General features: G+C 50.8%; 1 protein-coding gene, 1 long non-coding RNA gene and 1 pseudogene across 3 annotated transcripts; 1 reads left to right on the forward strand and 2 right to left on the reverse strand.

Moving 5' to 3' along the window:
* Positions 1-18,346: 18,346 nt before the first annotated feature.
* Positions 18,347-56,798, forward strand: NEURL1B (neuralized E3 ubiquitin protein ligase 1B). 2 transcript variants are annotated; one of them, XM_059417365.1, is made up of 5 exons: positions 18,347-18,546; positions 36,006-36,551; positions 48,681-49,400; positions 51,481-51,606; positions 51,969-56,798. In XM_059417365.1, exons 1-5 carry the CDS (start codon positions 18,516-18,518, stop codon positions 52,211-52,213), a joined length of 1,668 nt encoding a protein of 555 aa, XP_059273348.1. In that variant the 5' UTR covers positions 18,347-18,515; the 3' UTR covers positions 52,214-56,798. The 2 variants fall into 2 exon arrangements, with proteins under 2 accessions (XP_059273348.1, XP_059273349.1); XM_059417366.1 differs by lacking the exon at positions 51,481-51,606.
* Positions 43,343-46,204, reverse strand: LOC132028116 (cleavage and polyadenylation specificity factor subunit 5-like; annotated as a pseudogene).
* On the reverse strand, positions 49,650-53,257 carry LOC132028424 (uncharacterized). The gene is made up of 3 exons (XR_009407434.1): positions 53,168-53,257; positions 51,079-51,271; positions 49,650-50,781 (listed from the first exon to the last, which is right to left on the reverse strand). It is a non-coding gene; the product is annotated as an uncharacterized LOC132028424 (long non-coding RNA).
* Positions 56,799-70,490: the final 13,692 nt, after the last annotated feature.

Below are 70,490 nucleotides of genomic sequence, written 5' to 3' on the forward strand. Positions count from 1 at the left end.
ACGCTGTGAGAAGCACGTTCTCCAGATGGACTATACTACATGTTTATTTGCAATGTGAAAGGAATGAGCTTTTATTAAGCACATACTGTGTGCCAGGCGCAGGGCCTGATGTTCTGCCCTAATTGCTCACTGTAACCTCCGACAATGCAGAGGGCACCTACGATTCTTTCCGAGATGAGTGCTCTGAGGCCCAGAGAAGCCAAGGGACTTGCCCAGGTCACACAGACAGGTTGCATGTGGGCCAAGCAAGTGAGTCCAAACTTCTCTGATTCAGACAGAGGGAAGAGTCCCCTTCTCAGAGGCTACAGGAAGCCTACCCTCACCACACCCCTCCAGGCACGCCTCCCCTTGTCTCAGTTCTGTACACATAGTAGGTCCTTTTTTCCTAATGACTTCTGTGCTTTACCCATCCTTCCCTCTGTCCAGCCAGCATTGATTGAGCACCTACTACGTGCTGGCCTTGTTCCAGGAGGCAGGAATGCAGCAGCAAGCAGATGGCTACAACTGCTGCCTCTGTGAGCCCCAGACTGAGAGAAAGGGCAATAACTAAATGATCTCATGAGTAAATGCATAGTCTTATCCATGAGAGTTGCCACGAAGGCAAAGTGGGGGGATCCATGAACTTAGAGGAAGGTGAGAGGGAGGAGGGGTAAAGGCCAGGCTTCCCTGAGGTCTAAAGGATGCACTTAGGGGAAGGTCAGTGGTAGAAACCATTCCAGGTAAAGAAAACAGAATGGACAAGGAGCAAGTGCCTAGAGGGAGCAGGTCCCATGGGTGGAACCAAAAAGAGCGAGAAAATAGCTGAGGTCAGGCCATGCAAAGCTCAGTGGACCACAGAGAGGAAGCAGGGGTTGATCCAAAGAGAATAGGAAACCACTTCAGTGTTTTAAATAAGATATGATCAGATTTGTGTGGAAGAGACTCTAGGTCCTATGGAAAGAAAAGGTTATTGTGTGTGAGAGCTTTAGTGTGTATATAGGGCTATCTCTACGTTTGAAGGTACAGCCTCAATCAGGCTGACTGAGAAAGCAGAAGACCCTGGGGGCAACAACCACATAGTACAGTGTAGAGGAAAATCAACCTCCTTCTCAAATGTCCCTCTGCTCTGTCTGTACCTTATACTCATTGACAGACTTGGTAGAAATGTCTGCCCTCTCATTCTTCCTACCAGTGTGCCCTCTGACCTAGGGCTTACCTCTAATCCATATAGGACACTTACATTCCAGGCACGGCCACATAGTTCCTTCCTCCTTGGAATCTTCCAATAAGACTGTGAGGCAGATTTTATGTTGATACCCATTTTACAGAGGTAGGAATTGAGGTTCAAAACAGAGAATCAAATTGCCCAAGGTCATTGGCTTCTAAGAAGGGGAACAAGAGTAGAGGGAGTTCCAATGGGCAGATCCTTTCAGACTTGCCATGAGTTGTAAAATAACCCAGTATTTCCTGGAAGGACAAGAAGGAACTGCATGTCCATCCATCTGTAAGTGGCTGGGCTGTGGGCTCCGTGAGGGCAGGGACCTCCCTTATTCACCAGGAGACACTTCCACAAATATTGGCTGGATAGTTGGAATATTGCAACAGCCTCCCCATGGAGTTACATGTCTATATCCTCTCTGTTCTCCAATCCATTTGCCATGTGTTCAAGAGCCCTCCATGGATCCCCATTATCCTCAGACTAATGGCTTAACCTCTAGGCCCAGGGCTCTCATCAGCCAGGCTCCTACTCCCCACTCCAGACTTGAATGTTGGGGAAGTGACCTTTGAGAAGCTGGAAGAACATCTAGCGGAGCTATAACTAGGAGAGCTCGGGATTAAGGTCCAGGCCCCTCAGTTTTTCTATGCACGATTGGCAGACCACCTCCTAAGTGGCAGGGACGGACACGTGAGCCCCTGTGCCTACAACCAGCGGCTCACTGCAGTGCCTGGAACTTTGGCCAGAGCCACTCCCTAGCATGAAAGTGTTATCCCCTGAAAGCCGTCATGAACGTGCAGTGGACTCCTCGACCTACACCTACACCTGTACCACCCAGCTCTGCACAGGCACCCATGAGATGGCTAGGGCATCAGGGAGCCGGCTCTCAGCCAGCAACACGCAGAACTCTAAGGGATGAAGGAATAGGAGGGTTAAGTTTGGACTCAAGTGGGAATAAACAGGTGGGTCAGCCTGGATGGGACTGCACAACAGAGTAATAAACTTTTGGGGTGATACTAAATAATAAAACTGTATAATAAAATAAAATTAATAAATCATAATAAAATAATGGGTGTTTATGATGGAATTGTATTCCCACTTTACAAGCAGGAGGGCATGGATTACGCATTTCACAGGGCAGAGACTCCCTTGAGACCACCCTGCTGGTCAAGCCGACCTCAGACTAAAAGTGAGAGTAGTGGTTTGCAAAGTCTCCCGCAGCGCAATCCCGGGGTGGGGCTGTGGCAGTGCAGATTCCCAGATTCCGGGGTCTCACCCAGACCTATCAAATCAGGCACTCACAGGACTCTGCATTTCATTTTTTTTTTTAAATATTATTTATTTGTTTGACAGAGAGAGATACAAGAATAAGAACACAAGCGGGGCGAGTAGGAGAGGGAGAGGCAGGTTTCTTGCTGAGCAAGGAGCCCCAACTCGGAGCTCAGATCTCAGGGCATGGGACCATGTCCTGAGCAGAAGGCAGACACTTAACACTTAATGGTTAAGCCACACAGGAGCCCCAGGATTTGCATTTGAAACACACTGACTGCCCTTTGTGATTCTGGTACCCATTGAGGTCTGAGAGTGACCTGGAGGAAAGAATCCCCCTCAGGGTATTCCATGTTGCTGCTGACAGAGCAGAGGGAACAGGACTCAGGCACAACCCACAGAGAACAGATGAACCCCTTTTCAGAACCTGGGCAAGTCACTTAACCGCTCTGGGTCTCATTTTTCTCACCTGGAAAATGGGAGAAACAGCAGTAGCATTGCTGGGGGTTGTTGTGAGAAATGGTTCATTTACTAGCCGTTTATTGAATAGCTACTATGTGCACATAGACTCTGAAGATACAGCAGCGAACAGGGCTCAAGAGATTCTTGCTGTTGTTTTGTAGGCCTTCCAGTGGGAAGGAAGACAATAAATGAGTAACCCTATCATGATATTTTGAGAAAGTCTTTGAAGAAAATAAAACAAAATGCTAAGATAACCCCTCCCTGAAGGATAAGGAACAGGAAAGTTAAGTCCATCCATGAGGGTGGGCAGAATCGAGGGGGGTCTCTTTGAGGAAATGACACTTGAGCTGAGACCTGAGTGATGGATGGAGCCACCTAGGAGACCTAGAGGAAGAAACATTCCAGGTGGGGTGAGCAGGAGGTGCAAAGGCCCTGAGGCTAGATGAAGCTCAGTGCGCCTAAAAAGATAGAAGAAGGCTAGTGTGGTGGAACCATAGTAAGTGCAGGTGACTAGTGGGAAGGTACGTGGGAAAGGTCCATGAGAGCCACATCAAGGTAGGTCTTATGGGCATTGGGAAGTGGGCTTGGACCTTTCAGTGTCCAAGGGGACACCACTGGAGGGGTTCAGCTAGAGTCATGTCACAGAATGAGGACTCTGGCTACTGTGAGCAGAATGGATGTAAGAAGCCCAGCTGAGTAAAGCTGGTAGACCTCATTATGATTACAAAGGAGAACCCAGCTCCCTCACATGGACCACCAGGATTGAGCACCAAGACCCCCCACACCAACTGAGCCTGCCAATCTGTTCTCATTATCCTGACCCCCCAAACAGTGACTCATGTACTAAGGCAATCAACAGCTGATGCACTTGGGTTAAAATTATGCAGACCACATGCGATATTAAAAATCCAAGGAGCATATATTTTGAGCTCAGGGGATGCCAAAATGTAGCTATTTTATTTAAGGAATTATTTGGCTGGTGTGAACGGATGTTTATCTGAGATTTTGTTCCCATTTGGGGGGAAACAGGTACGTGCAGCTTGGTTGCTAAAAATAGGGGGATCCTCGGCCTGTTTTCATGTGATAGGCCCTGAAATATTGCCCCTGCCCACTCCCTTTCCCACCCCACTCAGGCTGAGGATCAGCACAGACTCCCAGAGATCTGGCATGGATGGGCTTTGCCTGGGAAAGGCACTCCTGCCACAGAGGCCCTGCCCCAGGGGACAAGTGCATGCCTAGTGTCTCTGGAGTCCAAATTCTGGACTTGACTCTGGTTCTGGGCCGCTGTGTAACCTTGTGCTAGGAGACAGGTCCTGGTGGCTGCTTCTCCCTGCCCCTGAAAGACAGGGACAGTGATGTCAACTGGGGGTGAGGCAGGTCCATGGGGCCAGGCTCTGTATCGTAAGCAGGAGCTGTCCATCTGGGGGGCTCCCCTCTTGTGTGTGCAGGGGTTCAGGTGGGAGCAGCAGCTCTCTGAGCCAGACCAACTTTGGCCAGAGGCCAGAACTGAACCACAGGGAGGGAGAGGTGTTCACAGACCGCAGAATCTGTAACAGGTCAGTTTCACAGACGGCGCATCAGCCCAAGAGGCAGGGGTAAAGGAGGCCCACCTGAGTCTGGCCCTTCACAGCATCCCCCTCCGACCTCCTCCCAGACCCTGGCAGCCCTTACTCTCCATGCCACCTGTCTGCTGGGGCATCCCTGTCATTCAGTCACCTACTCCCTCTTTTCATTCATTCATTCATTCATGCACTCATGCATGCATTCCTTCACTCGTCAGTACTCTGCAACTGCCCCTGGACCATTTCAGGCCCTTGCTCAAGTCCTCGACTGCAAGGCCTGAGCCCAGACAGAGGCCAGTGCTGGCAGGAGGCCCAGGCCAGCGGGGGGCTTCACCCCCCTCCCAGCTGTCTGAGTCTTAGGAGGGGCCAAGGACCTCCACTGGGCTGGGCAGGAACCTCACTCTCTGACAGAGCGGTCCAGGGTGTCTGGGATACGTCAGAAGGATGCCTGGTCCTGGAGCCCCTCCCCTGGGGTGCCGCTCAGGGGCAGCTAGAGACTGGACAGCCTGGAGTCTGAAGGCAGGGGAGGCTCCCTTGGCCCTACCAGGGCAGGCTGAGCAGAGGGTCCTGCTGCTCTAACTTCCCCACCCCATCCCCGGTCTTCCAGGGAGGAGAGAGCACTCAGCTTTGTTACCGTGTACCGTGAGGAGTACCAGGCTACCTAGTTAGTGAGTGGAGGAGTTGAGAGATTTCAATCCCTGTCTTTCTGACCCCAAAGTTCTTCACCCTGAGATGAATGAGGTCTTGGTTTTGTTCCTCTGAGCTGTCCTTTCCTTGGGTAAGACCTTTGTCTTTGGCAGGACACTGAGCTGCCTCCCAGCTCAGGCAGTGCCGTTCCTTTGCCTAGAGCGCCGTGCCCCAGCCGGCCACCAGGTTACCTTCCTGGCCCCTTCACAGATCCTCCCTCAAAAAAGCCCTCCCTGCCTGCCTGGCTGGAGAGGCTGCCCTCAACCACACATTCTGCTCGTTTGTTTTTCCTCATTCCACGCATCACCCTCATATTATACAAGACATCTGGTTTCCTGTCTGTCTCACCCACCAGACTGGACCTTCCTTAGGGCAGGGCCTGCAGCTCCCTCTGGGAGTTGGGGGTGGTGAGGTGTGTGACGTGGGGGGACCATGCTAAGAGTGTCCTACTCTCCTCCCTGAGCTGGGGACCTATCCACGACCTTCACTTTCGATGGAAGAGGGATCGGGGAAGGAAATTCACTCTGTGGATGCCACTCAAGCCCTGGCATCAATATGCTGAGATTGGTACCCTTCCTAGCCCTATTTAGCAGACGAAGAAATAAGGCTCAGAGAAGTAAAGAACTTGTCTGAGGTCACACAGCAGTGATGGATCTAGGATGCACATCCAAGCTGGCTGGCTCAGAAGCCCTGGCTCTTTTCTCTTGGGGAGTATTTGACAAGAGGTAACAAGATGACCAGAATCCACACCAAGCAGCCTACAGTGGACACTTACAGAGAGAGCAATTTCATTCTGATCTTTCGGCTGCTTTGGCACTGTTTGAAAATTATATCGTTATAATAGCTGAAATCTTTTGCACTGACAAGGTTCCAAAGAGAGATGTAGGGGACAGGATGGCCTCCAGCAGTCTCTGTCCCCAGGCAGAGGGCTAGGTGGCAGGGTGGCCTCCTACCTCCCTCTCCGCCCCCATCTGGCGAGGACAGGGCCAATATTGCCGGGAGACCTGGCAATGGTGGGGGGTGGCAGCTGGTGGCAGATGGGTGGGCACAAGGTCTTTTCAAGGCAGCTGCCAGAGTAGGGGGCCTGCTTTGTTGGGTCTTTTCAGGAGCTGTGACCACACACAATGGGGGGCCAGGGGTGCCCCCTTTCTTTGCTTTCTTCTTTTACACCTGCTCTACCACCTGTTCCTCAGAAAGCTCCCAGCCCTCCACCTATTCTTCCTGCCAGCCCCACTGGGCTCTGCCTCCCCAGTCCCTGGGACTCTTTCTGCTCCTGCTCCCCTTTCCAGGCCTCTGGGGGAAACTCTTCAGGCTCCCTGGCAGGCCAGATACTCACTCTCCTTTTTCCCCCATCACCTTCCCAGTATGGATTGTTTTCCAGACTTTGCCTGAGCTCTTCCTCCCAGAGAGGGCCCTTCCTGTCCCTCTCTACCCAATAGGCCACTCAGAATACCTATAAAAACAGGGGTCTTCAAATTTGGGGCTCATGTGGCTCTTCACCAGAATTTTGAAAGCTACATACATCACACAGACATTTTTAATTGGCATCTAAATGTTTTCATTGCAAATGTAAACAGTTGCAAAGGATGTAATTTCCAGCACACTGCGCCCTCAACAAGAGCTGCAAATAAAAGCTCATCAAAACCGAAGAGCTCTAGTACTGTCAGCTTCTTCATCTTCCAGAAAACTCCAACGTGCAAAACCAATGGCAAAACCAACCCTCTCAGCCAAACCATGAAGCCAAATTAGCCTGACTTTCAGTCAGAAGATGATTCGAGTTTATTTTGCAATTAGGAAATGTGCTAACGGACACATGAGCCCTCTCTTTTTCGCGCTATTTCTATTCTAAGATGGACAAGGCAGGCGACTCTTGGATGGGGAAAGGCTTTGATGACTTCTCTGTCTGACCAATGCTACCTTGTTTCCCTGCCCCAGGGGTGCTCCCTCAGGAGCTAGACTCTTTCAAATTGCCTTCCCTTTGGTGCCCTGCAAGGCTTTTATTCCCCCTCTCCAACATTTTTATTGTGAAATACAACATGGGGAGAGAACACATTTTGTGTGGCTAAAGTTCAGATCCAAACCAAAATATGCAGTTCAATAATTTATCGAAAAGCAAACTCCTGCTCAGGAAATAGAACATTTCTAGCCCCTCAGAAGCCCTGGGCCCATTCTAATCAGTATCCCCTCCTGCCTATCCAAAGGGGACCACTCTACTGAACTGTAAGATGGGTCATCCCTTGCTTTTCTCCACAGTTTCGTCACTGTGTTGGAACAACATAGGAATGGAGTCATCTAGTAGGTACTGTCACAGAGCACAATGCCGGTGAGTCACCCAGGCCGGGGTGCATGGCTCTGCTGTGTCCATTCTCGTTAGCGTGCGGCGCTCTACTATATGAGTCTATTCCGGTTTCCTGATCCATCCTGCTGTCGGTGGATGTGGGAGCTGTTCTTCGTCTGGGGCTGTGTTGAAGAAAACTGCTCTGAGCCATCAGTCTCTAGGTTCATGCAAATATGCATTTCTTTGGGGGGTTTATCTAGGAGAGGTTTGGCTGGATCATGGGAATAGATACATGGTGACCTATAAAAGATACTGCCAGATACTTTTTCAAAGTGGCTGTAGCACGCCCACCAGTATTCTCATCAGTACTGCCTGCTCCACACCCTTGCTATTGTCCAAATTTTTAATGTTAGGTAACCTGGCTGGTGTGCCATGTTGTTTCATTGTGATTTTAATTTTTCATTTCCTTTGATGATTGATGTGATTCAGTACCATTTTATAAATGTATTGGTCACTGGAACATTTTTTAAAAATTTTTATTTATTTGACACACAGAGAGAGAGCATGAGCAGGGGAAGCAGCAGAGGGAGAGGGAGAAGCAGCCCCCCTGCTGAGCAGAAAGCCTGATGCAGGACTTGATCCCAGGATCCTGGGATCATGACCTGAGCTAAAGACAGACATTTAATCTACCAAACCACCCAGGTGCCCCTGTCATTGGAACATTCTTGTCGGAAGTGCCTGTTCGTCCCCATTTTTATATTGAGTTGTTAGTTTTTTTCCTATCAATTTGTAGTTGTGTTTATTCTGGAAACAAGTAAGTGCTTTGTTGGTATATGCGCATCATACAGCTTTTCCCACTCTGTACCTTCTTTATCGTCCTTAGTGCCTTTTGAAAGACTTTTAATGTAGTTATTTTATCAATCTCTTTTTATGGTCAGCACTTTGTGTGTCTTGCTTAAGAATCTTCTTACCACTCTGAGGTCATGAAGACATTCTCTTATGTTACCTTCCAGAAGTTTAATATATTGCCTTTAACGTTTAGATCTACAATCTCCCTCAGACTGATGCTGCGAATGGTGTGAGGTAGGAATCAAGTTTTATTTCTGCTCTATAGAAATTTCCAATTGACTCAGCCTTAGTCACTGAAAAGATCACCCCTCCCCCACTGCTTGACAATGTCACATTTGTCATAAAATGTGTGTCCACATATGTCTGGCATCTCTAGTACCTTGGTCTATTCATCTATCCTTGCAAAAATACCACACTGTCTTGCTCACTCAGCTTTAATAGGTATTGGTTTCCGGTAAGGCAAATCCTCCCACTTTGCTCTTCTTTTTCAAAAAAAAAGGCTATCCTTCACCTTTTGTGTTTGTACATAGATTTTACAATCTGTTTTCCAAGTTATACTCAACCCCCCCAACACACACACACACACACACACACACACACACGGGCACACACCTGTGAAGATTGTGATTTGGGTCATATGTACTGAATCTATAAGTCAGTTCGCAGAGAGTGAGATTCTGTAACATATTGAGTCCTGTCCACGAATACATGTCCCTCCATTTAGCTTAGCCTTCTTGGATTCCTCTCAATAATGTTTTATAGTTTTCTGAGTATTTTTAGGTGAACCAATTTTTTAAAAACTAGGAAGGGAGTGGAAGTGCAGACAACATTTGGATATGGCAAAATCATGAAGACAGCAATGTTCTCGAATGTTTCCTTTGTACCCCCAGCCGGTGTGGGATCCAAAGCACGCAGAGCTGTGCCTGTCTCTGGGCCCTGCCTGCATAACCACGTCCCGTGCACACTCCAAAGCAGGCCCAACACCAAGGCCTCATGAGTATGGATGGACCGAATGCTCCCTATCACTTTCCCATCCCACAGCATCCAACTCGTTGCTGGAAAATTGGTACTCAATCTATGCCAACGTGCCAAGAACAGATCAGGCAGCGTTTCAGCTCCCAGATAAAACTCTGTTCTTGAAAAGTAATTTATTGAATTCTCCATTAGTTCTCCATTAAAGAAGGTTTATACATATTTAGAAATTGCTAGCAGGTAGACAAAAGGAGAAAAACAACACGCATATTCCTATTGCTCAGAGATAATCACTGGTCATATTTTGATGCATTTCCTTTCATCTTGTTGTTATACAAATTTTGTATTTGCTTATTTTGTTTTTACAAGCTTGACATCATTCTGAATTTACACTGCTGTGTTCAGCTTTTCTTACTTAACATTTAAGATGCCAGCCTGCTCTCCTGTGACTCTAACGTCTTTGGAAGCATCCTGGCCAGGAGCTCGGTAAGGTTCTGTTAGTGACACCCGGCTGCTAAAGACCCCGCTGTGGCAGGAGATATTTGTGACTTCGTGCTGGTGTACGCAGTGCGTAGCCAACGTCTCTGGGCATTTGTGAGCTGGTGTAAATGCCTCAGGTCTGCTAGCTCATTTACCCTCACAAACCTCGTAGGGAGTTTGCATTATTTACCTCATTTTACAGACACAGAAAGGTCACTTGGCCAGCCCAAGGTTCCCAGCCAGCGAGTGCCCAAGCTGGTGGATACTGTTGGCTCTTGGAGACACTCACGCCTCCTCTCACTGGCTCCTTCCTTTTAACTGACGGAGCCTCTTCTTTCTGCAAGTGAGAGGGCAGTGCAATGGAGGGACGCAGCTGTAAGGTCCCCAGGATGGGCCCGAGTCCTCCATGTTCAGCTATGTGACCTCCACGAATCTTTCACTCCTGGAGCTTCCATTTCTTCGCCGTGAAATGGGCAAAAAGGCCATGACAGGAAAATGGCTCTGTGAACTGCGAAGTCCTCCCGGAGTTGGTCATCCCCACCAGCTCTGGGCACTGGAGGAGAATGGCGGCTCCCTCCCAGTCACCACCCCCACTGACCCAGGACCCCAGCTCTTGCCACCTCACCTTGACTGACCAGTTCTCTGGAACCAGCTAAGGGGCAATGGGCAGTCCTTGCCAGCGGCTCAATGGGAGCAGCCGCTCATCCTGGGGCTTCCAGTGTCTGACTGGGGCCTGGCACAGGAGAGGTGCCCTCGGGGCATGTGGGATGGTGTTTCGAAGAGCCCTCCCGAGATGTACTCCCAGGGCCAGAGCCAGCAGGGACTAGGAAGCGATGATGAGCCATGATGGCCTGCATTCTCACAGGGTCCCTGTTTCCCCAGAGTTTGGCCCATCATGGAGTCCCTTTGCTCTGAGACATAAAGGCAGGTAAGACAGGGCAAGTTAGAAGGAAAGTCAGGATTTGAACCCAGGTCTATGTGACCAAAGCCTGGGCTGCCAGCCTGGCTCTGCGTGTCCATCTGTGGGGTTGAGATACCCATGGCCTGGATGTCACAGTCCACTCGAGCCTCATTTGATCCCCACAACTGGATCCCCTGCAACTCTGATTTTTATTCTTGACCATTTTACAGATGAGGAGACTGAGCAGACTTTACAGCCCTGAGCTGACCCTGGCCTTTTCAAGTCCCAGTCAGTGCCAGAGCAACTCTGGCCACACAGCCTAGACATCTCCCTCGAGTCGCACAGGCAGTGATGAAGGACAGAAACCTCAGAGCATAAGCCAGGCCACAGTGAGAAGGTTCCAGCATCGTCTGGGTGTTTCCACGGATCCCTAAATAGAAGCAGAGTCCCTCAGCATGGAAAGCAGGCTGAGACCCCAGCCCTTCTCCTCCTGGGACAGTAGTGATGGTTCCTGAAGCAAAAGGGTCGCTCTGTGCCAGGCTCCCTGCCAGGCACCAAGGCGACAGAAGGGCCACCTGGCCTCATTTGCTTTTCCTATTAACCAGGGATACAGACCCTCCCACCCTTCTCATTTTTCAGGGGAAGAAACAGAGGCTCAGTTAAGAAAGTCTCTTGCCAGAGGCCACATGGCCAAAGAAGGGCAGAATGGGGGTTTTGAACCCAATCCAGCTTGCCCCAGGGCCCTTAACCGTAGCCTGCTGCACCTGCTGTGGCCCCCTGGCTTACGTCCTTCCCCCTACTCCTCTTGCCCCACCAGGTCTGCCTCTGTCCTCCAGCCTTATATCGGTGTCACCAAGGTCCTGGCAATGCCCTTGAATCTTGCTTTATACTACACAAACATTTTAGAGGAAAGGCATGCTTTACACTGAATCTTATTCTAAAAATGAGCCTATTCTAACCTCAGGCAGCTGGGAAGATGAGGAATCTGAGGTTCAGAGTGGGCACACGACATGCTCAGGGACCCTCTAGCCAGGTGATAGCAGACTGGGTGGGCCCCTGAGCCAGGACCCAGAGTGGGATTCTCCCCTCTGCATCATCCCCTGCTGGAGCTGGAGAAAGCCCTGTATCTGTGCCCCGCACCCCCTCCCCACTCCAGAGCCCACCTGAACCCATCAGTGGTGCAAGGCACCCTGCCTTCTGAACAAACAGGACCCGGCACACTAAGGTGTGGTCTAGGAGGACACTCATGTCCCAGCTGCCTACGGCCCCGATCTGCTTCAATTCCTTGCCAACCTGGGCTCCCCACCTCAGGTTTCTGCTGCCACTCCACATGGCCCTGGGGCCTCTGGGACTCCTTTGATGTTTTGGGCCAGTGCAGGGCTGGCTAAGGGCTGCCAAGCCTGCCAGAAAGGCCATAGGACAACAGGCATCCAAGCGTCCCGGTGCCCCAGATGGGCCCTGCTCCTCGTATGAATCCCAGGCTGGCACTACCCCTCCGATCTTGCTCAGGTTCCCCAAACCTGGACCAGTCCAGAGGAGCTGCCCCAAGACATGGAGACACTGCCACGTTCAGGGCCAAGAGAGGCGGCTTTCCCCACAGGGCCCACCCAAGTCCCCCACTCTATTCCCCTCCTCTAGGAAAACGTGCCTCTTTGCTGAGCAGCTGACCTCAGGAATAACAAAAATTAATAATGAATAACGAGGATGGATTACTTTTATTATTTGCCACATGCCAGGCATTGTTCTAAGCATTTGGCATGTAAGGATTGAATCCTCCAAACAATCTTATAAGGCTAGAACTATTAGCCCATTTTATGAATGAGGAAAGTGAGGCACAGAGAAGTTGAGTGAGATACTCAAGGTCACACGACTAGATAAGAGGGAAGCCAGACAATGAACCCAGCTGCCTGATTCCAAGGCCTGAACCCTTGACCAACATCTCATGATCTGTGAGTGAGACCCAGTTCCCACCCCTGGGATTTGTCCGTCCATGCATTCATTAAACATTTATTGGGCACCTGTTCTGTGCTAAGGGCAATCCAAAGACAATCTCACTGAAAGTTTCTATCACCTATTAGGTCGGCATTATTACCATCCGCACTTTAGAGATCAGGCCACTGATGTTCAGAGAGGTTTAGTAACTACAAAGACACACAGCCACAAGATGGGAGGGTCTGTGGCACTGGAGGTTGCAGATGCCCCAAGTGAGCAGACAGCATAGGCAGGAGGCCGTGGGTCTCGTGTGCCTGGCCAGGCCTGGGCTGCTTGCAGATCATCTCTCCATTTCACAGAGAAGGAGTTAAAGCCTCAGAGGGATGAAATGACCTGCCTAGAGTCACCCAGCCAGGAAAAGACAGAACCAGGACTTGAACCCAACCTGCCCTGGCCCCACCTGGATCCTCTCTGCAGTGGAAAGGGTTTGGGGCAGAAAAGGGCTGCAACCAGCTTGTGGGCTTGCAGGGGTGAGTCCAGGAGTGGGAGAGCAGAGAGAAAGACGAGCCCTTCCCAAGCTCACCTATCCTGACCATTTACTATATGCCAGGCCACGATGATGGCCACATCTCCTCTTCCAATTACCCTATGAAGTGAGGGCTCCTATCCATTCCATTTTACAGATGCAGAAACTGAGGCACAGAGAGGAGATGCAGCCTGTCCAAGGTTGCCCAGGTAGTAAGTAGCTAAGCTAAAATATGAACCTGGACTCTGGAGCCATTTACAATCTGTTACTCCAGTTTTTCTTTGGAAGTCCGTGTTCTCCTAGGTGGGTTCGCCAGAGCTCCAGGAAGTCAGCAGGGAGCAGCGGGCTCTCCCAGGGGCAAACCAGGGTTGGGCATTGGACCCTGAAAATGGGTCAGCATAGGCCTGCCTGCTGGTTGCTCTAGGTGGGCTGGGCTGGGCTCTGCAATCTCTCAGCTACCTGAGGGGCCAAGAGGAGGGGCGCACAGACTCTGAGGTCAGAGTGGGCTGGGTCCCCATCCTGGTGTGAGGCCCAGTTCACCTCTCTGAGCTTCCCAGAAGGCCCCATAGGATGGAGATGAAGGTTTTAAAAAGCAACCAATACAAGGACTGGGATGCAATACCTTACCCATTAGCTCCCTCCCTATCTGGTAGGGTTATTATGAGGATTACATAAATCGGCCCATTGTGTTCAGTCACACTGTTCTCTGCCTGTGTGTGGGTGGCTAAGCTACCTACACTCTCTGGCCTTCAGTTTCCCTCTCGGTAAAATGGGCATATTCATAGTACCGCTGCCTAGGGCTATTGTGAGCTTCATACATCTGAAGGACTTAGAACAGCTCCTGGGACTCAATAAATGTTAGCTATTCCTGTGTCATAATTACCACCATGACAGCATAGTAAATGCAAGTTACTGGAATCATCAATTAATTCCCTTTTAGCCCCTGCCTTGCTCATGGGACATACTCAAAATGATTATATGTTTCAGAGTATCTGAGCTCTGTCCCTGTCTTATGATAAAGCTGAGCTCCAGGCCCCTATGACCCTAGCCTCTAATAGAGCTGCCTCTGCCAGATTCCAGGAAATGGCCAGCCCTTGGTCTTTTCTGATGGCCATTAGAACACTGCTGAGGTGTCTTTGGGCAAACTGAGGAGGAAGGTTCTGCCCATCAGCCTTCCCACGCGCCAAGGAAGAGCTCCGCTTTGGCACTGGGTCGAGCACCAACTGTGAATCTGCAAGGCAACAGGACGAAGAGAGCATGGGACAAGCCTCTTTCCCTTTTTGCCTTGGCTGCTGGGTAACGCGCAGCGGATTCTGTTCCACACAAACAGAGACAGCTTTGCCAAGTGGCCTCATCACTCTGAGCCTGATCCTCCTCTGCAAAAAAAAAAAAAAAAAGAGAACAGTGAACCCTCTGAGTTCTGCCTCCTCCTGGTTGTGTGAACTGGACAGTTTCCTCTCCTGCAAGGTGGGAATTGTGTCAATGACCACACCGTTAGACTGCGAGGAGGATCACTCACAGGGCACAGCCTGGTGACCACTCCCCAGTGGCTGCATTGTAACCAGGCACTGAAAAACGTTGCTGTTGTAGGGGAAGACCTGCTGGGGCCGGGGACTAAGGGTTTGATAGGCGGAGTTTACTGAAAGGTAGAGCCTTCAGGGAGCAGTTTAAAAACCCAGCTTTGTGGTTTGATGGCAACCCGGATTTTGTGTTCTTGAATGAGTGGTGGACAGGAGTGCAGGCAAACACCCTTTGGTTCCCTGGAAGAAGGGGTCTTTTCACACACATGCCCCCCCACGCCCCAAGCTCAGTGTGTGCCCTTTTTATAAGGTGCACCTGACTGTGTCCTACTGCATGGGGCCGTGCCTGCCAGGGCAAGCCCTGTGGGAGTGATGCCAGTCAGCCTGGCCAGGGCCTCCTCTCTCTACCCACTGCCCTGGGAGGCTGTGCCAACACTTCACTATTAAGAGAGTTAGCCCCACCCAAGGGCCCATGCAGCCCAAGTACGGGTTCTGGTGCTAAGGGAGAGTAAGCAGAGTCTGTGGGGGTCTGGGTGTAATTAAGGGAAGGGGTAGGGGGCATGAAATTCAAAGCCAGGAGAGGTTATGACCAGAGGCTGCTGCCCAAGTCTAAGGATGCTTCCACTATCTCCTGCTTCTGTTTGTACATCCCTTGTGGCAGGGATCACTCTCTCCCAAAGCCTCCTTCCCCACCTTTGTGGATCAGCTTTGCCTCGCTTCTCAATTATGGTACCCAGAGCCAAAGCATCTTCTCCTCCAGTGGCCCAATCCATGTGCACTAGAGCAGCAAGCCCCTGCTTCATTCTAGAGACTTTACCTCTGTGAACGCACCCCTATTTTGTTCGCTTGTTTCCCCCCACGTGTATCACTAGTGATCACACCAGGGTCCGGGCTACTATCAACCAATTCCCCTTCCTTCACTCCTCTTTCCTACCCTCCCTCCCTCCCTCCCTTCCTTCTTTTCTTCCCTTTCTTTTTCCAGTTCAGAGCAATGCATCTCCGTCGTCAGTTTATTCAAAGGTGTACTGAGCATCTGTGTATACCAGCCCTGTGCTGAGCACTGAAGATTTCAAAGGGACTATGAGCTGGGTCCTGCCCACAGGAGGCTTCCCATCTGCCAGTGGAGTGGATGCAAGAGTAACAGCTATGGTAACTGAGGGACAGGACAAAGAGCAGACAGACCTCAGAGGAGTGAGCGACGGCAGTACATTCACAAATATAAGGCAACTCATATAAAGGGTAAGGGCAATCCCTCGTCCCCCAATGAGAAGATGCACAATAAAGATGAATAATATAAACTTTAAATGGTGAAGATAAAATAGATGTCTACTTCCAGTAGTTATTTCCTTAGCAAGATATACATATTTTAAATAATGTTATATAAGATATTAATTTGGAAAGACTGCCTTTGTCTACTCACAAATTTCAAGAAACTATTTGGTTCAAACCCTCCATGTGTGGCTTTGACGCCAGTGTCCCCATCATCTGCTTTGTGGGTGGGGGTGCTTTTTTAGTTTCCACAGATTTTTTTTAAGATTTCATTTATTTATTTGAGAGAGAGAGAGAGAGAGCATGAGCGGGGGGGAGTGGCAGAGGAAGAGGGAGCCCGACATGGGGCTCGATCCCAGCACCCTGGGATCATGACCTGAGCCAAATGCAGATACTTAACCCACCAAGCCACCCAGGTGGCCCTGCACAGCGGATCTTATTCACAGGGACCAAGATGCTAAAACACGGCCCTTTTAGATACACATGTCAGTTGGCCACTGCACACTGTGTCTCCTCTGCAGGGACCATCTGCACAACATTGGGGCAGTTGAGGCTTTATTTGCTCCAAGTGTGTACTGTGGTCTGCACAACACAAGCGCTTACTTGGATGCTCTGAAAGTGACCTTTAAAAGGTCTGTTTATACCAACCTTCCTTGCACTCACCCTTTGTGACCCTCCCTTGGTGACCCTTTTAGTCACAAAATCCCATTTGCACCACATTGCTTTGCATGAGGAAAATTTCCTTGGCTTCTTTGGTGGTAATTCTGACCTCTATATGCGTCCCAAGCTCATACGCATTGAGGGTATTTTGAACCAATGTACCTTTCCCGAACAGGACTTGTGTTTAAAAATTAAGTAACTGACAGAGCACCTGTAAGATGAGAAATTAGTGACTCAAATAGAAGGCAACTTCATGTGCAGACATACTGAGTCAGGGTGGGTGGGGTATAGAGAAGCTTTCCCAGAGGTGGAAGCTTTGTGCTAACCTTGAAGAATGAGAATCCTCTGGGATGGGTCAGGAATCCTAGGCAGAAGGCGTTGGAGAAACAGACCCAGGGGGTTCTGTCCTAGATGCCTCCCTTTCATTCGTATAGCTCCAGGCCAGTTTTGGCCCTTACCAGCTGGGAAATCTTGGGCACCTCTTTTCCATTCCCTGACCCTCAATTTCCCTATCTGCAAAGTGGGGATAGTAACATATATTTCACAGAAGATACAAGAGCATGGAAAGTAAACTTGGGGGAAAAAAAACTGGTTGAGAATTGGGTCTTCTTGGGTAACATCCTGAGCCTCAGTGTTCCTATCTGCAAAATGGAGCCCAGTGAAGGCAGGAACTAGCAGGCTTCACTTCCCACTGAGTTTGATCTGGGTTCAGTACAGGAGAGCTGCTCAGAATACTGGTGGGGTGAATGAATGAATGAATCAATGGATGAATGAGGAATGCCTGTTACTCCCTCTGCAAGGAATATGCTCTTCCGCTCTTCCCGTGGCTGGTTCCTTGCTGTTTCTTCAGATGGAGCTGGAGTGCCCCAGGTTCTCCCTGAGGCCCCGAAACAAAGTTACTATATCACAGTTATCTTATTTTCTTGCTGGCTTTGATCATCATATTGTGTGATCTAAATTGCTTTTTATTTTGGGGTGCCTGGGTGGCTCAGTCATTTGAGCTTCCAGCTCTTGATTTCCCCTGAAGTCATGATCTCTGGGTTTGGAGTTGGAGCCCCAGCCTCCTGCTCAGCAGGGAGTCTGCTTGAGATTCTCTCTCTTTTCCCCTCTTTGCCCCTCCCCCTGCTCCCCCTCTCCCAGCTCACTCTTTCTCTCTGTCTCTCAAAATAATGAATCTAAAAAAAAAAAACCTCTTAAAAGAAATATAAAATTAAAAATTAAAAAAAAAAATGCTTGTCATTTCGGTTTTCACCACTCACATGCCTCATCTGTACTTACAATGTCCAGCACAGTGCCTGCCATGCGCTTAATAAGTGTTATAATATGTTCCCTCCTCTCAACCTTTGGAGGTCCGTGGTCACACCTCCACCACGGTCACCCCGACTGACTTGTCCTCAAGTAGGTGACCTTCTGCCTGCTGTGTACATCCACAGCCCCTGCACCCTGCACTCCACATAACTGCACCGCCAGGGTGAAGGCTTGGCCCCCTTTGGCCCAGCGCCTGGAAGAGAGCCAGGCACACACTAGGCCTTATCCAAGTGTTGGAAGAAATGAGTGAAAGGCTTGGCACCCCGAGGGCACCCAACTGCCAGCGCGTCTTCCTGTCCCGGGCGCGGGAGCGGCGAGAGCGGGAGGCTCGGCGGTTCTGCTCCCGCCGCCGGGTCCAAACTTTCAAAAGATGCGGCGGCCACCGCCCCGCCTCTGCCTGCATGGTTGGAGGCAGCGGGAGGCGGCGGTGGAGGCGGAGCCAACGGGCTGGGGCCGGTTGGCTCCGCCTTCTCCTCGGCTGCCACCGCCTCCCTCCAGGCGCCCGCCCCAGCTGCTGCCCGCCGGCTCGCTCGTGCAGCCGCGATGCCCCGGAGCCCGACCCTGGTCCGGGTCCCCGGCCCACCGCGTTGTTAGCCTCGGTGCACCCCGCGCGCGCCGCCGCCAACGCCGCGCCCCAACGCAGCGATGGGCAACACCGTGCACAGGACCCTGCCAGGTATGCCGGGGAGCCCTGCCCGGGAGGCGGGCGCTGGGATTCTCCTCTCCCCAGGGGACCCGCTGGGTGACTTCCGGAGAGCCACCCCACCCACTTGGAGCCCTCGGCGCGCAGCGGGCTGGAGTCAGCGGTGCCTCCTGGACCCCGGCTCCGCGCGCGCCCCTTGGCTGGGCTTTGCGCTCCAGGAGGACCGGTACCGCGTCCCGGTTACCTTGGGGACCCCAGTCCTCATTCTCTCTGCTTGGCCAGATGCGCGAAGGGGCCGCTGGGGCGATGCCGCTCGCCCCCTCGCCTTTGTTTCAGCCCGAGGGCGCTGAGGAGGGAGCCCGGGGCGCCCTGGGGCGTGACTGGAGTCGGGCTCCCCAGGGCTTCCGACGCCCAGAACCACCCGTTGTGCTGAGACTGCAGCTGCTGATAGTGGGGGGTGCTTGCAGGGGTACCCCAATTTCCAGCCGCCAGCGCCCCCGCGGCACATGCTGCCTTGGTTTGGCCATGTTCCCACACGCACCCCGGCTGCGCCCCCCTCTGGTATCCGCTCAATTGGGGGCTCTCTAGTCCCTCGGAGTCACCACTGCAGAGCGCATTGCCCCCTAGTTGACATCACCCTAGAATTTCCGGGGCCAGAGTAAGGGGATGGGGGTGAGGTGGGAAGGTGGGAGTAGGGAGCAGAGGAGGTCTTGCTAGAGAATACCTGGTGGTAACCAATCACTGGGATCACTGCGCTGGGGGCTCCTTGTCTGGCACTTTGCATACACCCCAGGGCCCAGACGGCATGCAAAGCAGTTTTTCTTTGTTAAGATGTTTATCCCAATTTTACAAATAAAGATATTGAGGCTCAGAGGAAGAGAAATGACTCGCCCAAGGTCACACTGCTAATTGGGGGTGAGTCTGGGTTGGGCCCCATGTCAGTCAGCCCCACACCCTGGTCTTTAGAAAAAGTCTTTATTTTGGCTTAAAGCTGGGCATCGGTAGCGTCTTTTAGGCAGAAAGTGAGAGATCTGTGTATTTTTAAAGTACAAAGGCCCAGCTCAGTGGGGAAGCAAGTCGGCTGCTGTGCAAATTTAGTATGAGGTTTTGGGAGAGAGACATATCAGTGGTCTGTGCTCTACCACTCCCATATAGTACCTCCCCTTCTAGGCTTTATATCCAAAAATTCGTTGTTTCTTCCTCTGGGGGGTATTGAAATGGAGGATGCTGTGCCTGGGATTCGCAAGCCTGGCCTGTGGAAGAGGAGCCAGCTCTTACTTTATAAGCTTCTGGGCAGCTTTAGGGCCATTGCATTCGAAAGCCCCATATTCTCAGACAGGTGAAGTCACCAGCAGAGGATCATCAGGTAGTCGGAGGCAGAGGTGGGATTTGAACCCAGGTCCATTTATGGACCAGGGGCCTCCACCTCCTCTGAGCAGGGATACTGGCTGGATGGGGATGGAAGGACCCAGCCACCTGGCCCCGGGGGTGTCCAGGCCTGTTGGTCAATATGGCAGCAGATACTCTCCCAGCCACAGATACCTGGCTGCAGCATGGTCCCCTTTGTAAGAGTTCCTAATTAAAAATATTTATGCTGTTCTTGTAAAAAAAAAAAAAAAAATCCAATCTGCCACCTGTGGGTCAGCCCTAGGGTGGGTGAAGACACAGCCACAGCCAGGGAGGCTAAAAATAGCTGGCGATTTATATATTCTCCATCCCACAGGGCTCTTGCTCTGTGAATGGGGCCACCCGGGCTAAGAGCCCGGGGTTAAGGTTGTTTTCCCACGGCAGTAGCTAAGTGTGAAAAATTAAAACTCTCCACTGGGGCTGATGCTTGCCCTGAGTTTGAGGAAGGGGACAGAGCTGGAGCTCTGAGGCACATCAGGTTGCGGTACTGAGGATATGAAGGGCCGTTTATTGTTTTCCCGCCTGAGTGTCATTAGTTTCTCACACACACTATGCCATTTTTTACAACTCTGTGATCAGCACACAAGGCTTCCCACACTTGAAATATCCTTCCTTGTCTAGTGCATTTCTTAAAATTTGACTTAGCTGTCACCTCCTCCAGGAAGCCTTTCTTGACCACCCACACCAATCCCCACCCTTCACTCTGCTACCTAGAGACCTTCTGATGGCTCTGCTTGTGCATCTGACCACATTGCATCGTCATCACCCCTCTCCACAACTGGCCTCGAGGCTGCCTGAGGACAAAAACCATGTCTTGATTATCTTGTATCCCTGGTTGCCCAACCCAGCGCCTAGTGGCTGGCAGGCACTCAAAAACCAGTGGTAGAGCTCACATGTTGCCTGCGTCTTAGGCTGAGAGAACACTTGGCTCAGTCTTGCCCTGTAGAAATCCTTGTGCTTTCGTTCTCAGGAAAAGGACACATGCGTGGGGTTCCTTCTATGGGACTTGAAATAGAGAGCTGGCATTTGCTGAGCACCTGGATTCCATGCCAGGCTTCCTGCATATGTGGCTTCATTTACATGCCAAGCATGCTTCTCCTTAAGGCTTCTGCACTTGCTGCTCCTTCTGCCTGGAGCATTCTTCCCCCAGACCTCCACGTGGTTTCCCCCTCGCTTCCTTCACCTACCTGCTCCAGTGTGGGTCCTGCCGTAACCTCCCCTGCCCTGCCTCAGGCATGCCCCACTTGCTCTCTCCCCTTTGGTGTCTCTCCTTAGCATGATCACTGTGGGCCACACGGTGTGTGTGTACATAGCTGTTTAATCACCTGTCTCCCCAGGGAGGATCTTGTCTTTTTATTCACGGCTGTATATTCAGCACCTGGAGCAGAGGCTAGTACACAGATGTTCAGTACATGCTTGTTGAATGAATGAATGAATTTAATGTCTGCAACAGCCCTTCGAGGGAAGGATCATCATCTCCATTTACAGATAAGGAAACCAAGGCTCAGAAAGATAAAATGACTCATCCCAGTTCACACAGCTCCCCCCGTTTGGAATCCAGGTTGATTTGGCTCCGAAGTTCCACATTCTTCCTCCAGCGGTGTGGTACCCTCCCAATCCATGGTTCAGATAACTTGTGTTGGGTGCGCCCAAGTGACTCTGTCATATTACTGTGTGCAATAATGACATGCCAAAGAAAGGGAGTGTCCTTTACGATCAATGTGGGAAGCCCCTTGACAGTCTTTACAAAGGGCATCAGTAACGAATGCCCTATAAAGAGAAATGTCCAGGAGCCAGCGCCGGAACTTGCATTTGCCAAGCTCCTACTGTGTGCGTCACCCGTTGTCTTTCTAGTTGCAGTTCAGTACTGCGGAGTAAGGTGCCATGCTTCTCCATTTTATGGATGAGGAGAATGAGGCACAGAGAGGTTCAGACACTTGACCCAACTCACCCCGGTCGGCAGAGGCAAAGCTGGGTTTAGAAGACCTTATTCCTAATACCACATGATCCTTTTCTCTGGACCCTGTTCCCTTTCTCTGGAGTTTGTAAGAATAAAAATAAAAGTAAACACATGGAGCTCGGGGAGGATGGAGTTCCAGCGCGGTGGGGCTCTCCCCCTTCCCCCCTTCGCTCACTGACACATTGCAACCCTCCCGCCAGCGCGCGCCTCCAGGGCTCCCCCACAGTTCTGATTGGAGAAGAGACTGAATTCAAACTGCCAGTTGGGTTTAATCATTAAGTTGGTCCACGCTTGACCAAGTCAATGGCCCTTTTTAGTGTTAGTTCAATAGTTAGGCATCCTGGAGCTTGGAGTGAGAGAAGTATGTTGACCTTGGTCTGTGCCCAGCTCTACGTCAAGGACTATACCCACAAATCCTTGTAACAACCCTTTAGGAGGACTATATTTAGCCCCATTTTCCAGGCAGGCAACATCTGTCCTTAGGGGCCATGTGCCCAGGCTAGAGTGACTCCCAGGGTCTGTCCTGCCCTGCATTTTCCTGAGTGTGCATCCTCATTCATTTAACTGACATTTGGGGGCACCTGTCGTGTGCCAGGCCCCACGGGTCTAGCTGTGAATGGGATGAAAGCCACCAGAGGCCCCCGTGGAGCTGGCCTCTAGTGGAAGAGGAACGGGACACGTAGCTGGTTATATCCCGGAGAGCACAAGGTGCTGCAAACCCCGCCTCAGAGAGGGGGCATGGGGGGCCCAGGGCCCCAAACAAAGCCTGGCCACCAGACCAACTGGTCTGTCTACTGTGGCTCATGCATGACCAGCTTTTTAAAAAATTTAATGACATAGAATAGAACAAAACAAACAAACAAAAAAATCAAGCGCATTGAGGTAGTAAGGAGAATTTTTCTTCATAGATTTTGTTTCCATTGTGCCTGCAGGTGTGTGTGCTGGGCTCCATGGGGCTCCATCGATGAAGAGTTGTGGGGCGACCACTCACTGGTCCACAGCAGCGGGAGATCTGGTATTTGGGTCTAGAGCAGGGACCCTAGCGTCCAGGTGCCCGGCTTCAAATCTCAGCTCAGCCGTTGCTCAGTAGAGTGACTCTGGGCACGGTGCTTCCCTCTGTGTGCCTCAGTTTCCTCACTGTGAAGTGAGGGCCATAGGGGGAGCGCCCTCATGGTTGGGGTGGCAAGAATTAAATGGAAAAGGGCAGGTGATCTTAGCACAGTGCCTGGGGCTTTCACGGTCATGGTTATCTTTGCCCTGTGGAAAGAGAGGACTTGAGCCTGCCCCTGGGGTTCCTGGTTGGGGACGAATGACCGGTGCCCTTCATTTTCTGCCTTGAAAGCCCAGTCCAGGTGATTGTGAGCCTTGAACCCAGGGCTGTATTGGGAGGCATCCCTTTCACATGTACTGACAGCCGCAATTCCCAAGGCCTCTCCAGCTTTGTCTGGGACACCAGATTTCTGATGAGAAGACTCGTGGCAGATTGCATTTTACCATTTCCATTTGTTCACAGACCTCCAGGCTGGGCTCTCTGCTGAGCCTGGGGTTAAGCCTGGGTTTAGGGACTCAAGGTCTAGTGGGAAAGACCAGCAAGGACAGGGCAGTTACTGTAAGTGGGGTAGGGGAGCCCTGGGGGCCCTGAGAGCCCAGAGCAGGATGCAGGAAGGCTTCCTGGAGAAGGTGCTTGTCTGGGGAGACCAGAAAGCAGAAAAGTTAGCCAATAGAAGGAAATGAGCAAAGCTGTTCAAGATAGAGGGGCTAGGTGTGCAGAGGCCTGAGCGGAGGGAGAGAGGGGCATACGTGGGGAGCTGTGGCCTTCTGGGGGTTCCAGTGTAAGTAGAAGTGGCCCATGGGGATAGAGCTGTGGGCAGAAGCCGTGTCAGAGGAGCGGATGGTTTCTTACAGGCCAGCCCGCAGTCAGGAGGCTTCGATTTCTTAGCTGCCGCGCTCCCTGCCGGGATGACGTGCGGAAGTTGTCAGCAGGGGCATGCACTTTCACTGGGCTTGGCCATCAGAGCTGTTTAATCTTCCCTATGGACAAGAAGAGTCAGCTCTGCCCTCTTTTGGACCAAAGGGCTTTCTGTACTTTGCAGTGCTCTATGAGGGCTTAAAATAGAAGCCCAGAAGCCAGGTGTGCGCTTCAAGCGGGGAGGGCAAAGGAAGGAGGCCTGGGTGCAGCCCTGTAGGTAGTGAGCGCTCACCTGGGCAGCAGCAGAGCGCTCACAACTCCCACAGGCTTGCCGCATTCCAGGCCCTTTATCCAGTTCATCCTCTCTCACCGGTCAGGAGCAGCCCTCCAGAAGTAGTCTCCCATTCCGCAGATAAAGAAACTGAGCTCAGAGGGGAAAGGAGCCGTGCCCTGAGACCGGCAGCCAGGAAGTGGCAGAGTGGAATCTGACCCCAGGCCTGCCCAGCCCCAGAGCTCCTTCTTCTCCATCACTAAAGGGCATGGAGCCCTGCGCCCTCTTGGGGCTGCTGCCCCTTGTCCTCATCCTGAGCCCCACCCCTGTCAACAGGTCCTGCCTGCAAGTGCCTCTTCCCACCTCTTTTGTCCTTGGGAAGATGAATTACTTCTGTCACATCAGCCAGAATGAAGCTGCCTGTTCACTCCTCATCCCTCCCGACCACACCCAGGGCCTGTAGACTTGGTGGCCCTGGAGAAGAGTGAACTTGATCTCTGCACCCCTTCTCTGAGGTTCCTGCCTGTAACCATTGGCCTGTGGTTGGCCACCCTTACCTGTCATTTGCAGGTGTCACAGTGCGCCCACACCCTTTCCCCTGAGCCCAGCCACTCATGGGCCCTGCCTGCCCAGAGGGCCAGGCAGCACCCAGCCATCAGTCAGCAAGGGTATGGGGCTCAGGTGGGAGCCCTGTGTCACCCAGCACCCAGGCTTTCCTGCAGGTGAGGAGCGTCGTGTCTCTGGACTGTGCGGTCATTCTCGGCAGAGAATGGTGACAGCACAGGCTGCGGCCCTTCATGCCTGCATTAGTCGGACAAGCAACTTGACCTCTCTGTGCTTGGGTTCTCTTTTCTGCAGAAAGGGGGTGATGATGTCACTTCACAGGCATGCAGGGCGTCTGACAGATAGTGAGTGCTCCCACGGGGTGCCTGTTAGGATTATGTACTCACAGGGGAAACCAGCCCCTGCTCTGCACTGAGCCCTGTGCTCCTGGGGGAGAGAGACCCAGAAGACACACACTTATGTCACACAGCTGGTCTGTGCCAGACACTGTTACGAGCAGGTCCCTGCATTTGACCCTCAGAACAAGCCTCAGGAGACAGCTACTGTTGTTACTCCCTTGTGACTGTTGGAGAGCAGAGAGGCACAGAGAGGGAGAGTAACTTGCCCAAGGGCACACAGCTCAAGGAGTCCAGCATGATCGCTTTGAGAAGGCGAGGATGTCCGTCTGGGACTATGGCAAGTCAGGGTGGGAGGTCAGGTGGGCCCGGAAGCCTTCGTGGTGTTAGGCAGAAATCTGTAAGCCTCCTGGCACATTTGGTTTTGGTTGTTCACCAGCTCCTTAGGTGTCTGTCCCACATCCTGCTTCTGGGCATGTGGGGTGGGGATGGTCTCTAAGTGGCCTATGGGCTCACCGAGGGGACCCCAGCTGATATTCCCCAAAGCCTGATGTGTAGCTCTCCAACCCCCTTTCAAAGCAGGTCAGGAGACAGCTGATGTCCTGAGGGCTTTCTAGACTGCAAATCGAGGCCCGTGTCATCCCCAGGGGAGTAGAGAATTCCTAGCGATATGGCCTGGGAGCTCTCTGCAGATCCCTGCAGTCAGAGAGCAGACCTGATGGGGAAGGGCACCACAGACCAAACACAGACGGGACCAGTGCAGGGCCTTCATGTGGAGGCAGATTTGAGCTCAACCAAAGGAAGAACTTTCTAACTGTGGAAGCAGTCTGCAGGGCAGTGAGGTGTTTAGCACTGGCGTTTAGCCTGGCTGGGACTTGATGTGAGCATTGTGGTGGCAACTGAGTGTCAGATGGACCCCGGATGAACTGTTCATCCATCCCAGGGGGATGCTCTTCCAGGGGTCCCCTGGGGTCTTACGGGGATGCTCTCTTGTGTTCATCTGCTGAACACCTGCAGACCCCTTCAGTCTTTCTTTTATAACATCCTTCGGCCGTTTCTTCGGGTTGGAAGTTCTTTGGCCCATTTGATGGCTCAGACACTGGGACACAGAAAGATGCAGCCACCTGCCCTCGCTGGGGTCTGGGACTGTTGTCCTTGGACATCAGGCCCAACTCACCCTTGTCCCTTTTTCTCTCTTCGTTCTTATTACTGAGGCTCAGCTGGCCTCATGCCTCACCTCCGTGCAGTGGGGAGAAAGTGCTTTTACGAGTAAGCCATGTGGGGAAATGGGTGGGGTGGGGGTGTCGGGGGCAGTGTTGGCCCTGGGCAGGGTGCCCACAGCTATTCACAAGTGTGCTCTGTTTATATCCTCAACATTACACATTGTTTATATTACAATTCTATCCCTTGGGCACGTGTTTTCTTTCCTTTTTCCCGAAGGATGATGGATTTAAGAGATGGGTGGGCACACGCGTACCCTGTGTCTCCCAAGATGGGTCGGCTTGGTAACTTTCCACTCCACAGAAGAGCTTCCCTTCCCCTCAAGGTTCGGGGCAATTCAAGGTCAGGAGATGGGACAGTGGAATTTCCCTGACTCCGAGGATGGCCCAGACCTTCATCTCTGCAGACAAAGTCCCCCCAGGGACTCTGTTCCTAGGACCAGAGAGTGATCAGAACCTGCCTCCTATCTGGCAGATGGGGACACTGGGGACCTGAGCTTTGTGCTGTTCACACAGCAATTACAGACAAGCTCTTTGCCAGAATCCCAGGAGAGGTGGTGGAGAGAGCCTTGGTTTCAGAGGAAGCCTAGAGTTCAAATAGTTCTACTGTATCTATCCTGGGTCACCCTGGGCAAGTCATGTCCCTCTCTGAGCCTCCACTTCCTCATCTCTAAAAGGGGGAGAATGATGGTACCTCCTTTACGGGGAGGCGGTGAGGAATAAATAGGGAAGTCCGTGAGAAGACAAGACAAGGACTCCATGAAGGCGAGGAAGCTGTGCTCCTGAAATAGGTGGGCTGAGGTGGAGGGTGGGGAGGAACAATAGGACCAGTCGTCCTGTTCCTCTCAGGTCCCTGTGAGAGATCACTAGAACACCCACTGGTTGGCTGGAGAAGCCATTCTGAAGAATGGTCAAGAGCATGCATGGGTTTTGGATCCACGTCAGAGTCCAGTCCTGACCCAGCTGTTTACCTGAACCATGCAGGCTTTCTGCAGCAACCTCAGTTCTCACTCATTTGGAGGACGGTCAGCATGGCGGAGGAGGTGGAGGGAAACAGAAAAGCTGGGGAAGCAGAGTGGGAGAGGCACCCTTCAGAGTCACTTCTTTGCGGGCCTCAGAGCCAAACGTGGCAGGGAAGGAGACATTAGTTGAGGACCTGCTGTATGCCAAGCCCTGTGCTCTGCTCCTCCATGCAGGGATGACTTCTACACTTTGCCTGAAGCAGCCAGAGCCCTCTCTTCCCTAACCTTGTGAACCAGGCTGGTCTGGGTTCAGATGCTAACAACACCATGTCCTGGCTGTGTGGACTCCGGCAGCTCTCCCAACCTCTCTGAGCCTCCCTGCCTCATTGGGTCTGGTAGCAGTCACCTCCCCAAGGAGGACCACAGGAGGTCTGGGGAGCACAGAGCCGATGGTAGTCTCTGCATTGTCCCCTGGAAGGTCTGTCTCTCTGACCGAGTCCCACCCCCAATTCCTTTTCTGGGCCCCAGGGGGCCCATCTCTAACTCCTAACCCCCCCTACCCCCCCCCCCCCCAGCTGTAATCAGTCACTGGCTTTCCTTTTTTAGATGCTGCTTATTGTTCCTCTCAAGTTCCGCCAAACTGGCCTTTGAGCTGCTCAAAACAAGCTGATTGATGACATTTCCCCCCCACCCACCCCTCCTCAAGACCAAGCCAGGGCATCCCTCCACTGCTCCCACCAGAAGGCGGCTTAAGCTACTTGGACGTAGTCTAGCTCTTTTCCCCTCCGCAGGTCAGGAGAAAAGCAAGAGACCCTGGGGGTGGAGTGAAGTATGAAACACGAAAGGCGCAGCCTTTGGAGTCAGACAGGACCAGAGTCAAAAGCGGACACTGCCCTTGCAAGCTGGGTGGCCTCTGTGAGGGTATCAAGAGAGGGGCCTCGGTTTCGTCATCTGGGAGCCACCTGGCAGCGGGTGGTGAGGGGCAGAGGGGCCACGCAGCAGGCCCACAGCACACACGTGGTGTGTCACAAAGGCAGGTCGCTGCTCCTCGGAGCCAGACAACACTGCCCAGCCGTGGGGCCTGCGAAGAACACCGCCTTGGCTCCAGGAGCCACAACAGCGCGGTTCAAGGAGGGCTTTCTCCTCCAGTGTTGCTTTGGGCCTGAGAAGCAGGACCAGTGGATCTATGGTTCCAAAAAATCAGGCTGGAGCCCTGCAGGTTAGTGAGTGGCCGAGCAGCCGGGCCCCACCCAGGCTAGGGGAGAGGCTGTCCTCACGGCAGAGAGAAGGAGAAAGCTGGTGGACTCAGCCAGCTTATCACCAGGCCACTGCCAGGACCTGCCTGGAGGAGAAGCAGGTGCCGAGGGGCAGGACCGTACCAGCAGTTGGAAGCAACATTCAAAACCTGAACTGTTTTTCTTACTCCTGCTCTGCTAGGTCATTTTGATAGGCTGAGAAGAGAGAGAGGAAGTTTCTATGGGAAGAAGCTGGGCTTGACTCTCATTCTTTGGAGAGGTGGATCCTCAGGGTTCCTCCCTGCTCCAAACAATTCGGTGGTCCCCAGAGCCTTCTTGAGGAACTTATCCCCTCTGCATGGCCTTTAAGACCCTTTGTGATGCAGCCTCAGGCTCTGGCTCCAACTTCCCCTCTGTCTTCTGCCCTACACTCCTTTTAGTTCTTTAAGTACATTACACTCATTCTCACCTCCAGGCCTTTGCCTGTGCTATTCCCTCTGCATCAAATACAATTCTCCAACCCTATCAACCTCCTAGCCACTTCTGCCTCAGTCCTGTAGCATGGCTGCTCTGAGAAGCATCCCCACGGCCCCAGCCCTGCCCATCACCCACCCTGCAGAGTCCTGCTGTCGGTGTCTGCCCCTCACCCAGTCTCAGATCACAGGGCAAGGGCTATGTGTGACTTGTCAGTGCATGTGTCCCTGCAGCCAGGATAGGCCCTGGCATGGAGTGTGTGCTCCTGAAAAGTCAGATGAAGGAGGAAGTGATGTACTTGAGAGAGAATGAAGGCACTTCCCTCAGCTCCCTGCCCCAAAGTGGCAGTGGGACCCTAACCAGGGGAGCTGGCCCCTGGGAATTTCCTGGGGCTTGGAGTTTCCTGGGGCAGTTTATCAGGAAGAGACCTCAGTGAAGAGGCCCAGCAGAGGGTCAGAATGGGCTAGAAAATCCTGACTCCACTGAGCACACTTCACGGGGGCATTGGGATGACCTCACCCCCTGGGAACTTGGTGCATCTGAGCCCACTTGAGCCAAGAGGCCTGGAAGGAGTAGGCTTTGCTCCCAACAAGCAGTGTCACGTGACCTCCGGCTTCCCTCCCCAGCCTCCTCATAGGTGTTGACAGGAGTGTGGGGCCTTCCCAGCTGTGCTGGGGTGACCAGGTTTTGTTTGCAAAGAAAAGGAAGGGGAGGAGCAGGGTGGCAGTTACCAGTGTGGGCTGGCCCCCTTCCATCCTGGCCTCCCAGGTTCTCTGAAACAGAGAACAAAGTCCCATTACGCTGGCATCTGTCTCGTGGGTGCCAGTCACTGCCCCATTTGGCAGAGGTGAGGAACGTTGGTTATTTTTTTCCTAGCCCGCTTTCAAACCCACCAATGGCAAAGGTACTTCATGTTGCCAGAGAAGACATATTCTTGTCTGGCTTTGGGTGGAGGGAAGCCTTACCAATACTGGCCTTGTGTTTTCCTCTGTAAAGGACATACACACACACAGACCATGTTGCCAATAGCATTGATTTGAATTGCGGACCTGGACAAATGTCACTTGAACCAGCCTCTTCTCGCCGGAGGTATACTGTCTGAGCCTAGAGGTCATAGGAGTCTAGGAAGCCCCTGAAATTGTATGCCAAATTGTGTTCATGGAGTGTTGGTATTTTTCGGGGGAGAGAGGCCTATACAGTTTTCATCATCCTTCACAAGGGCCAGGACACTTGCTTCCAGTGGTTATAGGGGGGGCTGCTTTGGAGAAGGGATGGGGTATGGAAGGGCCTAGGCTTGGCCCTCTGCTGCCACTGCCCAGCTTTGCAGCCTTGGTTTTCCCCTCTGGAAAACGAAGGTGGTAAAACCGATCCTGCAGGGTTATCCCAGAGTCTAAATCGAATAAACAGAGGCAATCACCGGCCCGTACCAGGGGTTCAGTAAAGGGCTGCGTGTGAAAGGAGGGCACAGAATAGACCATTCTCCCGGCTGGCGAGTCCCTTTCCCTGTGGAGTGGAAGCGGCTGAAAATTTCAGCCGGAATGCCAGCTGCTGAATGCCAGCACGCTGGAAGCTGTCATCTCAGCGGCCAGAGAAGCTGGGGTGTTGCTTCCTGTCATCCTCTTGGCCGTAAATGCCATTTGCTCAGGCTCTTTTTAGATCAATGGAGAGGCTGGGCTGGGGCAACAAGCGAGGCACATTTGGGACACTGCTGGGATGGCTTAAAAGTGGGCTCCTGTCCTTGGACACTAAGGAAAGGCGACCCCAGGGTTTTTAAGAGGCCTTTCCTGGTCAAGGTCACCAGCCCTCCACGGAGAAACACGTCCAGATGTATTTCCCCAGACCTACAGGTCGACTTCCGTCAAAGGAACAAAGTAAGGTGGCTGATGGGAGAGACCACGTGTTTAGTGAACACCTACTACATGCCACGCATCGTGTCTGATGAACTTAGCTTGCCAACTCAAAACTCCTCACAGCGGTCTTGCAGGGTGGGGAGGACTCCTGCCAGCGTTGGAGGTCTGGGCGGGGAGACCCAGAGAAGTTAGGCATGGACCTTAACATCACACCACTATAAAATGACAAAACAGAATTTAAACCCACATCTGTCTGACTCCAAACCTGTATTCTTTTTAGCTGCCTCTCACACGGAGATTTAGAAAATGAGACTCTGGGAGAGACGGAGATGAAGGGCTCCCCCAGGAGTTGGATCTGCTGTTCCCACAGGGAAAGAAAGGAACGTTCAGTGATCATCTACTATATGCCAGGATTTCTGCCCGATCTCTGTGCTCTCCCAGCCTCTCAGCAGCCCAAGACGGGCCCAAGGTCACACAGCATTCCAGATGAAAAACTGCACCGCTGGGAAGTGACGTGACCACCCAGGGCCCCCAGGCAAATCAGCAGCAAAGCTCAGGCTCGAACCCAGAGCCAGGAGGGGTGGTCTAAAGGACGGACGTGGGAAAGCACATAGCCATCACCCGAGCTGCTCTTCCGTCCACTGTCTTACCCAAGGACTTGTCCAAGGATGGGCAGTGGCAACATTTATTTAGTCAGAATAGAGTCCTGTCCTCCCTAACTGTCCATAGCCACTCAGTGTGCCCCCCCAATCACGGCCCCTATGCTTATTGATTTTTTATTAAAGATTGTATTTATTTGACAGAGACACAGCAAGAGAAGGAACACAAACAGGGTGAGTGGGAGAGGGAAAAGCAGGCTTCCCACTGAGCGGGGAGCCCAGGACCCTGGGATCATGAGCTGAGCCGAAGGCAGATACTTTATGATGGAGCTGCCCAGGCGCTCCTGCCCCTACGTTTAGAGTCCAGGCACTGCTTCCCTGACAAAATGCTGGAAAGACCCTCCCCTGTGGTCTTGGCAGGGCTGGAGCAGCCTTTGGTCAACTGTGAGGCTGGGCCAGGAATGTCTCCTGCTCCCTCCTACGCATGGGATGGGCTCCTGCAGCAGTCTCCTGGGCCCCCACCGCACAAGACCACCTCTGCACTGCCTTATCCTTAGAGTCCCCAGGTCGGATTCCCTGACCAGAAGAGCAGGGGCTCCCTGGACGTAGTGGGCACCCTCACAAGGCTGGCGGGTGCTCAGCCTTCCGGGGAAGGACAGGGGCCTGGGGCCTGTTTCCGGACATGGTGTGGGGGCCTCTTCTTGGCCAAAGGCTTTCTCGCCCCTGACAGTGTGCCCGTTTGAATCTGGTGCTGGTGCCAGCAGCTAGGAACCTCTGTGCCCACAGACTCAGCCATTTGGGGGAACAGCTGAAGTGATCCCAGGAGGGGAAAGGTGGGGGACATTCTGGCTCTCGCAGCCATGAAACCTGAGCACTGGGAGGCTCCAGGAGCCATGCGGGGAAAATAGTTTTTATATAATGTCGAGTTAAGAAACAAAAAGGCAGGAGCACCTGGGGGGCTCAGATGGTTAAGCGTCTGCCTTCAGCTCAGGTCATGATCTCCAGGCCCTGGGATCAAGCCCCATGTCAGGCTCCCTGCTCAGTGGGGGAGTCCACTTCTCTCTCTCTGTCTCTCTCTCTCTGCCTCTCCACCTGCTTGTGCTCTCTCTCTTTCTTAAATGAATAAATGAAATCTTTAAAAAAAAAAAAAGGCAGGAAGCAAAACTGGATGTGGGCTCTGACTGCAGGGAAGTTGGAAAAGATGCTCGGGACTACTTAGTACTCAGTACGTGCGTGCTGCTTACGGAAGCAGGCTGGGACCGGAGGAAGGAACGCTGGTTTGGGATCAGGTGCTGCTGGGCCTACATCTCAACACAGCTTCTCGCAGCCGAGGGGAAGGGTCTCTGCTGCCAGGAGCTTTGTTTCTCGCCTAGAAAATCCTGCAGGTGAAGATTCTGAAAAGTAGCTACAATCCCATGTCCCAGGAGACATCTAGCATGAGGCACAGCATAGAGGGAGGGCACAGCCAGCAGCCCTTCCATGGAGAAGGGCCAGACAGAGACCATGGAAAATGCCACATGAGTTAGGGTGCGAAGGGAGAGAGAAAGGAGGTATTTTTCTCTTCCCTGCTGAACTTTCTGTAACATGGCTGTGGCGTTTCAACTTCAGGTTTTCTGTTGACATCTCCAAACTAGGATGTTCTGTGGGGTCCCTGAGGCCCGCGTTCATACTTCTGTTTTTTGTGGAAGCCACTTTCCCCGAGCCCAGCTAAAACCAGACAGCGACGTACAATTGGGAGATTATTTATTGTTCTTTCACCTTAAGCATTTTCAATTTGTATAAATAACACATCCTCTTAGACACTTTCACTCTGGTCTTTTTACCTCATGTCAGGGCAGTGGATTCTGAGCGGGTAGAAAGAGTGTTTATCCCTCACTCCCTAAAGGAAGTTGGATCGTATAATCAAGATTTAACAAGTATGTAAACTTCGCAGGTCACTTGGCTGTATTTTGTCCTAACATATAGCTGGTTTTACAGGAAACTTCCCCTTGTAGGAACAAAGCAGGGTGTCTCCCCAGCCAGCGTTCATTTCAACCACCAGGTCCCTCTAAAAGAACATCTACTAGGATTCTCAAGCTGTTGGGTAAAGAAATTCCCTGAAAGAGAAGGTTGGGGAAAGAGCAGTGATGTTAGGGAGAGGAACATAATCACATAACCGTGGCTTGTGGGCTTTGGTGCTCAGAAGTGCTTTTGATCTGTGGTCATATTTAGTGTTTCCTGGAGACTGTGCCAGCTATGGGGACCTTGGGGAGAATTCAGCCTGTGGACACTGGAGGAAGTCTCAGCCCAGAGAAGCTGGGTGGCTTGCACAAGGTTACAGCGTGCATGGAGAACGTGGGCTCTGTGGTCCCTGGGCGGCCTCTCTTGGTTTACACTGGAGTTGTACTTCCTCGACTTGCTTGATTTTTGTCCCCGAAACAGCTCTCCAGCCGGCCCTTGCTCTTACCCTTGTGGTTCTGGAGATGGCCCGCAGTATGGCTCGGGGTTCACCCTCCTTGCTGCCCAGGGAGCCCCTCCCTTTCAGCCTGCTCTGCTGAAGGCCCTTCGTAGCCCCCTCTCCCTGCTGCCCCATACAAGGTTACTATCAATCAAGGCTGTTTGGGTTGCAAATATCAGAAACCTGGCTCGACATGGCTTATAAGCAAAAGATGTTCTCCTTATCCCCCTTGGGTGGAAGTAAACTCTGCCATTCTGTCTCCTGCCTCAGAGGTGGTCTGCCCGGACCCCTACTGACCCTGAACTCCACAGGCCCTTCTCCTTCTTTGGGCCCATTTCCCCATCTGAAAAATGGGCTTATCAGAGAAGAGGATTTCTGAGGTCTGCTCTAGCTCTCAAAGAGAGGCAGCGGCTTGGATATATCCAGTGCCTGAAGTGTGCCTGGCAGACACAGGGAGAATCAAAGATGAAATGAAAAAGCCCCTGCCCTCCAGGATCCAACCCTAGTATCTCCCTATTCCTCCTCACCACCTCTCTGCTTCCCCGTCAAGTATCCATTAGGTCTTATTTATCGACTATATTAACCCCCCAAAGCTAGTATATGGAATGTTTCCTTGCTTATTACAACCTCAAAATTCGCAATCTCTACTACCTTCAAAACATATCCAGAATCTGACCCCTTCTCGCCACTCTGCCAGGTACCTCCCCACCTCCCAATCTCAGCCTTCATCATCTGTGCCTGGAATAATCCAGTAGCCTTGTCCTTAGCCCCCAGTTCCTTCGCCCACCCCCTGCCAGCAGTCCCCTCTGCAGCCTCATCACTTCTCTGGTAGAAACCTCCAGTAACATCCCTTTCACTGTGGTAAATTGGCTTAAAAAACAAGCGGCAACCAGGGCCTCTCCTCCCCTTCCCCCCGTCCCCGCTCCAGCTCTGCTCTCATTTGCTTCCACTTCCCACACCTGCTCACACCAGCCCCGCTGGCTTCCCTGCTGTTTCTCAGCCACACCAGCTCATTCCCACCTCAGGGTCTTTGCACTGGTTTTTGCCCCTACCTGGAAGGGACCCCCCCACCCCTCACCCCAGCTACCCTCATGGCTCAATCCCTTCACCTCTGCTCAAAGTCACTGCTTCAAGAGGCCCTCTGTGAACCTAGTACTTTACTCTCCCCACTTCCTGATTGCATTTCTGTCACGCTTCCCACCAGGTAGAGTACGTTTTACTTCTTGTCTGACTTTGACCCCTGCCCCAGAATGTCCACTCCCTCAGAGTGGGAACCTCATCCTTCTTGGATACTACTGTATTTCCAATGCCTAGCATGGTACCTGGCTAAAACACTACGTGCTCATTAAAGATTTGTTAAACGAATGATTAGAGTCCCTTAAATTCTTTTCTCCTTCTGCAGGACCTTGGCTTCTGTCCTTGTATTCTGTCTTCTGGGGATTATTGGCTTCTGTTTGGAGAGGGGCCTCCAGCTTCCCAACAGGGCTTTCTACCTCCCCCACAGGCTTGGGGAGGGGAACCATAACTTCCCTGGCTCATCATTACACCTCTCTTCATTTTCCCCTGTCCTCGCTCCCCTTTGTCTCAGTGGAAACCCAACAACATGCCCAGAGAGCAGTGAGCCCCATGGCTGGGTGTGGGAGGAGTGGTCCCCACAACAGCCTCTCATTTCCCAAGGTGACTATTCTTCTCCCATGACTGCAGACCACTATGGGCCAGGGGTTGCCTGCGATTTATAAGCCCTTGCCATGAAAACTGTACTCAGCTGCTGTTGTGAATGGGCAGCAGAGACTTGTGTAGTAATTCCCCACCCTGCCATCTCCTAGGAACTGCCCTGGGGATGGAGGAGGACAGGTGGAAATGATGAAGCCCCCACCTCAAATCTCAGCCACCTGAGTTTGTGGCCAGCAGCCCGCTCCTTTGAACCAAGACCCTCCCGAGATTCTCCAGGTCCTCTGGGGCAAAATTCCCTTAGAAATGAATCCTCAACAGTGCATGTTCTAGAAAAGCCAACCTTGCTTATAAAGAATGCCTTCATTTTCTATGGGTAAATGGCTGGGGGCGGGGGTTGGGGGGGAAAGAGGGGGAGTCACAGCATAGAGTGACTTTGTTGTGATAGCCTTGGGCAGGCTGGCAGTAGCTGGAACCTACTCAGAGTTTATTAATGTCTAATTAAGATGGAATTTAAAAAGGAAATGACTTTTAAAAAGACGAAACTGTTCATGGAGTTCTGAAGGGCCCTCACCCTCCTGTCTGTCTCTTCCCACAGACCCGAGCCCCCCGGCTCGCCTCCTGGCCACCCGGCCGTGCTGCGGCCCCGGCCCCGAGCGGCGCCCGGTGCTGGGTGAAGCGCCGCGCTTCCACGCACAGGCCAAAGGCAAGAACGTGCGGCTGGACGGCCACTCGCGCCGGGCCACTCGACGCAACAGCTTCTGCAATGGCGTCACGTTCACGCAGCGGCCCATCCGGCTGTACGAGCAGGTGCGGCTGCGCCTGGTGGCCGTGCGCCCCGGCTGGAGCGGCGCGCTGCGCTTCGGCTTCACGGCGCATGACCCGTCGCTCATGAGCGCCCAGGACATCCCCAAGTACGCCTGCCCCGACCTTGTCACGCGGCCTGGCTACTGGGCCAAGGCGCTGCCCGAGAACCTGGCGCTGCGCGACACCGTGCTAGCCTACTGGGCGGACCGCCACGGCCGCGTGTTCTACAGCGTCAATGACGGCGAGCCCGTGCTCTTCCACTGCGGCGTGGCCGTGGGCGGCCCACTCTGGGCGCTCATCGACGTCTACGGCATCACCGATGAGGTGCAGCTCCTCGGTAGGTTGCGGGCCAGACCAGGCAATGGTTCTCCGTGCTCATGGACGTGTATTTTTTTTCAATATTCGCAAACAGCAAGGGCTCACTTTGCCAAACCTTATTCTAAGCAGTTTACACATTTTAACTTCTCACTATTTTACCACAACCTGCCATATTCATTTTACAGATGAGAAAATTGAGGCACAGAGAGGTTAAATAAAACTTGAGTTGCAAAGCCAGGACTGAAACCCACAAGGGCTGGGTCCAGAGTCCAGGCCCTGGGCCAGGTTCATTCATACATCAGGTACTTGCTCATTCACCCACCCATTCTTTTGTCCAATCCTTTGCCAATTCCTTCACTCTCTTGTTCATTTGCTCACTCATTCTCTTATGCATGTGTTTGCACACCCATTCGTTGTATTCAGTCATTCACACAGGTACTTATTCATTTGCTCTTTAATTCAGTCACTCACACATCCACTTAGCGATCAAATTTATGCCCCAGTCCTTGTGTATCTACAGTGGCCACCGGTAAGGGGCTCAAGGTCCACTGGGGAGGCAGGCAGAGAAGCCTGGCTAGCCGTGGTTCTAACGGAGGAGGCAGCCACTAAAGCTAAAATCCATAGGCGCAGAAGCCCTTGAGACCTTTTTTCTTTTCTTACCTTTTTAAAGGATTTAAAATTCACATAATGTCAAAGTAACCATTTTAACGTGTACAATCCAGTGGCATTCAGTTGACAACAATCACCTCTAGTTCTAAAACATTTTCATCACCACAAAAGGAAACCCATACCCATTATGCTGTCCTTCCCCATTCTCCCCTACCTCCAGCCCCTGGCAACCACTGACCTGCTTTGTATTTGTGACCTTAGCTCTTGAACTCATAGGTTACATGTGAGCCAGCCCATGTGATTTCTGAGGAAGGGGAGATCAGATTTTTCAAAGCATCTGGACACAGCCCGGCCTGTCATTTACCTGCAGCAAATAAACAGATCTAAAGTTTTTGGTTTTTTAGTTTGAGTTTGGATGGGTTTATATATCCATCATAACCTAGGAAGGTTCCCCTCTTTCTTGGAGGCAGCCTGTGTCCTGATTTTTCACCATATATTAGTTGCATCTATTCTTGAATTTCACATAAATGGAATCATACAGTATATGCGCTTTCTGTCTGGCTGCTTTATCACAGCACATTATTTTAGAGATTCATTCGTGTTGTTGCTGTGTGAATCAGTGGTTTATTCCGTCTTAACTGCCGAGTAATATCCCATGATAGAGAGGTACCATAGTTGGTGGATCTGAATATCTGGGTGGTTTCTGGGTTTTCTGCCTTGCACCTTGAGGGAACACTCTGACCCTCACCTCGCTCACCACTACCACCTGCACCACCACTGGGCAAGGCGGAAAAATTCATGCACCCTGGCTGTGCCCTCCTTTCCCCAAAGGAAGGCATAACTTCTGAGTGGTTAAGAATAGAAGGTTGAAAGTCACACAGACCTCTGTTCTATACCTGGTTGTCGACTTGCCAGCTTTGTGGGTTTGGCCAGGTGATTAAACCTCTATGTTTCTTCAGCTGTAAAATGGGCTTATGGTAGTAGTACTCGCCTCCTGGCATTGTTGGGTGACCTGAGAGGGTATATGAAAGGGACACAGCACACTGTCTGGCACATAGAAGGTACTCGAGAAATAATAGCTAAGAAAGCAGAATCTCTGCCCATTAGCATGTGAGGCTAAGCACATGTCTCAATTCCAGGCTTATGCAAACCAACCTATGAATAGCTACCCAGCCTGCAAGCTGGGGCCTTACTTGGGCATTTTAACCATGTTCCCCCACACTCTTTTCCATAGAAGGTTTCACATTTGACCTTCAGGAGATGTAAGTTTCTAAAGCCTCCTTGATCTCCTGTCACTCTTTTTTGAAGGTCTCTATTCAGAGCAGGGAAATGATCATACCTCATTCACTTGCTTTCTCATGTAGCCCATGTGTTCAAGTAACCACCAAGAAATCCTATCCACCCTGTAATCTGGGTTAGGGTTTTTTGAAAATTTACAAACTGGAAGCTGCCTTTGATGACTTAATCTGAATAAATCCGTGAGGAGTATGGACGCTTCCCCCGCACATTTGTTCACTTAGCAAACTTTTATTGAGTCCCCTTCAACGCCCCAAGCCCCTTGGAAGAAAGGAAGAAAACCCCCTGGAACACTAGTGTCTATGGTAGATGTGCTCCTCGGTCTCCTAATCTTCAAGTAGTGCTGGAGATGTGCGGGCTGACAGGAAGTACCTGTGTTACAGGACCAGGTGTACAAGTAAGATTCGAAGGAATTCCATTTCTGAGTGATAGGATTCTAGGTAAATTTCATTTCTTTATACCTCTGTGAGTTACTTTACCAAAAAATGTGTGAGGAGCTTATGGTGCTTTTACAATCAGAAAGGGCGATGAAGTTATTTTTCTTTCTGAAGGTTATATGAGATAATGGGGAAATTTCTGGCATGTGATCAAAGCTTAATCCTTCCTTCCCAGGGGAAAGAGTAAATTGCCATTGGGTACATCTGGGTAAAGGGATTATGGGTGGTCCCCACCACTGCCACCACTACCACCAAAGTTACTAACAACTCATGATCAGAAAAAAGAGTTATAATAAAAATAAGGAAGGTAAGCTTTTATGATTTTTTTAATGGCTTGAGTTCAGGCAACAGATACCCTACTATTGGTAGCAGCAGCGATGAGGCAACATGACAACCACAGAAATCCCACCCTAAATGGGATCTCCCTCTCCTAGTTCCTAGAACTGGGCTTTCTAATGGCAGTGTCTAAGGTACCAAGTGGATAAATACAAGTCAGCCAATGTTTGTGCAATCCAGAGCCCTCTGATCTCCTTTTCCTCACAAGGAACAAGGAGTTGACATAGTTCCTTTAGAGACTGTCAGCTGTGAAACTCCAGAATAGAAAACCCCAGAATAGAGACCCCTTACCCCGTCCTCACCTCTCACAGACCCCACTAGATAAAGACTGAAAGCCAACAAGCTCAGGTGTCATCTGAGTTTGTCAAATTGAATAAAAATACAGGACACCTCATTACATGTGAATTTCAGAAAAGGATTTTTTTTAGTACAAGTATGTCCCAAACAATATTTGGGACATACTTATAAAAGCATTTGTTGTTTTTCTGGAATTCGAATGTCACTGGGCATCCCGGATTTTATCTGGCACCCCTCATCTGGGAAATATCCCCCCCTGGCTTGTGGAACTGGGGGTACCTTTATTTGCCCTGGAATTTGAGCTAAAGTTAAGTCTCAGAAAGAAAAAGTTCATAGGCCTCCTGTATTTCTTTCAGTTGATGGAATTATGTTCCTAGCCCAGCCTCCTCGTGCAAGGGGTTCCAGCTACAGATCCCGGTGTCTGGTGTGCCGTCTCTTGTGAGCTGCTCATTTTCTCCTCAAGACACGGGGATTTAGCCCCTTTAGATAAAGAATTTATGACTCACAAAAGGGAAGTGACCTGCTTAGAACCACCAAGCTTGTAAGTGGCAGAGCCAGGATTAGAACCCAGATGCATTTGTCTGTCCTTAATTCCATGGTTCTTGACTGTGGCTGCACCCACAGCAATTCAATCCGTGCTTCAGGGCGTGGCCCCCAGGCATTTAGATCTCTTAAGGCTCTTCAGGAGATCCCAGGATATAGCCAGGCTTGTGACCACAACAGTCCCCTTTGCACTGGTGCCTGTCTCTCCTCCTTGCTGGGTGCTGAGCTGAGTTTTTCAGACATGTCAGCTCAAAGCATGGGGTCATCCCTGGACCACAAAAGCCCCTTCTCTTGTTTGACTTTACTGCTTCATCCCCAACCCCTACTCTAAATTCGCACTCACTCTTTCCCCTGCCCAAATAGGCACTACTCTTATGTTTAGTGTTTTTATAAAAACATGTAGAGTTTTACATGCACAGATAGATGAGACTGTGCAAAGATTCTTATTCCATTATTCTTTTTCCACTTGCCTCATTTTTAGATCTGTCTGTGCTGCTGTAGACCTGCTGGTTTCTTATTCCCTATGAGCTTCTGCACCGATGGGACTAGGACGCCACCAGTCCCCCCATCCCCTCAAGCGAACTACATTGCAGTGCATACTCTCCCACAAGGCTGTACTGTGGCTTCTGGGGTTTACCATTGTCTGGGGCACAGACCAGGATGGCCATGATGGCCCCTGGAGTGGTCCATCTTGAGAAAATGATTTCTCTAGATGCTCCTCTGGGCCAAAGAGAAGGGGCTGAGCCCAGGCAAATGACTTTCTGTTGAATTTAGTAGTTCCTGGACCCAGGAGAGGCAGGTATGGTCAGGTTTCCCCCTCCTGTCCCTGGCTCCTCTAGAAGCTCTTTCTTGGAGCTCTGGAGTTCAGGCCCCATGTCCTGAGGCACCTCTGTCCCTCTTCCAGACAATTCAGTAGTGGTCACTGTCATATAGCCCCTTTGTCCTTCCTCTGCCCAGTGGTGGAAGGCTGGTCAGACCAAATAAGCAACACCAATCCAAGGCCATGGCATTGCAGGTTGTGTTGTCAGAAATCTTTGGTTTTAAGTGGCATAAAACAGTTCAATCTTAGTCAAGCAAGGAAAAAAAAATGTCTCATGTGACAGAAAATTCAGGAAAATGATCCTGTAAAGCTGGCTTGATGCAGGCATTCAATGAACAGCACCTGAAATATTGGCCTCCCTTTATTGTTTGCCCTGTCATCCTTATTAGCATCATCCTCAGCTCGGCTCCCTTTTGGGGTGGGGGGGAAGGCCACCAGCAGCTCCATTCCCATGTCCGTCATCCCACCAGATTAGCAAATCTAGCAGGGCAGCTGCTTTCCTACAAGGTCTAGCTCAAGTTCAAGGTTTAGCGTCATTGCTTTCCATTGTCAGGCGGGTGGCATAGTGACTGGCCAAGTTAAGGCCTCCTCCTCCTCAGGGTACTTAGTGGAGTCGGGAGGTAGGTGTGGGGCAGCTCTCTCAAAAGCTGGGTGCTGGGCCTGAAGAAGGGGTTTGGATGCCATACACCCAGAAACCCCTAGCTCTATATAGGCCTTGTAGGGGAGCCATTTACCCTTTTTGAAAGCGTTTAATCCCTTCGTTAAATTAGTTACCTACTATGCACCAGGCACTATGCCGGGAACTACCTGTATGCTGTTTTCCAGTCCTCACTAGAACACTGTGAGGCAGGAAGTAGCATCGTCCCCTTTTGCAGACCCTGCATGGATGGATAATTTGGCCAAGGTTACCTATCAGTTGGTGGTGTTAGAGTTGATGTTTGTTATTTATTAGTGTTATAAACAAAGTGTTTGGCCAAGACTTGAACTTATGGATCCAGATACAAAGCCTACAGGTCAACTGTACCACCCCATGCTTCAAGTGAGGAAACAGACCTAGAGAAAGGCAGGGACTTGCTCAAGGTCACCCAGGTGATAAGTGGTCATGTTAGGGGAGAGGGTTGGGCCCAGGACCCTGGGGGGGGGGGTGCCTCAGCATAGGAGCTGTGAGCACCCCACAGCACACAGGGAGGAATGGCTGCAGGTGGCTTCATCCAGAGCCTCAGTGGGGAGCAGCACAGGGGAACTGGATTTTGCAGTAAATGTATTCTCTCTAAATGGTCCAGGCCAGCACCCAACTCCCTGTCTTGATAATAAGGCATTTGCCTGGCAGGGTTGCCTGAAGGATTTTGGTTTCCCAGGGTCCTGAAGGCCTATTCTGTGCGAGGCACAGTGCCAAGTACATTGTTATTCCACAGATCTGCCATTAGCCTTTCCCACGGACCTATGAGACAGGGATGAAGGTCCTCACATTGCAGAAAGAAACTAAAGTCACATCCAGGACCGGACAGGGTCCAGTGGAGGTCTGTCTCCCCTGGTCCAGTCTTCTTCTGTCAGAAAAGTGTGGGTTCAGTGGCCCACAGACCTGGCATCTGTATCTTTCCTTCTTAAGCCCTAATACCCCTGCCCTGCTGCAAGCCCTCCTATGGCCGTGGCTGAAGGAGCTCTGCTCCTGTTCCCTCCTGCCTCTTTGGAGACATTGCTCCTATCATTTGTCCCCTTTTCCACCTTCACTTTCTCCCTCTCCACAAAATTGTTCCCATGAAGCACATAAAAGAGGTCTGGTTTTCATTAAAAAAAAAAAAAAAAAAAATCCCCTTGCAGCACCTGGGTGGCTCATTTGGTCAAGCTTCCAACTTTTGGTCTCGGCTCAGGTCATGATCTCAGGGTCAGGTGACTGAGCCCCACATTGGGCCCTGTGCTCAGCGTGGAGTCTGCTTGAGATTCTCCCTCCCTCCATCCCTTTGGCTCGTGCTTTTTCTAAAATAAGTAAATCTTTTTTTTTTTTTAAAGATTTTTATTTATTTATTTGACATAGAGAGATCACAAGTAGGCTGAGAGGCAGGCAGAGAGAGAGGGGGAAGCAGGCTCCCCACTGAGCAGAGAGCCCGATGCGGGGCTCGATCCCAGGACCCTGAGATCATGACCTGAGCCGAAGGCCGAGGCCCAATGGCAATCTTCTCCATCAACTACTTTCTCATTTCCCGGCTCTTCTTCAGAGCAAAATTTTTTCAAAAATATCTTTGCTATGCTCTCCACCTCCCTCTTTGGCTCATCCCAATCCTCTTTATCTTATCCCAGTAATATGTATTTTTTTAATTTTAAAAGTTTAATGTGAAATGTAAAAGAAAATACAAAAAGAAAGAAGTCCACTTTCTTTAATGTACAAAGAAGTATGAGTAGAAACAATAATAAATTATATATCACATTTGTTTATACCACATGTATAGACATATATATGTATATATATGGCCATATATAATATGGTTCTCCACATTAACTCTACTATTCTAACAGTAGGAAGTAGGTAGCAATTTAGGGAGTGGGAAAGAAATAACCCTGAAAAGACTTTTTTACCATGTTCATTCTACACTGTGTATGGCTGTGTGTTCATTTCACCACTGCACAGAATTCAGCTGTATATAAAATTGAACTTGTTCAGAAGTTGAAGGAGACAAGAAATGATGGTCCAGAGCCTGGTGTATTGTCATACAATTCAAACAATGGTATAGCTACCAGCTTGTAATTTTTAGGGACTATAAAAAAGACTTCCTCTTGAAGTTGAACCAAAACAACTTTTGTTCCTTAGGCTTTGTAATATGTACAGGAAAAAATGGATACTGAAGAGGTGCAAAATTTGGTCTCTACCAGTTAATGCAATTAGCAATGACCCAGTCTGGCTGGACTTGATCTTGATGACCAATATCTGTCAGCATTTTAGTCCTTCATTTTCATCTTCTCCTGGGTTAGGTTCTCCAGCAGGTACTTTGGAGAAAGTTGTTCCCAGCTGTAGCAGTGACACGTGGGGTAGCGGGTGTTCATGTACCTCCTCACAAGGATTTTATCCAATTTCTGCCTCATGCACTGAAATCTGGCTGCTCCCAAGCTGTCCTCATGGTCTCACCAGACTTCAGCCTGCAAGCTCTCCCTTCAGCCCCATGCTGTCAGATCCAGAGCTCAGGCTTGTCCTCTTAGCTGGCCTCTCACTTTTGGCACACGTGATCTCTCCCTGCCTCTCCGACCTGCTCATGCCTCCTTGCTTCACAAGCTTCTGGTTTTCCTCCTGAATCCCTGGCTGTTCCTCCTTGGCTTCTTTTCTGGTTCCTTCCCTGCCTGTCTCCATATGCTGAGAACCCCAGGGTTCTATTGTCAGCTTTCTTCTCTATCAATATGCATGTAGAAAAGTGTACAAAACATATGTGAAGTTTAATAAGCCATCATAAAGTAAGACCATATCTTCATCTACCCTTTCTCCAGACGAATATCCAAGCCTGTCACCAGGCTTTGAAACCCATCTTTAGGATGTTGGCTCCCAAGTCCATATTCTCAGCCCTGATGCCTCCCTTTACCTACTCATCTCCTCCTGCCATCCAACAAGCATTCCACACTGAACACATTCAGGCAGCCATCCCCACTGTCACTGAAGGGCACCACCCACTTGGTTGACTGGTCCAAAACCTCAAGAGTCATTCCTAATTCCTCTTTTCCTCTCCTTATATCCATTCTGCTAGCATGTCCTGAAACACCTTTGGAGACAATGAGTGACTGATGAACGGTCTTTTCTGTCTCTAATACATTCCTGGCTTCCTTCATCTTCACACAAATATGGTTTTTCCTGAGACAAATTCAGCTCTGCTTCCATCTAGTCCCAGATATATTTGACCTGAGTGAGCTAGGGAAAGGAAATAATCCAACTTTCTCCCAGATCCAGAGCCAGGCTCTGTATATGGGCCAGGGAGAGTTGGAGGTTGTGGAGCCAATCCTAGCCACCTCAGTCTCCCTGAGCCTGGCCTTGGGCTGCTACTTATTTATTTATTTAAAGATTCTATTTATTTATTTGACAGAGATGACAAGTAGGCAGAGAGGCAGGCAGAGAGAGAGAGAGAGAGATGAGAAAACAGGCTCCCTGCTGAGCAGAAAGCCCGATGCGGGACTCGATCCCAGGACCCTGGAATCATGACCTGAGCCAAAGGCAGAGGCTTCAACCCACTGAGCCACCCAGGCACCCCTGAACTGCTATTTAGTAGATGTTTGGGGTGGGAACAGAACTGCCAGACTCATTCTCTCAGGGATCATATTAAACTTGTGAGGACAAGAGCGACTTGGCCCAAGGCTGAGTCCACGTGCTGGCAGCTCTAAGAGTGGAACAAAGACAGGTGAACTTTGGAGGCAGTACTGCTAGTGGTCAGGGGATCTGGTTTTGGGAGTCATACAGCCTGAGATGGAATCTCATTTCTGTCACCCCTGGCCGTGCAACCTTAAATAACTCATTCCACCTCTCAGAGCCTCGGTGTTCTCCCGTTGTGAAAAGTACCCACTTTACAGAACTACATGAGATAAGGGTGTGGGTTGATGGGGATAATGCAAAGAATTTCATCTGGTAAGCAGGGTCTCAAAAAAATGCCTGTATGTACTTTCATCAGGTCTAGAGAGTTTAAAGGCAAATCACAGGTTAGAAGTTAGGAAGTCTTGATAAGCTCCCTTGGGGGTCTTTTGGTATTGTGGGATTTCTGATTCTCCACAGAGAATCTTTTGAGAGGTGGATTCTGAAGTGTACTGGCTTGGGCTTGTCTCACTCAGGGACAATGTCTGATGGGGACAAAGTTCCTTGCACAGAGATAAGTTATGAGGCCCAACCTTTTCTGAGGGGCTGCTGTGTGCCAGGTATTAGGCTAAATGCTGTCACATATGTTGTTAGACCAGTCTCATAGACTAACCTTTCACCTCAGAAATGCTGTTTCTTCAGTTTATCCCTTCTGCCTGGAATGGTTATATCCCATATCCCACTTCCCAGGCACCCCTCTACTCCCTTGGCCTTCAGGTCTTCACTCCATCTTCACTGTCACAGAGACCCGTTCTGGCCTCACTTTTGACCAAGTCCCCCTTTCACACACTCTCAGAGAACTCCAGTTGTCACTCCCTGGTTGCATGATGTGGAGTAACTCTCCTTGCCTTTCAGAGTCTGAGTTCCCACACTGAAGCATGCTCATTCTGCAGAGCCATGCAGGACAGCGGCTCTTAGTAGCACTCATCAGTTTGTTACGTGGTTTTATGTCAGTGCTTCATTAAAGTCTGTCTCACCCACTGGAATGGGAGCTCCATGCACACAGAAGCCATGCCTGCTTGTTTAACTCTCTTTACCCAGCACCCAGCACAGTGTTTGGCACATGGCAAGTGCTCTATACATTTTGTTCAAAAAGCGCTGAGGGAATAATGATAATAACTAACGTGTTTTGAGCACTTACTTTGTCCCATCTTCTGGGCTACACTATTCATAACAACATCTAATGTCATCTCTATAACCACATGAGGGAGTGGGACCAGGATTATCCCATTTGAAGCTGAGGAAGCCAAGGCTCTGAGAGATTAAGTGACTTACCTAAAGTCACAGAGCCAGGAAGGGCAGAACCCAGGACCTGAACCATCTCCACAAACCATTCTCTTAATGAGAATACCACACTGAAGGATGGACTCCTGTGTAGAGCTGCTGGGGCAAGGAGGAGCTGCACTGGGGTGGGGAACAGCAGCAGACACTGGCAAGGGCAGAGGCCCAGGGCAAGCCGAGGATAATGCCTTGAGGCTTGCCTAGCAGGATGGGTGGGACAGAAAGGCCTGGGAAAGTGCACCAGAAGCTTCCACCAGAAGTGGATGCTACGTGAGAAATATCCACTTATCAAAAATGTCTTTAAAAGAAAAAAAAAACTAAAACACATGAGTCTTTTATATGTGCCTTTTTTTTCTGATTACAAAACCAATACATGTTCACTAGAGAAAAGTGAGAAAATCTAAAACTGTAAAAGAAGTCAACTTACATCCAGAGATAACCATCCTCAGATTGTTATGTATCTCCTCCCTGTATTTTTCCTATGCATCCTATACATACACCATTGGAATCCAATGATATATTCAGTTTTGTGTCTTCTTTTGTTCACTTAATGTTATATCAGTGTTTTCTCACATTGTTGACTACTGATTTTAAAAGATTTTTAGGGGCACCTGGGTGGCTCAGTGGGTTAAAGCCTCTGCCTTCAGCTCAGGTCATGATCTCAGGGTCCTGGGATCAAGCCCTGCATCGGGCTCTCTGCTCAGCAGGGAGTCTGCTTCCCCCTCTCTCTGCCTGCCTCTCTGCCTACCTGTAATCTCCATCTGTCAAATAAACAAATAAAATCTTTAAAAAAAGATTTTTTAAAATATTGGGGTTTTCTCATAAGACTTATAATATATATATTTATTATAGAAATACTGAATAATACACCAGTAGGCCAAATAGTTCTGTGAGCCAGGGTCAGAACAGGGATGGCCAGTTTATAAAATCTGCCCTGTAGATTTCTGCAGGTGGAGTAGGGAGTAACATACCAGACTCGCAGGGGCTAGGGCATGCTTTTTGAAAAAGCATATTCATTATTATGACAATTTTATATTTGGAAAACTAAAAAGAGGAAGAAATAGGTTTTTTTCCATGATATAAATTACAGAATGACAAATCTTAGCTAGAGGGGTCTAGTTAGAGAAGTTTGAAAAATACTTTTTCTTGCTTTACTTATTATGGTTAATGAGGATATTTTTATCACTAAAAAAAACTTCATAATACTTCAGTGACTGTTTCTTCCTTTCCCTGATTTGTTACTCAGAGTGGCAGTCTTCCTCAAACCTCATTCATTCATTCATTCATCCATCCATCCAATAAAGAATGGAGGTCTTTGTCCATCACACTCCTAAGCCCTGAGAAGGTGATAGTGAAAAGACAGGCAAGGACTCACATTCTTGTTGGGACAATCGGCAAGTAATCTACCAAAGTATGAAGACCTGTATTACCTAAATGAGACACTATTTTGGTTTTTTTTTTTTTTTACTTAACTATATCATATGTAGTATCAAGAACATGTTCCATACCACTAAAAATTATTCAAAAATATTTTCACGATGGTAACTTAAAACTCTTAATTTTCTGTCCTATAAAATGAGGCTGTCTCGCAGAAAGCTAACATATCCAATGTCTGTGCAGCACCCAGGCACAGGGCTGTGTGCTGCGTTCTTTCAGTGTCAGCACAGTGCTAAAGAGCTGGGGTTCTTGTGGCTTTGCCAGTAGCTGTGTGACCTTGGTCACATTCTTTAACCCCTCTGTGCCTCACCTTCTTTCTTTGCTAAATGGCTGGTAATAACAGAACACACCTCACAGGTTGTGTAAGGACTCTGATAACACACCAAGGGAGCTTAACATAGCACCTGTCACTTAAGGCCACAAATATAAAGCAAAAAGTCTTCCTTCATGGAGCCTGTGTTTTAGCTGGGGAGGCCAACAATAAAGGGTCTTCAAATCTTCCAAAGTATAAGAAAACCTCTGGAGTGGGGGAGGAAAGGAGGGGGGAGGGGCAGGGAGAAGAAAGGAAGGAGGAAGGTTGGGAGGGTCGAAGGAAGGAAAACAGAAAAGGCCTCACCAGGATTGTGCTTACTCAGAGTCTGGGCACCTGTGGTTCTTGAATCAGCACACACATAAACTGAAGGCAGGGGCTATGGGGCGGGGACGAGGGGCAGTGGGGGCACCGAGGCCAGCAGCCCGCACCCTCACCACCCTCCTTCTGCCCCGGAGCAGAGAGCGCCTTCGCCGACACGCTGACGCCAGCACGCCTCAGCCAGGCCCGCTTCAGCGCCTGCCTGCCGCCCAGCAGCCACGACGCCGCCAACTTCGACAACAACGAGCTCGAGAACAACCAGGTGGTGGCCAAGCTGGGCCACCTGGCACTGGGCCGCGCCCTGGGCCCGCTGCCCGCCGACGCCTCGGCCGCCGCCATCCCGTGCGGACCCCGCGAGCGCCCTCGGCCCGCATCGTCGCCGGCGCTGCTCGAGGCTGACCTGCGCTTCCACGCCACGCGCGGACCCGACGTGAGTCTGTCCGCCGACCGCAAAGTGGCCTGCGCACCGCGGCCTGATGGCGGCCGCACGCTCGTCTTCTCTGAACGCCCGCTGCGACCCGGCGAGAGCCTCTTCGTGGAGGTGGGCCGCCCGGGGCTAGCGGCGCCCGGCGCGCTGGCCTTCGGCATCACGTCGTGTGACCCCGGTGGGCTCCGGCCCGCGGAGCTGCCAGCCGACCCCGACGCGCTGCTCGACCGCAAGGAGTACTGGGTAGTGGCGCGTGCTGGGCCGGTGCCAAGCGGCGGCGACGCGCTCAGCTTCACGCTGCGGCCGGGCGGCGACGTGCTCCTGGGCGTCAATGGGCGCCCGCGCGGCCGCCTGCTGTGCGTCGACACCACGCAGGCGCTCTGGGCCTTCTTCGCCGTTCGTGGCGGTGCCGCGGGTCAGCTGCGCCTCCTCGGTGAGTTCCCCAACCGACCGCGCATGCGCAGGGCCATCCGCTGGGTATCTCGAGCCAGGGCGGAAGCCCAGGCCCACTTTGCAGGCTTGAGCGCATGTTAGCACCCTCGTGCCTCCACCTAGAGTTTCTGATTCAGTCAGAGCGGCCCCGAAATGCAGTTCAAACCAGTGTCCCAGGAATGTCATGTTGCTGCTCCCAAGCCCACCCTTTGCCCACACCGACCTAAGTTCCCACTGGCGTCAGGGCCTGGACAGCTTCATGCAGTCGGTAGATGGTCAGGGCAATTTTTATTTCTGTTGTTATGACTTCTTATATCACGTATTTATTTTTTACATACATGAGGCATACTAAGTTGTAGAAGAAAAAGCAAATACAACTACACTTGAGAGGACATCAAAATAACAGTGTCTACAGAAAATGGGATGGGGGCTTGAACCATCTTATTTTGACACGATTTTGCCTTTATTCATGCCACCAATAGACATGGAGCACCCCCCCCCCCCAGCTGTGGACCAGGCGCTAGGCTCCAGAGTGGGGCATGGCAGAGGACAGGACACAGGCTAAGCACAGGGGGACCCTACAGAAACCCCTGAATGGAATGCTGTGGGCCACTGCAGAGGGCCTTCTCTCCCATTTGGTAGAAAGGAGGTGGTGGTCAGGGAAGGCTCCCAGAGAGCCCCGTTCCATTTTCATGATTCAAGAAGTCAGTCCAAATGGTAACAGAAATGATGAACACTTCATGTTTTCTCATTCAATTTTATACTCTGCCTCTGTGAGACCAGTATCACTATCCCATCCACAGGAAAGAAAACTGAAGCACAGAGAGATTAACTCACTGTCCCAGTCACATAGCTGGTCAGCCATGAAGATGTTGGGCAAATCACAGACCCTCTCTGAGCCTTGGATTCCTTCTGTGTAGAGAGGGAGTAATCACCTGCATCGTGGCATCGTCAGGAGGGTGAAATGATGAGGTTCATATAATGCTTGCAGCAGGTGCCTGCCATGTACAGCATGTTTAATACACAGTAACATCAATGACTGTTGTTTGTAGGCAGAAGAACAAGGAAGGTCATCATTTGTTGTTGTTGTTTAAGGGATGACCAGATATAGTCATCATTTACCCTGAGATGAGTTGCCTAAGTTTCCACTGGGGCTTTGGCAAGAACTAAGCCTAGAATCCGTCTCCATTACGTTCCTCCCCGGCACCTCCAGAGGAACCAGGATGAGTCCTTGAGTGGTCAGGAAGAGAAGGTAGAATGGAAGCAACTTCTTTTGGAGGTCAGGAACCTGCTGTCCTGATTGCTACCTGACAGCAACCCCAGCACTCCATTATTTGTCCATCCATCCTCAAGTAGGGTCAGGGAAGGAACATCTCTCTCACCTAAGAAATAAGCCATTATTATCCAAAATGGCAGTGAACACAAGGAAGAAAACTCATTCCTGTTGAATACTACTAATCAGGAATCTTGTAGTTGAAAGTGAAAAAAACCCACTCAAAGTGCCCTAAACTGAAAGGGAAAGGTATGGGTACACACACCTCAAAATTCTGGGACTATATTGGATGGATTCAGGAGCAGCTGGATTGAGGTTTTGAAAGCATGCCAGCAGGATCCCATCCCAAAGCTCGCTTTCCCCTATGTAGAGCCTCTACAAGCAGGCTCTACGGTGCCAGACCTACCTCCGAATGGATGGGCCCCTTCTTTCCCAGCAGTTGTAGTTGTTCTCATGAAGACCTCTTCGACCTCCACTGGGTTATGTAGCCATATATAAACCATCAGTGAGACCAAGGGGTGGAAGTTCTTCTTGGCCTGGCCTGGATCATGTGAGTGAGGGTGAAGTCAGTGCCCCCAAACAAAATCCTGGTACTGTTTCTGAAATAAACAGGAATGGAGGCTGAGCAGGCAAAGAATAGGTGTCCACCCCACATAGACGATTCCGTCAGTCCTTAGCAGAAACCTGGGAGGTTACTTTTACTCCCCCCTCCATTAGACAGATAGGGAAGCTAAGGTGCAAAAGAACCAGGGAGTAGCAGAACAGGACCCACCTCCCACCTCCCCTGATGAAGTCTCTTTGGTCTCAGGCACCCTGCAGTCCAGCCCTGCGACCACATCCCCATCAGGGTCCCTCAGCGGCTCCCAGGATGATAGCGACTCTGATATGGCCTTCAGTGTCAACCAGTCCTCCTCAGCATCTGAGTCATCCTTGGGTAAGGAGGTATAAACCCTAGAGGGGGTAGGGGCTGCCCTGGCTCCTTCAGCTGTGCCAGAACCTTCCTGAGACTGAGCAAGGATGGCTACCTTTGCCCCCTGCATCCTCTCCTTCCCCGGCCATACATTCATCTAGAGGGAGGAGATATCTACATATCGTATCCCAAAGGGAGATAATGGTGCTTGATGCTTGGGGGAAAGAGGGTAGGGTAGGGGCAAAGCCCAGAAGAAAAACCCAAGTGTCTCTCAAAATTATTTCCCCACAGGTTCGACCACAGAAGCTCTGGCTTCTGGGGGTTGCCCCAGTGGAGCCCCGCTGAAAACCACATTATTATGGTCTGTCTTGTTCTCCCTTTTGCAGTGACCGCACCCAGCTCCCCACTGAGCCCCCCAGTGTCCCCCGTGTTCTCCCCACCAGAGCCGGCAGGCAGCAAGAATGGCGAGTGCACAGTGTGTTTTGACGGCGAAGTGGACACAGTCATCTACACGTGTGGACATATGTGTCTGTGCCACAGCTGTGGCCTGCGGCTCAAGAGGCAGGCCCGCGCCTGCTGCCCCATCTGCCGGCGGCCCATCAAGGATGTCATTAAGATCTATAGGCCATAGCCTGGCCTGCCAACGGGCCTTGGCCAGAGCAAGGTCACCTTTCTGAAGGCCCCCTGGGCCAGGCAACCGCTGTGGTCACCAGGGGGTCCAAGGGCAGTGGCCATCCGGTCTGCCACTCTCCAGTGGTGGACAAGGCATGACAGTCATGGAGATGAGTCCCTGGGGGTCTGAGCCCAGGCAAGGGCTGCTTCTGACTCAAAAGTGCTTTGTCCCCAAAAGGCCGTCCCAACAGCGAGCTCAGGAACTGCCTGGCAGACCACCCTGTCCCTTGGTGACCTCTCAGCTGGGAAACAGCATTCTCTGTGCAATGCTCTTTGCATTGGGTTGGGTTGAGTGTGTGTGAGAGAGGGTGAGGGGAGGGAGCTGCCAGAGAAGAGAGAGGGAATGTGTGTGAGAGAATGAGTGAGCGAGAAAGCATAGATATTTATCCAGGGATCCTGGCTCTAGGAGGTTATTTAACACTAAGGAATGTGCAATCCAGAGCCCAGACGGTAGCGTGACTCGAAATTATTCACTTTCTGGGGCTGGAACGTCAGCTGGTTTTGAATGTATGAAGCCTGCACCTTGGAACTCCCTTGGATGGTATAGAAAAGGGGCACTCAGATTTTCTAAGGGGAGGAAAAAATAGCTCATTGTTTACAGCTCCCAAGCAGCAACGCCTTGGGGGGAAGGTGGGTGGAGAACTGAAAAGAACAATTTGCTTTTTTAGTTTCTTTCTCAGTCCTGGAGAGGAGATTGGATGGGTGCTGCGGCCCACTGAGAGCTCTGGGTGCTGTCATCCCCTGAAGCCTTTCACCCCTTCACTCCAGATAGCCTAATAATAAGCATAGCGCACCTTGACTCAGTCCCTCTGGATGTTTTTTGTCTGTCCCACCCCTTGCTGTCCCCAAGAAGACAAGCAGCAGGTTCTCTTTTCCTGGGGGAGGAAAAGAATCCAGGAGGCAGCTGACTCACCTGCAGTTGGAAAGGCCACCCCATCCCGCAGACGGATCTCCACATTTCGTTTTGTCACCCCGGGCCTGGCATTCACCAGCAGCAGTGGGCACCACCAGGGCAGCCTGCTGGGGAAGTGGGAGGAGGAAAAGACTTTGCAACTGGTTCTGATTCTCAGCTTCCCTTTCGCTGCTGATTACTAAAATGTTAAATAATCATTAAAATGTTAATAGCTGAGATACTAAAATGCTGACCGTAGGACTCTCCCCCTTCAGAGAGAGTCCAGGGCCATTTGCAGGCATTTCCTGGGACCTGGCCCTGTCCCTGACTTCTTCACCCCTGTCGAGGCCCAGGTCTGCAGACTCCCAGACCAACCCCGGGGCTGATAGGCTGGCGCAGGCCCGCTCCTTCCTTTTGCCTCCAGTTCTGTCTGGGCCTAACCTCTGCCCTACTTTATGCTGTATCTTTAAGGAAGCCCCTGGGCCTCTCTGATTCTCAGTTCCCAATATATCTAAGATGAGGCCCAGTACCTGCCCACTCCAGAACCCACGAGAGGACCAGCATAACATCTAAAAAGCCCGACGCCCTGCGAAGAATAGGTAACATTTTTACTACAATTCCTAAACTGCTCCTCTGCCGCACAGATGATGGCAGGGAAAGGAGAACATTCAGAGAGTTTCTGCATTCATAGAGCACATGTTTGCCAGGTGTCTGGGGGCCCAGAGCGCAGCCCAGTTGGGCCCTCATCAAATCAAAGCCCGTAAGACCAGTTGGTCTTTGCGATGCTCTTGGACCACCTGCTTCTTCTCTGTCTGACGTGGTCATAGTGTTCTGACCTGGTCACAACTTCAGAACCCCCACCCTTGCTCCTGCAAGGACCCCTGATTGGCTTTTTTTTCCCCTAGTGAATCCGGGAAACGTGCCCACCTTCAAATTTTGTGACGGAAGTTTTTGGGGAAGGACTAGAGCCCCAGGAAAAGAGCTGGAGAAGCTCGGTAGCACCCAGGGCCCAGCTGCATTTGGCCAGCAGGAGCCTTCTACGTCCCCCATGCGGGGTGTCAGCACACCGCGTGTGAGAGGACGCTTGACCTCCTCCCCACTAGAGCTGGTTCTCCAGGCAGCAGTGCCGCTGACAGGATTGAGCCAGTCCCAAGCTCTGGTGGTCTCAGAAGCCCGCGGGAGGCAGCTGGTCTCCCCTATTCCTTGCCCTTCCTAACTGCCCCCACCCCTGGGTTCTAGCCAGGGTCATGTACAGCCATCACTGGGAAACCAGTGACTGAGGGCCTGGACCCGACGTGGCTCCAGGCCGTGCTCCTGGTGACCAGTTACCCAGATCAAAAGGAGCTGGTGGCCTGTTTAACTTGTTCCGCAGCTGCTATAAATAGCCTCCCTGTTTCCAAGAGGAATTAAGGGGGTGTTTATCTTCTAAAAACCAGACATTTCCTGATGCTCTAAACTGATTTATTCAGTGCTATAGAGGAGCGGCTCACATGGCCCTCACATGGCGGGAGAAAGAGGAAAGGGATCCCCTCTTTCTCACTTCACGCCATTATGTGCCTCGGCGCTGGGCTGGAGAGGCATCCCTGCACATGGATCCTGCGAGGCAGGCCTTCTTACCCCACTGAGTCAGATCTAAAACACCACTGATGATAAAATACACCATCTTATGTTCCACTAAGGGGAAAATACGCAGATTTAACTAAGATGCCTCAGCTATATGATTCATTCTAATCAGAGACTTGAAATGGGGGGGGGGGGGTCCTGCTATTTAGAATCGATAAAATATGGTATTATTCCCATTTGGCAGGTCAGAACTGAGGTCCTGTGAGTGAAGTAATAGGATCACATGTAATAAGTGGCAGGGCTGGGATTCAAACCCAGCAGTGTCTGGTGCTCAGTCCCACCCCCTGGCTGCCTGGCCCCAAGCCCCGGAAAGCTTGAGACTGCCTTGCATTTTCTTTCTAGAACCTTCTCCGGGTGCTCGCTTCGGCAGCATATATACTAAAAATAGAACCTTCTCCAGGCAGCCCCTGGAGGGACCCTGGGCACCTGCACCTGTATGAAGTGTTCCTGCCCCAGACTGTGGTCCCTCTGCCACCCATATCCTAGAAGGACAAGTGTCCTTCCTTTCAGGCTCACCTTCCCGCTGCCTGCCTTCTGGCAGAGTTGAGCCATGTGAGATCCTGAGTCCAACCCAAAGGCTTCCTTTTGTGACACAGAGAAGCACACACGGGGCCACTTTGTGGAGGAGCCAAGGCGTTGTCCCACCACCTTCCTGGGCCTCAGGAAGGGATTCCAGGGCTGAGAAGGGGGAGACCGAAAGATACACCTTTGTTGTGGTCTTGTGCCTGTTTATTTTGAACCCCCAGAGAAATTGGGCTGTTTCCAAGTCAAAACAAGCTTCTTTCCCTAGTCCAATCCCAGAACTGGGAGTCTCCTGGGGTTTACCCAGGGAAGCTGCTCCCCTAAGTGCTGCAACACTTTGCTCAGCACCCACTCATCGCATGGCCTGTGTTCTGGACACGGCACTGGAAACGGACTAAAGACAGAGCCCACAGGGAGCTGACAGTCTGGAGCTGGGCAGATTTATAACCTTTCATGTGCCCCATCAGGCACTGGGGCCTGTGCTAGCACATAGTAGGTACTCTTTAAAGGTTTATGGAAGAAATCCAGAAATTAAATTACAAGGGCTCAGGGTTTTGGTAAAACACCACATACACATGCACACGGTCATTCAACAAACATCTGCTGTGTGCCTGCTAGGTGTGGGGTGCTGGGGATGTGGAGCTGAGAGGACAGTGCCCTAGCTCTGCCTTCAGAAGTAGAGACATTAGAGGACAAGGAGATGCTAGGGACAGAATCCTGTGGTCTTATTCGGCCATTCTGTTGCCTTTGGGGATCTATCCTGGTGAGTGCCCCAGAGCCTTCCCGAAAGCTTCATGCTTTGAGAAGCCTCTTCAGCATTATAAATGCCAGGCACTTTGTAACCTGTGTGCTGCTGCCAAAATGGCCTTGGGCAGAGCCCTCAAAGGCTCCACCTTTTGATGATTACCCTCAATTCCCCCCAGGGAGACCCCTGGGGTGATGGCTACCTGCTACTTTCAGGCTTGGGAGTGGCTGCTGGAAACAATCCCCTGGTCCCCAGAGAACCCCATTAGTTCCAGTCGAGAACGGGCTTGAGCAAAGTCTTGGAGAATGAGAGGCAGTAACCTCCCCCTGCCCAATCCCATCTCTGCCCCAGTTCCGGCAGAGGGATGTCTGCTCAGGAACACGTGGCCTCCTGGCATTTCTTGGTATTTCATTGTCTTTCCTAAGCCCCTAATGAAACAACTTGTACAACAATCTGTCTGTGCCTTATGAAAGTGTCTGTGCACTTTTTATCCTTTTTAAAAGCAACTTTAAAAAGTGGGCACGGGACTAGCATACCTAGTAGTATTCTAGAAATATGTGCTAATCACAGAAGCCCTTCTGTATTATGTTTTTTGATGTAGGAGTGATGAAGTGTACGTCTCTCACCCCATCTCCCCACTACCTGTGTACAGACCTTTTAAAAAATGTCTCTTATTCTTATTTTTCTGATTCAATACTGTGACTTCTCCAATACAATCTAATCTTTGGGGATCTGTAATAAAGATTTTAAAACTTGGGTGGACTGGGTTGGGAAGGGTTTGCACTGGTCCTGTGTGTTGTGCTTTTGTGTGTTGTGTGTTTTGGTTTTTGTCTATTTTTATCTGTTTTATATTAACATAATTTTTTCTGTTTAAAAAACAAATACAACTTTGGCTTGTTAAAAAAGAAAGCTTCTTCAGAACTCAATTTTAAAAATCGCAGTAGCACATACTGTTGGAGAGTGAAGGTGAGGGGTACAAAGCATTGTTGACCTTGAGGAAACATTTTGCAAGTTATGTCCATAGAGTCCTGATAATGTTTGATCCTTTTGCCAAGGAACAATTGTGAAAATATCACAAGGAAATCATTCTAATCAAGGATAAGCTCATATGCAAAGATGTTCATTGCGGCATTATTTATAATGGTAAAAAAAAAATTGTAAAAGCCACCCTAAACCAGCCAACCAACAAACCAGGGTGAACTTGCCAGAGCTCTCAGTTTCAAGTGACAGAAACCGAACTCAGACCGGTTTAAGGGGATTTAAAAATTCAGTTACCTGCAAAGTCCAGTGTCATGAACCCAAGAAGCCACTTCAGGTACAGCTGGATCCAGCATCTGAAATGCTACTACAGGACTTGGTCTCCCCTGCTTCTCACACTGTCCTCCTTTGCTGTGGCCCAATCCCAGGATGGTTCTCAAGACAATTGGGCACAGCACGGGGTAGGAGCAGCCTACAGCCTCCCTGTGTGGGCCCACCTGGATCACATGCCCCGCTCTGAGCCAATCACAGAGGCCAGGGAGATCCAGGCCTCTTACTGACCAGACCTACCATAGGCGCTCAACTCCACCCAATAGCTGCTCTCCTAGAACTGAGAGTAGGGAATTGCAGTCTCCAGTGAGGAACTAGTGCTGAGCAAGTTGGAACAACAGGCATTGCTCTCTCTAAGAAAGGTTGAACTAACAATGATACAGATATGTACCAAGTTAGTGGTATGACCTATGAAGCCAGACAGCCTGGTCCTCACCACGACACTGAGCGAGGCACTTACCTCTTTGTGCCTCAGTTTGCTCATCTGCAAAGCAAGAATCCTAAGGTTCCCTGATTGTAGGATGGGTGTGAGCATTATTGAGATCGTACTGGTGATGTGCTAGGCACCATGTCTGGCACTCAGCGAAGAGTTTACAACACGGGAACATGTTTATGTCAAAACACGGTGGGAAAATCAAGATATAAAACTACACATACACTCTGATCTCGTGGTTGTAAAAACAAGCAAGCAAGCAAATGAACAAACAACAGCCCCCAAACCAGACTGTGTTGGAATGACCAACAGGAAAGAAAGAAAAATCTCCAGGGGGCTGTGTTGGGATAATGGTATTATCGGACATTCCCCCCTCCCTTGTGTTTTCTAAATTTTCTGTAATGACAAATTATTACTTCTAATTTAAACATGCGACTTGGAAAAAGTATTTCCCGTCCCTGCAAAAACTGATGAAAACAGCTAACCCTTGCTGGAATTCGTCAGGAATTCCCAGGCTGACTGTCCTAAGTTTGAGATCCAAATTTAGTCACAGTGGAGATAAAGGCCTGCAAGCTTCCAGTGGAGACCAGGCCAGGCTGACCATTTTGGTTGGGCTTTCTCCCAGCCAGGCTTTAAGGCCCAGATTTCTGGGGGTGGAGCCTTGCATTGTATGGGGAGTAGCCAGGGAAGGGAGAAGGTGGAGCTGCTCATGCCTGCTTTTCCTGGCTTCCTGAAATAGCCTGGTTTGGTGACACTGAGTTTGGGGAACAATGGGGCAAGAAAAATGAAGTTGCATTTATGAAGCCAAAAAAATCACGATTTTCTTACTTCTCTCAATGAATCTTTACAACAATGTTGGTCTCCTACAGGTGAGGGAAGCAGGGTTCCTTACAGGTGAGGGAAGCAGGGTCCCTTCAAGGTAGAAGAAGGAAGCCACCCTAGATGTGGCTGTCCCAGAGCTAAGACAAAATGTGCCTCTGAAAGATAGCATTCATTTCTAGCAGGCCAGGGGACATTTTCACAGATATCATCTAAAAATCAAGACTTTTTTTTTTAAATAAATAAGGGTAAAGACCATACTAATCTAGACTCTTTGGATTTTAAGAGACTGAAAGCCAACTCAAGAAAAACAACTTAAGAAACAACTCACACAACTAAACTGGTCAATCCTGCTTCAGTAATGGTTGGATCCAGGTGCTCACATGTCACCAGGTATCTGCCTCTGTCTCAGTTCTGCTTTCCTCTGGGTTGACATCACTCTCAGGCAGGCTCTCCCTCTGTGGTAACCAAGATGGTCTCCAGTGGCTCCTCACTCATATCATACCAGCTTAGTGACCCTTTAGAAACCTTTCAGGAAAAGTCTCAGGGCATCTGTCTTTTGACCCCTTGGATCAAAAGCCCAATCCCTAAATCAGTTTCTGTCACACACCCACAGTTGATACAAAACCAAGGATGACGTGGCCCTTACCCTCTAGGACCAACCAATCTAGAGGGGAAGGCAGACTCATAAAGAGACATGTTCAAACCAGTGTGGACCTGAGCCTGCTAGGACAGATCAAATTCAAGGCATAAAGACCATAGATCATTTAGTGATATATAATTTAAACATCCTTCATTCTCCTGGCTGTTCAGGCTTTCACTGATGCCTGGGTCATGCTTCCTAGTACACCATATTTCTCTTCAAAGGCTTCAATGTACAAAGCCTGTGCCCCAAACCTCACCATCCCGCCGCCAGAAGCACAGCTAGCCTCAGAGGAGTTCTGTATGGAGACTTCTTTTTCTCTTATTTCCCAGCTTCCTTCAGGACAAACAATTCTCTGCAAAGATAAGAACAAATCATCTACTGGACATTTACTATGTGCTAAGGACCTCCAGGACATGTCTGGCTCCTCATTCTAGCTCTTTGAAGTAGGTCCCATCATTACTTCTGTTTTATACAAAGGAAAACCAAGACTTCAGATTAAGTAACTTTATGCCATTCCACATGGCCTCTCAAAGACAAAAGTCGATCCCAGGATCTAGACCCAGGGCAAATGGTCCCAGAACATATGTCCTTATGATTTCACTGACCCCACCAACAATCTGTCAGAGATTTTATACTCCCATTTTGCCGACAAGGTAAGAGAGGCCCAGAAAGGGCAATGACCTGCCCTAAATCACACAGCTGTGAGCTGTAGAGTGGGAATTTGAACCAGATCTGACTCTTCCCACAGCTTCGCAGCTTGTCTGTGGGTAAATTATCAGAAGGGGGTTGGGGGAGAGGAGCAAGAGGAGGGGGAGGAGAAAAGAGAAGAAAAGTGGGAATAGGAGGGGAGGGACCCAGGTTGTGCACCTAGAAAGGCAAAGGGAGAAAGCTGCCTAGCTGGGTCCCTGACTTACACAATGGCCATCAGTGCGGTTCCAGGGCCAGAGAATCTTCCCTTCTCCCTTCAGGCTCAATTCTGCTGGCTCTCGGAAGCTGGTTCTGGCTCCCACACAGGGATGTGGAAAACACGAATATTCCAGGCATCCACAGTGGGAACAGAGCGCAGACCTTGGCTGTTAAATGCACCCAGGGGAAGCTTCCAGAAGCCCAGGGGCGGCAGCATCAACAGAAAGTGCCTGGGGCAGCCAGTCAGCTTTCCTCAGAGGCCCCCCTCCTGGCTTGGCCTGCTCAGGTGTAACCCTTCTCCCTGAGTGGTGCGCCTCAGCCTGCCCTCTCCTGCCTCTCCCCAGCTGCCCGGGAAAAGCCATCGTCCTAGGAGCCCAAAGCGTCTGCTTAGGAGTCTGCAGAACTGACCTGAATTCACGTCCACGCCCTGCCGCCAACAATCAGGAGCCCCAGGAGTGCTATTCATCCTGAAGCTTGCATGGATATGGCCTCTGGAGTTGTACAGTGGGAAGCCCCCTTCTCTATGCCTCACTTCCCTGCTCTAGGTGGGGCCTCTAAGACCATCCCCTCAAGCCCATAGCGGAGAGGAAGGGAGCCAGATTGTGGCAGAAAGAAAGTGTCTCCTGGAGACCTTTGCCCAAGGGAGGCTGCCTCCTGGCTTCGCAGCTTGGAGCAGCTGTTTGCAGCCTGTTGGTGCCCAGTAGGGTGTGGGGCAGTAGAGGGGAGGGGGTGATGAGAGCACAGAGCAGAGAAGATAGATGGGCCTGGGGGCCAGGCCTGCCCCTGCTGTGGGATCTTGGACAAGTTACTGACTCTCTTTAAGCCTCAGTGTCTGGATCTTTAAGGTCTCAGCCCCCTTGTGGATTGTGTCAAGATGAATCAACTGGGTCAGGAAGTGGTTGGCATTTGGGAGGTACTCGGCAATGGTGGTTCTTCTTTTTACCAGCATTGTAAGCTGTGCTATCTCCCTTCCCTCCCTCGTACCACCCCCCCCACCCCCCACATCCCAGCTGGGCCTCAGTCTTCCACAGTCCCCTGTGCCTTCCCCTCAGGCCCTTACTGCCTCAGGGGTTGGCCCCCATGACACTATTAGCACATCTACAGGTGATCACGCAGGGTCTCCCAAAGAGTAGGACCTCGGTATTTAATCCTCCCCCCCCCCCCCCACCATGGAATTTCTGGCATTAACACACCTCCTTCCCACAAGGAATGAAAGGAAGGGGCAATCAGATGGCGGGGGCTTGCCAGGCCTCTGAGTTTGCCCTGGCCCCTCGCCCCTTGCTTGTTTTGGCTCCCTATCAAGAATGCTGGACCAGGCCTGGGAGGCTGACTGACCTCAGACTCCACAGGGAAAGTCACACTTTCGCTCAACTCCCAGGAGCAGCCCTACATTCCAGGAGGGGCGTGGGAAGGGCCAGGCCTTCCCCCAGCTCCATGGACCAGACTGGGGAGCTGCCTGGAGCCTGGCCTTGCTCACAACCTCAGCACCGGCCATGCCCACCTCCACATCCTCCAGGGAGATCTGCACTCCCCCCACCCCCAGTGGGTAGAAGATAGAAGATACCCATTGCCAGCACAGGACAGAAGTGAAAGAAATTTCCCAATGAGATGTCTCTGTCCTTCCCCATCTAGTCTTCCTTGCTAGCTAGTGTTCTCCCTTTCTGGTACCGACCCCCAACTCCAGCTTCAAAAAAATCCCAGAACCCTCTCCATTATTCTGAACACTTCTAATCTCCCTTCAGCTTCTGTCCCCTCTGAGAGGTAGCTGCAGTCTACCCAGTCCAGTCTTCCTGTCTATCCACCCTGGTTTGGGGGTGGAGGGTGGTGTTGGGGCAGGGAGGGGGGTTTCAGCTGTTCTAAACAGAGGCCTGGGCGAGGCTTCCCTGAGCAAGTCACACAATAGGTGGGCCTTGGAGGGTGCACAGCAGACGGCCAGCAGACTGGCCGGTACAGAAGGGAGATGCCCCAGCGCAGAGGACGCGGGGCTGCTTGCTGAGAGAGCAGACCAGGGGCCAGACAGAGAGCCCCAGGAGACATTTTCCTTCTGCTACAGCCAGGCTGTCTTTCCCCAAGAAGATCTCAGGACTCTGCTCCCACAGGCCAGGCTTCCCAAGCTCCAGTTGGGACACAAGGCCCTGGAATAGCCCGGGCAGAGGTCAGGAAGCAAGGTGGCCTCGGGTGGGCCCCACCCCTTGGAACAAGGAGCTCTTCCCTAGTCTCACCTTCTGGGCGTTGAACCTGGAAGTCCTGAGGTCCTGAGAAGAGGCTTTTCCAGGCTCCTCCTTGGGAGGGGCCGGCTGTTTCTTTGCCAAAGATGGAGCATGGTTGCCCTCTCCTGGTCATGGGAGAGTGAGCCAAGACAAGCAGAAAGAAACTGCTGGATGAGCAGTCAAGGTCCAGGCACTGGATGAAGCTACGGCTCCCACCCCATCCCTGACACATCCTCAAGATGTCACCAGATGGCCTGGGAATGCCGGCTCCTGTGGATGGCCTTGTGGGTCCAGGGAAGCTTGAGGAGGACTCATTAGGGTGACACGGAGTCTGGGCTGAGATAGGTCCAGGCTGAGGTTACATTAGAGCCTGGGACTTAGCTGAAGCTTTGTTGGGGAAGGACTGGGGCCGGGACCAGGACAGGTTCCTTCCCCAGACCCTGAAAAACTAGGAGGATACTACCTGGCCCCTAACTTTGGTCCTCACCTCAGGCCACTGATCTGAATGGCTCAGTCTAACCTAACATACTGCCCTGTGTCAGGGCTGTTAATTAAAATTAAACAAGTAGGAGGAAATACAAGAAAAAGAAAACTTCAAGATATGATGCTGAGTGAGATAAGCCAATCACAAAGAGACAAATACTGGGTGATTCCACTTCCATGCAGTCTCTAGAGTAGCCAAATTCATAGAGACAGAAGGCAGAAGAGAGGCTACCGGGGACTGGGGGAGGGGACGTGTGGCGTTACTGTTGAATGGACACAGTTTCTGCCTGGGAAGATGAAAAATATTCTGGAGATGGATGGTAATGATGGCTGCACAAGGAAGATGTACTTAGTGCCACTGAACTATATGTTTACAAACGGTTAAGGTGGGGGAGCTTGGGGAGAGCACTCAGTTAAGCAGCTGACTCTTGATTTCAGCTCAGATCATGGTCTCAGGGTCGTGGGATCGAGCCCTTCATCCAGCTCTGTGCTTAGCGTGAAGTCTGCTTGAGATTCTCTCTCTCCCTCTGTCTCTGCCCATCCCCCTGTTCACTCTTGCTCTCTCTCTCTCAAATATTTTTTTTAATGGTTAAGATGGCAAATTTTATGTTCTGTGTTATTTTACCACAATTGGTTTTTTTAAGGTTTTATTTATTTATCTGACAGAGAGAGAGAGAGCACAAACAGGAGGAGCAGCAGAGGGAGAAGCAGACTCCCCGCTGAGCAGGGGCCCCGATGCAGGGTTCGATTCCAGGACCCGGAGATCATGACCTGAGCTGAAGGCAGATGCTTAGCCAACTGAGCCACCCAGGCACGCCTACCACAATTTTTTTTTTAATCGGGAAGAAAAGCAAAATTCTCAAATATAGATGAGGAATGGCAGTGCTCTAAAACTGTCGCTCTGGCCGTTGGAGCTAAGGGGAAGCTTCCCTACACCCCTGTCCCGGTTTGCTAGGGCCACCATGACAGACTATCATATACTGGGTGGTTTAAGCCACAGAAACATATTGTCTCACAGTTCTGGAGGCTGGAAGTCCAAGGATAGGTGCTGTCAGGGTGATGTGTTGGTGACTCCCTTCCCATCATCACATCCTGGCATGGCCTTTCCTCTGCGTGCATGTAGAGCAAGAGATCCCTGGTGTCTCTTCCTCTCTTTATGAGGAGACCAGTCCTCCTGGATGAGCCCACCCTTTTAACCTCATTTAACCCCGCTTACCTCCCCAAAGGCCCCATCTCCAAAGGCAGTGGCTCTGAAGGATCAGGCTTTCAGCATATGACTCCTGGAAGGGTCATTATCCTTGTTTGGTACAACAAGGGTCTGGACAGTGGGAAAAGAGACCTGACGTGGCGAGGCCGCCTCCATCTGGAGAGAGTTGGCCAAGGGGCGCCCAGCCCAGGGAGCAGGTTAATGGAACAGCACACCCTCAGCTTTACCCAACGTGCCACCGGTGGGGGGGGGTGTGTGGTAGTGGCAGACACTACAGCAGAGTGGCCTGGCTAAACCCAGGAGGACATGAAAGTCCTGATCTACCCTACGAGGGTCAAGGGAGACTTCTGGGAGGAGCATCTTGAAGGGGGAGCAGATGGTCTCCAGGTGGAGAAAAAGAGGAAGGATTTTCTACGTAGGTGGAAGAGTGGGTTCCTGGGCGATTTATCAGGCCAACAACAAGAACAGAAGTCTAAGAAGGAGCTGGTTTGGAGAGGATGGATACTGCACCTTGCCAATAGCTTTTGAATATTTCTTTGTAAATAGTCCTTGTTATTTTCCCTCCCTCCTTCACGTAAAACAGAAAACACTTAAGCCCTGATTCACCTTTTAAGTCTCTCCCCAGAGCAGTGGTTTTCCTGATAAATTGCAAAATTGCCTCGCTAATGCTAAGCGGTTAAATCAGATTAAATCAGGACAGTGAGTGTCCCAGGGCTGTTTATCATTCCCCACTTGTTTGCAAGGAAAACAGGCGATGTGCCCTGGGTAGGGGCTGAGAAGTGAGCTCTGTCAGCAGCATGACCCCAGCAAAGTGATCGGCACTTGCTTGCTCCCCTTGGTTTCTGTAGTAACACAAGAGGTATGTGATAGCCCCAGTCCACCTAGAAGACCTCTCACTATAGGATCTGGGAAGAGTAAAATTCAAGAGCCCACCTATCCCTGATGGAGAGAACAGTGATGATGGAGAGACTCGGGCCACCTTCTCCTTCATGGATAAAAGAAAGAGGATATGTGGGGTCCACCCCAACTCTTCCCTTTTGTTCCCCTACAATTCCCCAACCCCCATCACTCTGACCCTGCACTTTGCCAACTTTATGAAAGTGGAAAGCTCTTAGTTTTTAAATATTAACCGAGTGTCCTTGACCCCTGACCCTTCCCTCCCTTATCTGGGATCTCTCTTCTGCTCCCCTCTTCCCTCCCTTATCAGGGACCTCTCTTCCCCACAGGGCAGAAAGCACAAAGGGTGCAAGGGTTCAGCACCTAATCTGATGCTCTAGGACCAGTCGGGTCACTGTGTGGATGGAATTGAGGACTGGCTCCTGAGTTCTATGTCCATACCCCATCAACATCTTGACATGATACCAGCCCCTGCAACTTGGCCATGACCTTGGGGGGAAAGGGAGGGAACCCCAGTGGAGTGGGGTCTCCAAGTAGAAATGAAGTTGTGAGGAAAATAAGCTCACTTCAGGCAGGCCTGGGTTTATGGATTGAGATTCAGACCCGTGGTACACATGCTTCCCTCTATGCCCCCTCTCCAAGTGCATACACGCACATTTTGTTTGGGTCACGCCTACTCACCCGTCCTCCATTCAAACCTCACAGCTTCCGCATGACCTCCTCCAGAAAGCCTTCCCTGGCAGATGCCACCCTTCACCCCTGCACCACCAGGCTGGGTTAATCTGTACTAACTTGCTTATTTCTCTGTCTCCTTCAGTAAACCATTAGCTCCTCGAGGGGAGGGATAAGTTCTAGTTTACTCTTGGATCTCTGGTGCCCACCTCTTAGAAGGCACCCCCAGATGGCTCTCCACTTGAACAAATGACCACCGGTAAGTGAGGAAGACAGAGTGGGCTAAAGTATCCAAGAGGGAGTTATTTCTGAGAGCTGCCAAAATTGGCTTCTGTCAGACTGGACCCTGTGGACCACAGCTTTTTAGCCTTGAACACCCTTGAGAAACCACCATAGAACGCCGCTAACTCTCCTCCTGAATCAGCAGAAGGGAAGAGCGGTCTCCCCTTCCGGAGCGCAGAGCCCTCCATATTTGCTACCTATGTGAGCTCTTCCTTCCACACACTTTCTTTGAGCCTCCGCATGTCCCAGTTGTAGACGGCCCTTTCCATCCTTAGGCACTTCTTCTCATGATAATCCCTTCAATACCTTCCCCTCTGGTCCCTGACGTGGACAGCTTTTGTTTTTTTTTTTTTTTTTAACTTGTCCCGCCCAGCCTTTATTCCCCTCCTTTGGGAACCACCACCTCAATTTCCCTCGGGGGACAAATCCCACCCCACTCTCATCCGTGTGACTCCTGCCAGCGGGTATCATTCCCCTGGCTGCGAGCTGCGCACATGGCTCGGCCTGGCCACACTTCCCACCTCCTCCTGACCTCACCCCGCCTCACCCCTTGGCCACACCACAGCTGCAGGGAGTTTCTCAAAACATAAAGTAAATGACATAATTCCTCTGCTAAAAATCCTTCAAAGATTCTGCCATCCGGCCTAAAACTCTTCACCAGGGCCTGCAAGGCCTTGAGGCATCAAAGTCTCAACTTTAAGGTCACGTACTCAGATACACCCATCCTGACCACACTCCGCAGGTGTGGATTCCTTGCATCCCATTTTCTTCACAGTATTTTTTTTTTAAAGGTTTTATTTATTTATTTGACAGACAGAGATCACAAGTAGGCAGAGAGGCAGTCATAGAGAGGAGGAAGCAGGCTCCCTGCTGAGCAGAGAGCCCGATGTGGGGCTCCATCCCAGGACCCTGGGATCATGACCTGAGCTGAAGGCAGAGGCTTTAATCCACTGAGCCACCCAGGTGCCCCCACAGTATTTTTTTTTAAAAAGACTGTATTTATCCACGTGTTGGAGAGAGAGGGAGCACAAGCAGGGAGAGCAGCCGGCAGAGGGAGAGGGAGGAGCAGACTCCCCTCTGAGCAAGGCCCACCCCATCCCCATGTAGGAATCGATCTCAGGACCCTGGGATCATAACCTGAACCGAAGGCAGCTGCTTAATGGACTGAGCCAGCCAGGCGCCCCTTCTTTATAGCATTTCTCACATTCTGTCAGTTTACTTTCTCTCTCACCCTATCAGAAGCTGGATGAAAGCAGAGACAAGTCTATCTTACTCACTTTTGAATCCCCAGAACCTGACACAATATAGGGAGAAGCTGTGGACAATGACCCGGGTCTGGGAGTGGCCAAGCACAGACAGGCAGGCTGCTGCTGTGGCAAAGATGGAGGTGGTCTGCCCTCAGGGGATTAGCGGGCCAGATTTGGCCCACATAGAGCTCCCAAGAGCTGTAGGGAGATCCGCTAAAAAAGACGACATCAGTGATGTTGAAGGGAGGGAAAATCAAAGAAGCAAGGCTTCTGAGAAAGCCAGAGGGGATCCAGAGCCCGGAAGGCGAGTTGGCTATGGTGGGGAGAAGGACATCCGCTGTGCTGTGCTGTGCAGCAGAGAGAGGAGGTGTCCACTGTGTGGGAAGGTGGTAGGTTTGCGGTGTGGATGTGAGCTTTGCCCCTGGAGTCCTCTATTATTACTCCACGAAGAATGAGCTGAGATCATCAGCTGTGAGTCCGCGAGAAGTAAAGGGCTTAAGAAAAAAGAGCCGGGGCTTGGGCTGGAGGCAGGAGCTGTGTTCTCAGAATGGGAAAGGAAACCTAGAGAGTCACAGGAGGATTGCAGGGCGGTGGTTTCTGAGGATGGAAGGTCCCTGGCATGCAGTGGGGTCAGGGGGCTGAGGGGCTGGGGAGCAGGAGTTCACCGGAGGTGGGAGGGAATGAGGCTCAGGAGCTGGATGGGTCACTCCCGTGAGCCTCCAAGTCCCCCCACACGAGCTCCAGTCTTCTGTGACTTGGAGGGGTTGTCCGGTGGGGTGGCAGATGGCAGCCACAAGGCGGAAGGGAGGGCAGTATGGCCAGATGATAGAATTTCAGGGAGAGGGAGCTGGGAACCTGCAGAGCCATCATCGGCCCCCAGGCACCCCGTGTGGATGTGGACACGTCTTCCCCCTCATACACCTAGAGGGAGCCTGTCCTCAGGGGCAGCCCAGCTCCAGTCCAGGGAGGAGAGGAGAGGACCGCTCAGAGCCTCAGCCGCTGATCTCAGAGAGGCGGGCAGGGCAGGGGGAGGTGACCAAGCATGCCTGTGCGTGCCCGCGTCAAGTGAGTGCAGGAGCATACGTGAAAATGTGTTAGTGCAGGTGCAAATATGTGGATGAGTGTGCAAATGTGTGTGGGAGTAGTGGTTGTGTATGTGTGTACGGGTGGTGCGAGGATGTGTTGAGTGTGAGTGTGGGTGTGAACGTGTGTGTCCATGTTAGAATATATCGTGGCTGAGGGTTCCTGTGGGGGGGTGGTGTGAGTTTCTGGGACTGCTGTGTGTGTGAATGTGGGCAGGTACTTGGGAGTACCGGTGTGTGTGAGAGAGGGTGTGAGTGTGTGGATGCAGGAGTGTGTGTTGTGGGAGAGAGAGAGAGGACGGGGAGGGAAGGAGAGAGAAGAGGGGGGCGGGCAGGTTCAGGCCAGCTGAGGGGGTGTACAGGGACCACTGGCCCCAGGGAAAGTCTGGAAGAAGACAGAAGTCCCAGAGGGCTGGGAGGCAGGGCGGGGTCACCTTGAGGATCTTCCAGGGACGTGGGCTCTCACCCTGCTCTACTCCTGTGGCCTGGAGGCTTCTTCAGCTGAGTGGTGGCTTCTGGGACAGGGTTCACACCATGTATGGGCAGTTTCCAAATTGCTACATGTATTTTTATCATTAATTCTAAGAAATGCATAGTATTCCATTGATTAAGTGATCCAAAATGTATTCATCGTTCCCCTAGTAATAGGTAGGTAAATGTTAAATAAACATTTAAATTGTATGTGACATTTTCCAATAGTTATGGGAACCCTGTCCCAGAAGCCACCACTCAGCTGAAGAAGCCTCCAGGCCACAGGAGTAGAGCAGGGTAAGAGCCCATGTCCCTGGAAGATCCTCAAGGTGACCCCGCCCTGCCTCCCAGCCCTCTGGGCCTTCTGTCTTGCAGGTCCTTGAAGCTCTTTTTGCTCATCTTACAATTTCTGTAGGAAATTTCTATAGGGGGAATTCCTTGCAGAGGAAGTGTTAAGTCCAAAAATATGCAAAGATCTAAGACAGTAGACCTCCACTGCCAAACAGCTCTTCCAAAACCTCTGAAACAATTTACAACTTCCCCAGCAACGTGGGACTATCTATCTCCCTACAACTTCACTAACTCTGGGTAGGATTTATTTTTCATCTTCGATCGTTAGATACTTTAAATATATGGCCTCTCCTTGATGTTGCAATATCTGTTTTTTATTATTGGCAATCACTGCATTTTATTGTTTGAGTACTGCTATCTTATTGTGAATTCCTTTTCCTTGTCCTTTGTGGATTTTTTGGCGAAGTGTTATTGCCAAAGAGTTAAGAATGCTAGTAAAAACAATAATCCTTTGTTGGCCAGATAAGTTGAAAGTATTTCTCTTAGTTTCTTATTTGACTTTCAATTTTGCTTAGATGTTTTACATGTAAAGAGAAAAAATGATAATTCTGGTAGCCAAGGCTATCAGTCTTTTCCTTTGTCTTTTGCCTTTGGGGTGAATCTTTAAAACAATGTTTCAACCCAAAGATGATATATTCACCCATATTATCTTATAGGGCATTTATATGGTTTTAACAAACAATTAGGTAATGGAGTCATCTAGAATTTATTTTGCTTTAACTCGTAAAACACAGATCGAACACGTTTCAAGGTTCTTGTTGATACTCCCCCCTCATGTTCTCTCTGCGGCCTCCCCCCTCTTGCCCAGTAACCATTTAATGAGCACCTACTGTGTGCAGTCCTCATTCCTGCCTGGGCACACGAGTCACCTGGGAACCTGCCTGGGGGCTCCAGGAGGACAGAATCTCCATTCACAGACCTCATTCTACCTTAGTTTCTTCTCTAAAAGCCTCTTTCTCCAAATACAGTCCCATTCTGAGGTCCGTGGGGTTGGGACTTCAACATATGAGTTGGTGAGGCAGGGACACAATTCAGTCCATGGCACATCCATGAAATCTGTTCTCAAAGGAGAGAATAATGAGAGAAATGGAAGGAATATTCAAAGATATAGTGGCTAAAATTTTACAAAGGTTATGAAAGACCTCAAGCCACAATTATAAGAAATGCTAAGCTCCTCCAGGCAAAGCAAATTCAAATCAAAATTCACCCGGGCACATTATAGAAAAGTGACTGAAAACCAAAGAGGAAATCTTATAAGCAGAGAATGGGAAGCATAGAGAGGAGCTGAGGGTATGGGGCATTTGGTGGAATCTTTACTCTTCAGACTGATTGGGCTGCACAGAGGAGGGGTATGGAAGGAGTAGAAAGTATTATTGGAATGACCTAGCGGTAGAGGCTAGGCAGCAGGAGAAGGGCATTTGAAAGAAACAGGGAGTGGGG

The sequence above is a fragment of the Mustela nigripes genome, chromosome 12 (genome assembly GCF_022355385.1).
Source record: "Mustela nigripes isolate SB6536 chromosome 12, MUSNIG.SB6536, whole genome shotgun sequence".
NCBI lineage: Eukaryota > Metazoa > Chordata > Mammalia > Carnivora > Mustelidae > Mustela > Mustela nigripes.

Coding starts and splice junctions, on each gene's coding strand:
- NEURL1B (XM_059417365.1), top strand. CDS start 18,516: ATGGGCAACACCGTGCACAGGACCCTGCCAG. Junction 36,552..48,680: donor CGATGAGGTGCAGCTCCTCG/GTAGGTTGCGGG, acceptor GCCCCGGAGCAG/AGAGCGCCTTCGCCGACACG. Junction 51,607..51,968: donor AGCATCTGAGTCATCCTTGG/GTAAGGAGGTAT, acceptor TCCCTTTTGCAG/TGACCGCACCCAGCTCCCCA.